At 49.3% G+C, this 70,942-nt stretch overlaps 3 protein-coding genes, 2 long non-coding RNA genes and 1 other non-coding gene across 8 annotated transcripts; 2 read left to right on the forward strand and 4 right to left on the reverse strand.

Moving 5' to 3' along the window:
• Positions 1–1,875: 1,875 nt before the first annotated feature.
• Positions 1,876–6,460, reverse strand: LOC114790757 (calmodulin-alpha-like). Of its 3 annotated transcripts, XM_028981094.1 has the most exons (6): positions 6,343–6,460; positions 4,407–4,437; positions 4,056–4,199; positions 2,708–2,814; positions 2,308–2,476; positions 2,201–2,259 (listed from the first exon to the last, which is right to left on the reverse strand). In XM_028981094.1, the coding sequence occupies exons 1-6, from the start codon at positions 6,343–6,345 to the stop codon at positions 2,216–2,218; spliced, it is 498 nt and encodes a 165-aa protein (XP_028836927.1). In that variant the 5' UTR covers positions 6,346–6,460; the 3' UTR covers positions 2,201–2,215. The 3 variants fall into 3 exon arrangements, with proteins under 3 accessions (XP_028836920.1, XP_028836912.1, XP_028836927.1); XM_028981087.1 differs by lacking the exons at positions 2,201–2,259; positions 6,343–6,460 and adding an exon at positions 1,876–2,106 and having other exon boundaries at positions 2,341–2,476; positions 4,407–6,272; XM_028981079.1 differs by lacking the exon at positions 6,343–6,460 and having other exon boundaries at positions 2,121–2,259; positions 4,407–6,292.
• Positions 6,461–7,896: 1,436 nt separating this feature from the next.
• On the forward strand, positions 7,897–16,104 carry nrde2 (NRDE-2, necessary for RNA interference, domain containing). Its single transcript, XM_028981053.1, is given in 15 exon segments — positions 7,897–8,006; positions 9,599–9,686; positions 9,767–9,965; positions 10,042–10,182; positions 10,498–10,975; positions 11,255–11,663; positions 12,069–12,202; positions 12,711–12,834; positions 13,031–13,203; positions 13,396–13,785; positions 14,488–15,183; positions 15,185–15,348; positions 15,414–15,552; positions 15,628–15,699; positions 15,815–16,104. Coding segments are annotated over 14 exon segments (3,315 nt in total). The 5' UTR covers positions 7,897–8,006; positions 9,599–9,616; the 3' UTR covers positions 15,941–16,104.
• A 255-nt stretch (positions 16,105–16,359) lies between these two features.
• LOC114790751 (26S proteasome regulatory subunit 4-like) lies at positions 16,360–20,862 on the reverse strand. The gene is made up of 11 exons (XM_028981065.1): positions 20,804–20,862; positions 20,633–20,686; positions 20,463–20,559; positions 19,541–19,665; positions 19,275–19,460; positions 19,037–19,165; positions 18,814–18,910; positions 18,528–18,717; positions 16,932–17,083; positions 16,708–16,862; positions 16,360–16,588 (listed from the first exon to the last, which is right to left on the reverse strand). Exons 1-11 carry the CDS (start codon positions 20,804–20,806, stop codon positions 16,454–16,456), a joined length of 1,323 nt encoding a protein of 440 aa, XP_028836898.1. The 5' UTR covers positions 20,807–20,862; the 3' UTR covers positions 16,360–16,453.
• A 16,664-nt stretch (positions 20,863–37,526) lies between these two features.
• Positions 37,527–38,506, forward strand: LOC114797923 (uncharacterized). Its single transcript, XR_003751017.1, has 3 exons — positions 37,527–37,536; positions 37,888–37,968; positions 38,448–38,506. It is a non-coding gene; the product is annotated as an uncharacterized LOC114797923 (long non-coding RNA).
• Positions 38,507–42,889: 4,383 nt separating this feature from the next.
• Positions 42,890–42,962, reverse strand: trnar-ucg (transfer RNA arginine (anticodon UCG)). The gene has a single exon. It is a non-coding gene; the product is annotated as a tRNA-Arg (tRNA).
• A 4,945-nt stretch (positions 42,963–47,907) lies between these two features.
• LOC114792864 (uncharacterized) lies at positions 47,908–49,156 on the reverse strand. Its single transcript, XR_003750165.1, has 3 exons — positions 49,074–49,156; positions 48,224–48,289; positions 47,908–47,992 (listed from the first exon to the last, which is right to left on the reverse strand). It is a non-coding gene; the product is annotated as an uncharacterized LOC114792864 (long non-coding RNA).
• Between the last annotated feature and the right edge of the window lie 21,786 nt (positions 49,157–70,942).

Below are 70,942 nucleotides of genomic sequence, written 5' to 3' on the forward strand. Positions count from 1 at the left end.
TGTTCCAGAATGCAAAATGTGTTCTTCACCCCTCATCGAATCAGGTCAGTGTAGAACATGAATCTGATTGGTTAGGGGCTGTGTGTAGAGACAACATTCATTCAACTTTTCAAAGATGGTCGCAGACAAGAAGGCGTTGGCTGGAAGTCCACCCCGCCTTCAGACGATGTGGCGCAGAGAAATCCCTCACCGATCACCAGTGACCATGCCGGAGAAGATCACTTGTCAGGAACCATTTCACCTCTGTCACATGATGTCAGACAGGACATGGTGGCATTTGATTCAGATGGACATAAATGTTATCAGGGGCAGTGGTGGCCTAGCGGTTATGGAAGCGGCCCCGTAATCAGAAGGTTGCCGGTTCGAATCCCGATCCGCCAAAGGTGCCACTGAGGTGCCACTGAGCAAAGCACCGTCCCCACACACTGCTCCCCGGGCGCCTGTCATGGTGCCCACTGCTCACTCAGGGTGATGGGTTAAATGCAGAGGACAAATTTCACTGTGTGCACCGTGTGCTGTGCATCACATGTGACAATCACTTCACTTTACTTTAAAAAATCAAGAACATGGAACTGTGTGGTGAACAGTACCAGTAATGCACTGAGACACACCATCACACTGAGCATGGTGCTGAACCTCAGCGGCATCAGATCCAGAGCCGTGAAGGAACATCAAGATGAAACTGGAACCCTGGATCTGGATCCTGAAGCTCCGTTTAGCCCAGCAGGACACTAATCTGGTGGGTCCAATGGATCTCCTGCACTCTGGAGCGTATGAGTGTGTGTTGGGTTATTGAGTTCAGTCTTCTCCTCACTTTTCCTCACACTAACACGCACCCCCACACAGCCCCACCCTCTGAGCACGAGCCGAATGTCAGAACCCGAGACGGACCCAGAGAAGTGCTGACACCGGCAGTCACGCCGTCTGGTCACGGTGAACCTGTGACCCGAGAACCTGAGAAGACAGGAGACTCCCACGGCCATCTTCCTCGTTGCAGGCTCGCTCTCGGTTGCCTTGGCAACCTCTTAACCTCCAACGAGAAGAAGACGATACGCACGAACGCGTGCACAGATCATCACGGTCGGATCGACTCTCCACAAAGAGACACAGGGGACGCCGACTGAAGTTCATGGTCTTTTATTGGAAAAAAAAAAAAAAAAAAAAAAGACAATCATGAACAACCTGGAATGGATGTAAACCAATCAAAAGACAAAGAAGTTGAGGAGAAAAAAAAAACAAGCGCAGAGGCCGTAAAAACCACGACACGCTCATGATCAGGAGGCGTCAAACGTAGGAAATAAAACATGTTCGTGGCACAACCCCCCCCCGCCCAAATTAACACGAGGGCGGAGGAGTCGGCCCCGCCCGACACAAACCGATACACATGAAGAACAAAACTCCAAACATCTCCTTACATGCCAAACATAGTTTAAAATGTCTATTTATAGATTTTATTTTTTTTTTTGCTTTTTGTTAAATGCTCCATTTTCTTAAAAATATCTCTGTATTTTTTATTCTTTAGATTTTTAAGTTATATAACCAAACCGCAGGTCCCATTCACAGAGTCCCCGCCCCCCAGCCCCTCCCATCACTCACGGCCACACAGTCCCCGCCCCCAAGGCCCCGCCTCCCTCCCCAGTCCACCGGTCGGACTACAGCTCCTGTCTCAAGCTGCATGCACAAAGAACAGAAAAAGAAGAGAGCAGAAGAAAGCGCGGAGTCGGGCGTCGGCCAGCCCGGGCCGATGGAACCAGGAAGCAGCCGGCCGGGCGCTGCGGTGCAGCGGCTGCTGCGGTGCGGCGGCTGCAGCTCGGAGGTTGGAATACGGGTTGGCTGTTAATTCGGTAAACAGGACCACTAACCAGTACATGCATCTTTTGTTGCCTTTTTTTTTTTTGTCTTTTAAAGTTCTGTATTTGGACGTTTTTATTTTTAAACATTCAGTTATGTTTTCTATACAGAAACAATATGAATAATGAACATTTTTGCAAGAGGTAAGTAAAACATTTGACTGATTTTTTTTTTTTTGTCTTTTCTTTTTTGTCTTCTTACGAAGCTGGGAGAGGACAGGAGGGACTCACTTCGCCGTCATCATTTGTACAAATTCTGGGAAGAGAACAAACAGTCAAAATCACATCACGACGATTCGGAGGTTCTTATCACTGCGACAGGGAAAAAGGGAGCGTGGCCACGCCTACAACAAGAGCTCCGCCTCTCACCAGGGAACCCAATCACAGTTGGGCGCTGGAGGACCGAAATGTTGCTTTTCTACGTGCAGCAGGTTACTGGAACCAAACACGGGCCAATCGGCAGCGCTGAACCACAAGGGCGGAGCCTCACCTTCGTAATTGACCTGCCCGTCGCCGTCAATGTCTGCTTCTCTGATCATCTCGTCCACTTCCTCGTCTGTCAGCTTCTCTCCGAGGTTCGTCATGACGTGACGCAGCTCCGCCGCGCTGATGTAGCCGTTCCCGTCCTGGTGGCCGGAGAACATTATTACACCAGGGCCTGTTCCTTCCTCACTGACCGCTAAACCATCAGCCCAGAAGAAGATGGAAATGTTCTGGCTCGGCTTACAATGCGGCCCAGCTCTTGTTCCAGGATTAATGTCTATTAAGAACCTGAATTTCCTTGGAAAGACCACACCCATTCCAGCAGGATTCCCACACACGGATCTCCTCAGAAATGGGGGAAATGCAGCACACACCTTATCAAACACTCTGAAGGCCTCGCGGATCTCCTCCTCGCTGTCAGTGTCCTTCATTTTCCGAGCCATCATGGTGAGGAACTCCGGGAAGTCAATCGTTCCGTTACCTACAGAGACAAAAAGGAGGCAGAGACCTTAACCGCCAACCCTGCACCGAAGCAAAAAAAAAAAAAAAAAAAAAAAAAAGCCTCTCGGGGAGATCCGGGAAGTTCTCCGGATTTTTTTAAAAGGTCCCCTATTATACATTATATACATTTATATCGGTCCCCTAATTCTGTGCAGAATTCCAGCAACTTTGATCCAGCCCCACAATGAGGTTTCCCAGGACTCGCCGGTTTCGGTGTCTGTGGCTTTAAATGCTAATGAGGAGGAGAGAGGCGGGACGAGGAGGAGAGCAGCCAATAGGAGTTGAGCTGGCGTTCTCACAATAGGGGACCTAAAAAAAAAAACTGTCACATGAGCCAACAAGGCTCTAAACCTGACCTAACGTTTAAACCTGAGAAACGTTTAAAACGCTCCAGAATCTACTGACGAATTTCCTGAATGCTTGGAGGTGGCTGGAGAGGTTCTGGTGCAGGTCTCACATGGAGAACCAGCTTTAGCCGGTGGGACGGAGGCTGTGGAAGTCGGCGTTGGTCACACGCCTCAGATCTTGCACATTGTTGTTGACGTTGTTGTGTTTTCCTACATCGTACTTGAGAGACACCGTCTACCGGAATCCAATTCCTTGTATGTTCCTTGCACTTACTAGGCCAATAAATACGATTCTGATTCTGATCTAGGCCAACACACTGAATTAGCATCATCCAGACAAAGCTAGGCTAATGTTGGCCATCTTGAGCCAGACGAGGGGATCTAGCGAGGAACCGCGGATACGAATACAGAGCTGAGGCAACATGGAACCTACCGGAAACATGTAATGCCTGATGTGACTGGCTGTGTGTGTGTGTGTGTATGTTCTCCGGAGGCTGTGTAGGGCCAGCTGTTCTCCTGTGTGGATCCAGCCTGTGTGTGTGTGTGTGTGTGGACGTACATTATGGGTCCTTCACATCTTCAATAGCTGCTCTCCTTTGTCATCGGAGAGCGTGTGTGTTTATTTTTGTCTTCATATTCCATTTCTATTCATACATGAACACACACACACAGCTGTAACCTCAGGCTATGGAGGTGTGTGTGTGTGTGTGTTACTGGCCGCTGGTCAGGTCTGTAGATGCACCAACACACAGGTTGGAAAGTGGATTACGTAACGGGGTCATTACTACCTGGTGTTACTCAACCAGCTTTACTCCAGACTGACTCAAATAGAACCGCCACACACACACACACACACAAACACACACACACTCACCGTCTGCATCCACCTCGTTGATCATGTCCTGCAGCTCCGCCTCGGTGGGGTTCTGGCCCAGGGACCTCATCACCGTGCCCAGCTCCTTGGTGGTGATGGTGCCGTCACCGTCCTTGTCGAACAAGGAGAAGGCCTCCTTAAACTCTGCAGAAGACACGGTCCACTTTTACCTACACGTACCATCAAGACGAAATGTGTCCTCGAGGTTTATTACATTAGTAGGACCGACTGATCGCGTCTGGAGGTTTTTGGAGGCCACGTGGCCCCCAGAAACCCCGCAGATTCTAACACGCACATCTCACCATACGCAGACGTTCAAACAGAACAGAAACAGGAGGACTGGAGACGTACCGGCGATCTGCTCCTCGGTCAGCTGGTCAGCCTGGAGAGGAGGAAAACAGATCATCATCATCATCATCATCATCATGCAGAGGACAGAAAAGCAGGAGCAGCCAGTGGGACATTTAAACGGTCGCCCGGTCATCAGGACCTGAAAATCGTCCAGCTGAATGTCGGTCAGGTCGGCCACCAGTCTCTTCGCTTTGGGCTCATTGTCCATCCTCCTGGACTCTGGAGCAGCCTTCTTGGGTTTGGGGGCTGATGTTACGGCCACTCCGCCTGGACCCCCGGCGCCTTTAGGGCCACATTTTGGGACAAGGGCGTCCATGGCAGTGCGGACCATGACCAGTCCTTCGGCCAGGCACTCTGCTCGTTTGGCGTTCTGTGTTCCCTGACGCCGCACCTCGCTGAGCTCCGTCCGGTTGGCCTGCAGCGAGTTCTTCACGTCCTGGACCTCCTTGACCAGGTTGTCCATGCGGGTGTTGGACGAGTCCACCAGCATTTGCAAGAAGGACTTGTAGTTGCGCTCCTGCAGCTCGATCAGCTCCTTGTAGAAGAACTGCTGCTGGTCCAGCAGCTCGTACACCATGGACAGGGTGACCAGGGAGTCCTCGTCCGCCGGGTACACCGCCATTTTCTTGGGCAACATCTTCCTCATCTTCTCGTCGGTCTCGTTTGGCGGCGGCTTCGTCCTCTGCACCTGGCAGCCGTGAGTGTGAAGCGGTTTTCGGTTCGGTGAGAGGACACCGCCGACCTCGGCGCAGGTTTGGACGGGTGTCCTGACCCCCCGCCGGGTCCTATTGGGTGTCGTTCCGACTGCGGGGGGGCGGAGAACGCGAGATTCTTTGTCCCCTCTGATGCATCGCCACAATCCGGCCTGTCACCGGCTCTGCTCCGGTTACCGCCACCGAGGCCGATGGTTTCCGTGATTCACGTTGGGCGCCGCTTAGGATTTGACACCTGTCCCCACCTGAAGACTGACACCCCAAGTGCATTATTGGACATGGCACTGATTAGGGATCAGAGGAGAGGCAGGACGCCTGTCTGTCACCCATCTCCCCCACCAAGGACCTGGTGGTGGCACCTGGTGACCCCCCACCCTCCATCTGTCTCGCCGTCCCTCAGGAACGTCCCTCATTGTGTACATGATGCGCCACCAGTATTGGGACTCGGAATCGTCCGGAATCTGGCCTGGACGCTCGAGCTCTTACTCCCGGCGGGGGTTGCCATAGCGCCGCCACAGACACCCCGGTGCAGGGGACGGGCATGACGACTGCGCCGCCGCATGCGCCCCTCCCCCGCCGAGCTCCGGTTTCCAGGCCACTCCCCCCCCGGGGGTTGAAGGTGTGGAGGCGAGGAGCAGCGAAGCACCGGCCCGGGCCCGGCGGGACCCCGGGCAGGACCGTCCCGGTCGGGGACGTGGAGAGACGAGGAGTCACGTGACGTGCCAGGAGGACGGGTTCCGACCTAGAACACAAGCTCCATCCCTGCAGGCCCGTTTCACACCCAGCCAGCAGGGAAATACGTGACGTCCCCGTCCGTCCGTCCTCAATGGCTGCATTCATGTCATGAATATGTGGCTTTGTGGTCGATCCACATGGACAAGGAGGCCATTAATCCCTACACGCCCCCAGAATGTGGACAATTCAATCCTCGGCCCCGTCCGCGGTGTGTGTGCATGGGGGCCATTACAAGATGGGACATTACTTAATGAAGCCGCGGCAGGCCCGGAAACGGCACCCACTGGGAGACAGCCTCTCCCACCCACTGTTGCATAAGTAGGGGAGCGTCCGTGGGACATGCAATATTCCCGAAGCAGGCGGCGGTGCACGTCCGCTGACATGGAGCACACGCAGACGCTGCTGCTGCTGCAGAGCAACGCGACCCGAAATGCCGCGATATTAAAACATGGCAGCCCGCCGGGAGAAAAGAGAGCGTAAATACGTACCATTCCTGCGTTCTCTGCGTTCTCGCTACTCTACCGGGAACCCTGCGACCGCTGCGCTCCTCTCACCGTGCGGCTGTGGGCGTGTTCCGGCGCGGAGCCCGGCCTATATGAGGTCGCGTATCCCTCCGCCGCGCACACTTCCGCGTGTCCGAGCCGCAGAGCGGCGGCAGGCCACGCCCACAGTGACCCGGTGGACGGCGACATAGTTTAACGAACGCTGATTAGCGATGGAGGGTGAAAAGTGGATTTCACTTCAAATCGATTTCATGAAATGTCTCAGGAAACTGCGGTCCCCAGCAGCAGGACATGCATATTACATTTATGTTTATGCCATTTATCAGACGCCCAGAGCGCCTTGCAATCAGCGGTGACAGGCACAGTCCCCCTGGAGACGCTCCGGGTTAAGTCGGGGTTAATTCTACATGACAGAACGCAAAAGTTTACTTCAGGGCTTACAATGTCAGGCTGGGTGGCCACAGGAGTAATTTGAGTGAATTACGTTTGTTCTGTTTGTCAGAGAGCGACAACGTCCCGAACTTCCACGGCGCACTACTTTATACTCAAGCGCTCGGCCGTCGGCGCGGAAGGATACGTTCGGTCGGCAGGCCCGCGGTCTCTGTTGACGCCGGAGCGCTGCGGCCCCGCTTGAGAGACGGAACGCGATTGGTCGGATCGGACCTGCAACAGCGTCTTCCTTCTAAGGCCGCCGCTGATTGGTTACGTTAGATCTGCAATGCGTCAAGCAATGGCGGGCGGTTCGGCCGAAAGTTTCGGCGTCGTCGAGTCAGCGTCCCGCAGCGGCGGCTCTTTTCTCGCCTTAACTGGGCCGCTTGCTGCCGCTTTTGCGCCGATTAAATGCCGTTCTCTTCTTATATCGCCACGGAGCGGTTTAATGCGCTCTGTTCTTATTTACGGGTGTGGAGAAAAGCGATTGGCCGCTGGAAACGAACACGGAACTGTTTACAGGAGGATTTAAAATGGCAGGGGGGAAATAATTTACTCCTAAATAAAAGTGTTATATTCATGACATAATAACAACACAAAACAAAACAATAGTAATAAACAGCACCACATTTTGTTGCATACCATCATAAAAGAGGAATAAAAACCTGGGGACTGGTTCACTTTTATTCTCCTTTCATTATAATTAGAAAATTTATATTTTACATACAGTTCAAGTATTTGTATAGTTGTAGTAAAAATGGGAAATTATATTCGATCAGATAAATGATTTTGAAATGTCACCACGAATGCAAACTTTCCTGAAGTTTCCGTATCTGTCATTAATGTATTGTGAATTAATCTGATGCAATATCTAATAATCTGTTTTGCATTAGACATGAGGCAAAATATTCCAAATGAATTACTAAAAAGTACAGATTTTCAGTAATGATATTTTGACTTTTTGAGGTGCTTAATTCCAGTCCAGATACATCAAAGCCGAGCCACTACACAATTCTGTAGAATTACTTATGAAAATAAAATAATTACCCGCATGAAAAGTAAGATTAAAGAGTAGTTCTAACGGAGCGCTGCGCGTCTGCTGTGACGTCACGCGTGACGCAAAATCCCCGCGACTCCGTTCTGTCGGAAGAGCAACATGTCCGCTTTATTTCCAGCGTTTCAGGGATTATCCGGCAAGAAAGAAGAGGCTTCGGAGAGAGGTGATGTGTTTAAACGGCACAAACCGCGACGGGCCGGCGATATTGGCAGGAAGGGGCGCCAGTGGACTCGGGAGTTTGGTTGCACGGGTTTTGTTCCGGAAGATGTAGCTACGTACGGACGGAAGAAATAATTCGGCCCTGTATAAATCACCCGACGTAATGCGTGTGGCTTTCAGATGCGTCGTTTTATATCCACCGAGGCCACGCTGCTATCCGACGGCAGTCCTGAGGTGTCTTTCCCAGAGACACCGGTGTCTCCCAGTGGGTCGAACCCAATACAGTAGGGACGTGGGCCGGCGGGTATATCACGGTACGTCGTGATGCTGTACATATTGCGGCATGTAATGTAAACGCCGAGCTGAAACATGTTTTGTGATTTTACTCTGAAACCAGGCAGCAATTTAAATCTGTGCCCTGCTGTACAGCGCCACCTACAGGAGTGGAGGTTGTGGCCGCACGCCGATTCGTCGCTGCTGACTGCGTTTATCAGACGCCCTTATCCAGAGCGACTTACAATCAGTATTACAGGGACAGTCTCCCTGGAGCAATTTAGGGTTAAGTGTCTTGCTCAGGGACACAATGGTAGTAAGTGGGATTCGAACCCGGGTCTTCTGGTTCATAGGCGAGTGTGTTACCCACTAGGCTACTACCACCCTGAAAGTGAAGGGATTGTCATTGTGAAACACTGCACCCGGTGACACAACGAAATGTGTCCTCTGCTTTTAACCATCACCCTTGGTGAGCATTGGGCAGCCATGACAGGCGCCCACAGGATCGGAAGTCGAACCGGCAACCTTCTTATTACTAAGCCACCACTGCCCCAGTTTGTATACAGAAAAGTCGATGTCCCTGTATCGATACAAAAATATGGCTATATAGATTGCTATATCGACACCCCTACAATCCAGAATAAATCGGAATCTGTTGTTGTGATACACAGCAGCACAGCACACGGTGACACAACGAAATATGTCCTCTGCTTTTAACCATCACCCTTGGTGAGCAGTGGGCAGCCATGACACCTGGGGAGCAGCGTGTGGGGAAGGTGCCTTGGCGGTTCAGGGATTCGAACCGGCAACCTTCTGATTAAGTCCACTTCCTTACCCGCACTGCCCCATACCATGTCTCCAGTTAATTTATATGTAATTATGAATAAGAGAGTAGTGACAGTCAGTCAGATTTATAATGGCACATAGATAATCCCAGTCTGAGATTAGATTTAATCTTGATATTAAGAAAATACTACTTATGTTACTTTATAAATATTACTTTTCCTAGAATGCTGTAATCCTCTTTTTGAAAGTAAATAAGTATAAAGTGCATGTATAGATTTTGGGCCCCGCCCACCGTAAGTACAGGGTGCTTCTCGTCCCTGTGGTCGGTTGTAGGGGCATGTGGAGGAACGTGGTGATGATGCAGAAGACCCCAATTCAACCCCCACTTCCTTCCATCGTGTCCCCGAGCAAGACACTTCGCCCAGAGTGTCTCCTGGGGGACTGTCCCTGTCACTACTGATGATAAGGGCGTCTGATAAATGGTGAACGTGCTGGATTACGATTGGCTGATTCCTCTTCCTCCTCCTCCCCCTGCAGACCTGCAGTGGCTGAGCAATGAGAGTTTCCGCTCGGACGACGCGTACGCACTGCACCAGCACGCTGCGGACCGAGCCCACCAGCCCGGGTGGGTGTTAACCGCACCGACTCCACCCGTCACTGGGGATCATGGGAGAATACGAATGTGTGACAATTGATTCTCCGCAGAGTTTGCCGAGCGGAAAGCGATGCTGAAGGGGAGGAGGAGGAGGAGGGGGAGGATGGGGAAACGTAGGAAAAGGAAGAAGGAAAAGAAGAAGCACAAGAAGCACAAGAAGAGGAGCAGCGAGCGCTACGACAGCGACGACTCCGCCTCCAAAATCATTTTCCCCAGTGACCTCCTGAAACAGGCCGAGGTCGCGCAGAGGTGAGGAACACACACGATAATCCGACACGAAAAGAGATTTTTTACATTTTAATAACTGTCTGTGTCTGGCCTGCAGGCTGGACCCCCCGGTGCCTGGGGGCAAATTCGTTTGGCTGGACGAGTTCCAGTCCACCACCGAACCCCCGTTCTGTGTGTACAGGAAAGCCGACGCCGCCAACTGGCAGTACAAGTCCCTCTACAGGGGGGACATCGCAAGGTGACCCCGTCCCGCCCTGCAGAAACTCTTATAAATCGATATCTCACTGAGTGTAGACTGTAGTCAGTAAACATGCACACAGTGGACACTGGCTGTGCGATGTGGCACATTTATCACCATACATTCTGACACGCAGGTAACACACTGGCCTATGAACCAGAAGACCCAGGTTCAAACCCCACTTACTACCATCGTGTCCCTGAGCAGGACACTTAACCCTGAGTGTGTCCAGGGGGGGACTGTCCCTGTAACTACTGATTGTAAGTCGCTCTGGATAAGGGCGTCTGGTAAATGCTGTAAATGTTGACATTTCAGGTACAGGAGGAAGGGGGCTTCATGTCTGGGTCTGGACCCCCGGAAGCAGGCGGTCAGCTGGTCTGAAGGTGGTCCGGGACGGAAGCGCTCTGACCGGAAATCGGATCGTTATTATTCCACCGCGGTTCAGCAGCTCCTTCGTTCAGACGGCCATCCCGCTCTGCCCGCCCCGCCCGACCAGCGGGGCGGAGACTCTACTGGCAGCCTCGCCCTCTTCATCCCCGTGCCAGCCTGCCTCGAGGAATCTCAGTGCAGTGCTAAACCGGCGACCTCGGAGGTCAACCCGCTGGGTGTGTACGACCCGGGCACCGCGCTCTGGCTGGAGGGCAAAGGTCAGCCGCCCTCGAAGACTGAAGGCGAACCACGGGAGGTGGACGCTGTGGCGGCGAGGCTGAAGGCCCGGGTGGAGGAGTTCAACAGGAAGCTGAGGGAGGAGCCTACAGACATACACTCCTGGATGGAGTTCATCCGCTTCCAGGTTTTCTTTTTAATTGACTTTCCAAATTTAAAATAGTTAAAATGTAGTTCTTAAGTTCTGTTATTTTACATTTAGGTTTGCACATAAATACGATATTATAAATATCATGTAAAAAATGACGTTTCAGATACATGCACTTAAGTGTTTATGTATAAAGCTCCATGTCTACATGAAGAATGAGCTCTCTGCTGCCCCTTCAGGCCTCAGCAGGGATCCCCCTTGTTCGCTGCGCCCCACATTCGTATTTGTCTGCCTGTGACCACTCTCTCCCTGCTGCAGGACGAGATGGTGGCGGGTGCGATGGGCATGGCCGTGCAGGACGACGGCGGGGTGGGGCCCAAGCGGGTGTCGGCCCGGGCGGTGCTGGAGCGGAAGCTGGCGGTGGTGGAGCGCGCGGTGGACAGCAACCCCGGCAGCGTGGAGCTGAAGTTGGAGCGCCTGCGCCTCTGCCGGGAACTGTGGGAACCGGCCGCCCTGCTGAAGGAGTGGAAGAAGCTGGTCTTCCTGCACCCCAACAGTGCCGCCCTGTGGAGGAGCTACCTGCTGTTCGCCCAGAGCCACTTCAGCACCTTCTCCGTGTCAAAGGTCAACAGCGTGTACGGGAAGTGCCTGAGTACGCTTGCTTCCTGCCTGGACGGTACCATGGTGTCACATCCACCGCTGCCCAACACAGAGGAGGACATGCTGGGTAAACAGTGTGTGTATGTTTGAATCAGACGCCCCCTGCTGTCCAGCAGGAGGAGTGCAGTGACGGGATGTTAAACTGTATTTGTACATTTACGGCATTTACCAGACGCCCTTATCCAGAGCGACTTACAGTCAGTAGTTACAGGGACAGTCCCCCCCCTGGAGACACTCAGGGTTAAGTGTCCTGCTCAGGGACACGATGGTAGTAAGTGGGGTTTGAACCCGGGTCTTCTGGTTAATAGGCGAATGTGTTACTAGGCTGCTACCACCCGTATTTCTGAAATGAAGCGTCCGCTGCTGCTTTGGGCTTTTTTCTGCTGACTGACAGAAGAAAGGGTTCAGGATGTGTGTGGAACCTGTAAATGGGTGTCGCTGACTGAAGCTCCTCCTCCTCGCCGTCTTGCAGACATCTTCCTGCAGCAGTGCCACTTCCTGCGGCAGGCCGGACACTCTGAGAAAGCGCTGAGTCTCTTCCAGGGCCTGCTGGACTTCACCTTCTACAAGCCGGACAGCGTGAAGGAGCTTCCCACCAGACAGCAGGTGACGCGCACACACACACACACACACACACTCATGACATTCTGTCGTCTTAACACATTCAAAACAATCAAATAAATAAGAACCATGAGAGAGTGTATGACGGGTCAATAACGGTGTTCTGGTCTTCAGATTGACCCCTTGTGACCCCTGAGTGGTGCAGTAAGAGTAAATGTGATTGGCGGCTTCTTTCTCATCACAGCCAGACGGGCTCCAAACACTGCGGTATACGGCGTTGCGTTCAGAAGTGCTGACTGGATTCCATTACGCTCCATTAAACCGCTGCGCCGCCTTTTAGCTGATGCTGCACCCCCACCCCCCCATGCCCGGCCTCTTTTTAATGCCAGGATTAGCCCCTCCCACCGGGGCCAGGAGGCCGGATTTAATTTAATCATTTAGCAGAAACGGGAAAAATGGGTCTGATCAGCGTTTCCACCCTATCACTCAACGTTATGTAGAGTTCAGTAGAGTGTGTGTGTGTGTGTGTGTGTGTGTGTGTGTGTGTATACAGGTGGAGTTTTTCGAGACGTTCTGGGACAGTGGGGAGCCACGGGTCGGGGAGAAGGGGGCGCGGGGGTGGAAGGCCTGGATGCTGCAGCAGGAGAGGGGGGGCTGGGTGGTGCCCAGTGAGCCGGGTATGGCATCATCATCATAATCATCATCATTAGAGAAAAACTGTTATCATGTATACCGCGTGACTTTTTGATTAATAGATCAGTAAATTACACACAATTAATTACATTGTTGGTTGTTTAAAAATATATAAATGGTAATAAAACAGTTTTTGAAGGATACTTTGTTCTGTAACACTGGCCTGGAATTTTCCCACAGATGAGGAAGAGGAGGATGAAGATGAGGGGTCAGAGGTGAAGAATAAGGCATGGCCCAAGTGGAAGGTCTGGTTGGACGTTGAGACAACGCGTGAGTTCAATCACTGGTTACCATGGAGACCAGACAAATCAAAAGGCCAGTCAGAGGAAGACTGTGAAGATCCAGACCGTCAGGTAATAACTCACACACACACACCTACACTCACACACACACACCTTGTCACTTCACTTTTAAACCTGGCCTAGCGGATAATGAAGCGGCCCCGTAATCAGAAGGTTGCCGGTTCGAATCCCAAACTGCCAAGGGACACAGAGGTGGCACCTTGATGGTACTTTTCACTTGATGGTACTTCTCTGGGTCCCCAGGTACTCTTTGATGAAATCGGACCCTCAATGATCCGTGTTCAGAGGTCGGACCTCCAGCTCCGGCTGATCTGCAGCTTCCTGCAGTTCCTGGGTTTTCCAGCTCCTCCTCCTGCCTCAGGCCACACCCTCAGTAGCCTTCTCCTGGATGACCTCAGCATTGTGCAGCAGGGTCACGACCCCAATTGGCCTCTGACCTCTTGCCACCTGACACCGTCTGGGGTCAGCCCCCTTGGTCACATGATTGTCCTGGGGGGATCACAGAAGCAGGCGGGGCTTTGTAAGGCAGGGGAGGAGTTTGTCCAAAATACTTTGGCTCAACTCCTCCCACTCTTGCCGGTAGAGGACCGGAGCACCGTAAGTCTGTGCTGGCTGCGCTACGAGAAGCTCAAGGTGGGTTCCTCTCACATACTCTCATACACGTGGTAGAAATCAAAATAATAACTTCGGAATTTCTGAAAATCGAGTTATTCTAAGACAGGAATTACAACAGGGTGGTAGTAGCCTAGTGGGAAACACACTCGCCTATGAACCAGAAGACCCGGGTTCGAATCCCACTTACTACCATTGTGTCCCTGAGCAAGACACTTAACCCTAAGTTGCTCCAGGGAGACTGTCCCTGTAACTACTGATTGTAAGTCGCTCTGGATAAGGGCGTCTGATAAATGCTGTAAATGTAAACAGCACCCTGATTCTGGTCTGTGGATATTCATTTCACTAGAAAAGCTGTGGGAAGATAGAGGCTCATATTTTACACTTGAGATATGGGGGCGTGTTTTCCCAGCTCCATATAAGATGAAGCACATTCACCACTGCACCCACCAGAACGCTGGAATTAAATCGCCTGATAATCTGCGTGTTGGTAGTGGGAGTGGCCATGTTCACTTGGAATTAAAATGCTGATAACATGCATGTTGGTACTGGGCGTGGTCACGTCTGTTACACGAGAGAATAAAGAACAGAGAAAAATGGAGGAGATGGACGCTGCGCTACACCTGGGCATGACCCATATTGATAGGAGTGAGGTTAAGTCCTCCAGAATGAGAGCTGTCAATCATGCCTACAGGTCCCGCCCCTTTTGTGTCTGTGTGACAGGTCCTGCGCTGCGTGCGGGGCTTCGGTAAGAAGCGTTTGCGTTCTCAGGGGAAGCGCAGTAAACGTCTCGCCAAGCGTCTGCTGAAGGAGGCGGAGAATCGCGGCCGCCTGGACCTGTGGCAGGAATACGCCCACCTGGAGTGGCTGCTGGGAAATCTGGAAGAGGCTCGCAAGGTGTTTGACACCGCCCTGGCCCTGGGCGTGTCCAGAGGCCCTCGTGACCCTGCCCTCTGCCACCTCTGCCTGCTCTACGCCCAATTGGAGGTGGAGGAGTTGTGGCGAGTGGGCGGAGCTGTGGGTCCGGACTCCTCCCCTGCCATAAACATTTTGAGTAAATTAGCGGAGGGGGCCACCTGTCACCAGGTGTCCCCTGTCACTCTTCTGAAGGCAAGGAAGTCGTATGAACAGGCGCTGGAGGCCTCGTTGGCCCGAGCGGAGGAGGGGCGGGGAAAGAGCGTAGCCGCGCTGGCCGGCTGCTTCGCCCTGTTCCAGTACCTGACGGTGGGCGTGGACGCTGCGGACGCCGTGTACGACCGAGCCGCACGGGGGCTGGAGGAGCAGCGGAGTTCCGCCGCAGAGTTCCTGTCCGTCCAGCAGGCGGCGCTGCTACGCCACCACACCGCCTCCGCGGTGCTGCCGCTGTCCCGCCTCAGAGGGACGCTCACCTCCGCCCTCGCCCGCTTCCCCTCTAGCGCCCCCCCTGTGGCAGCTCTACCTCCAGACGGAGACGCGGTTCCACAGCGCCGGGCGGGCGCGCCGCTTCTTCCACGCCCTCATGAAGGAGGGGCGGAGCCTCGTGCCCCGCCTGTTCGCGGTCAGAGCCGAAGAGGGCAGGAAGGAGCTGCTGGACTCGGCCCTGAGGTAAACCGACCTGGCACGCCGGGAGTGGCCGGCTGGGGTCCTGATGTCATTTCCTTCCCCTCCAGGTCGAGTCGCCGCGACGTCCTCCCGACGCTGCCGGAGAGCGGCCTGAGTAACCGCATCTGCTCGCTGTACGAGGCCGCCGCGGCCACGGAGCTCGGCTCCCGCTGCCCGCTACTCTGGAGGATGTACATGAAGTTCCTGGTAAGTTCCTGGTGAGCTGCTAACGTTTAACAACCCAGACAGGCCAGAGCCCAGCGTCATGTGACCTTTTTCCAGGTGTCGGACGGGAAGGTGGAGACGGCCAGAGCCATTTTCTACCGAGCGCTGCAGAACGTCCCCTGGGTGAAGGTGAGCTGAAGGGAGATGATCAGTCAGAGGATCGTCCTGGTGACCACGGGCTTGGCCGTCTCTCTCTCTCTCTGTGTGTGTGTGTGTGTGTGTGTGTGTGTGTGTGTGTGTGTAGGGTCTGTATATGGACGCGGTGCTGCTCTTCCCGGAGCGGGTGGAGGAGTTTTTGGACCTGATGACCGAGAAGGAGGTCCGTCTCCGAGCTCCCATGGAGGAGGTGGAGATCTTGCTGGAGGACTGATGGTGACATCCCTCACTGTCCCCTGGAGAAGAGGAAGCTGTGTGTTCACCACCATGCACCAGCAGATGCATAAAAAGAACAGATCATGTCACTTATGCAAATTCATTGAATATTTTAGTTATTGTATAGTGTAATTTTTCCTATAAATAAATATTTTGTCCTTATTTGACTGGCATTTAAATATTTTTCTGTAATGACTGCACCTCGGCGCATTGCCCTGCCCACAGGTGACCTTTAACCCCACCTCTCGCGAGGGGGTGGAGCCTGTCCACTTTTTTCCCCGCCCAACGTTGATAAGAGTGGTTTAGACCTCTGGCCTGTAAGGCTCGATTTTCACATCGTCACGTTCCGGCATGAAAACCCAGCCATGTTTTCGGTTCCTTCTCTCTCCCGTTTCATAAACTCGAGACATCAATCCATAACTCATACAGACACAGATTTTTAATCAATATTTTCACAAACGATTATTATTTCTACGCTGACGTGCTGGACGTTCCTCCTGATCGGCGCCGACTACAGGTACAGCCCCTCTGGTGTTCCCTCCTGTTTCTTGTACAGGACGTTCTCCTTTGACTTCTTAAAGTCCTCGTTGGTCACCTTCATCCTCCTCTCCCTCAGCGCCATGAGACCTGCTTCGGTACAGATGGCCTGAAACACAGGAGCAGAAACGTTCTCATCTTTCTGAAGGTCGCACCATGGCGGTTCTCCAGGTAGAAAGTGTGAGCGATGAGGACTAGAAGAGGAACGCCAGTGGTGAAGGTGTCTACCTTTATATCAGCGCCCGACAGGTCGTCCTTGGCCAGGATCAGGTCGTCCAGGATCACATCTTCAGCAACAGTCATGCGGCTGGTGTGGATCTGGAAAATCCTGCGTTTGGTCTTCTCGTCTGGGAGCGGAAACTCGATCTTGCGGTCGATCCGGCCTTCAGAAAAGAGGCAGTTAGAGATGATCAGGTGACTGACTGGAGGAGACCTCTACACCGAAAAGACACCTGGTCGAATGAGGGCGGGGTCCAGCGTCTCGATCCTGTTGGTGGCCATGATGACCTTGACGTCGCCTCTGGAGTCAAATCCGTCCAGCTGGTTGAGCAGCTCCAGCATGGTCCTCTGGATCTCCCGCTCGCCCCCGGAGTTCGAGTCGTACCTGCAGAGGAACGGACGATCGCGTCAGGCCACGCCTGCGGCTGACCAGCATGCCATCATGTGGACGGGTCATGGGTCATTTCTGGAGATCTCCAGCGTTCATCGGTGGAGTTTGGGATATTTGGTTCTCGGGTGGAATGTATGGGGGAAAAAAAAGCCACTGAAGTTTAAAAAAAAAAGAAAAAAAAAAAAAAGAAGTGATTGTCACATGTAATGCACAGCAGCACAGCACACGGTGCACACAGTGAAAATTGTCCTCTGCATTTAACCATCACCCTGAGTGAGCAGTGGGCAGCCATGACAGGTGCCCGGGGAGCAGTGTGTGGGGACGGTGCTTTACTCAGTGGCACCTCAGTGGATCGGGATTCGAACCGGCAACCTTCTGTTTACGGGGCCGCTTCCTTAACCGCTAGGCCACCACTGCCCCAATAATATTACATCATAAAAATTGTAATTTACTATTTACTGGAAAAAAATTATTCACGTGCCAACGGCGTGGAATTATTGTCTACTGAGGCATGGCGGTCCAGAGTTACCAGGTCTGGAGCGTTGGAGATACCCCGGAGCAGAACTCCATCAGATGGAGCGTTGACGTCCATGAAGGATAAATGATGTTATTCAGGTGGTGTAGGGCGGCTCTGCGTTGACCAGACACGCCCCGCCATGGCGAGGCATGGCCGTCACCTCCGCTCATCGTGGCCCGATGCTAATTCTCCATGGCGGTGTGGTCAGGTCCCATGGCGCTCACGCTTCCGTACTCGGTTGTCCGATGTGACGCGTGGGTGCCGCTCGCCTCCCTCAAACGTGTCTGGACGTGGCGGCCAAAGGACGTCCACTTCTACGCCTTCCTGTGACTCGGCTCAGTGGTCAAGTCAGTCTGACAGAACTTCCTTCTTGAAGCCTCGCGATGTCAAGATGTCAACTGCATACTATACTACATATATCCGCAAACAGAAATGTAGGAATTCTGGCTGAACCAGGAATTTTTGGCCAATTCATGAATCAAACACCTGTTTTGCCGTTCAGTTCCTTGTTGGAGAGCAAGTTTACATTTGTGGTCCATATTAGTTAGTTCATCTAAATCTTCTCTAAAGAGGAAGGTCTTGAGCTGCCGTGTGAAGGTGCTCAGTGACTGAGCTGGAAGTTCATTCCACCACCGAGGGGCCAAGACGGAGAAGAGTCTAGATGAGGGTCTTCCTTTTACCTTCAGAGATGGAGGGACCAGGCGAGCAGTACTGGAGGCTCGGAGTATACGAGGTGCAGTGCGAGGTGTAATAAGGGCTGTGAGGTAGGATGGTGCTACTCCATGGTTGCCTTCGTAATTTTGGAAATTTGGACGTGCGTTTATGGACGGTCGCGGCACATTCTCGGTCGATCCCAAAATTTAACCCAGAAGCTGAATATCCCAAACATTTGGTGAGTAGGATGAATGATTAACCTCTGACCTCTTTGTACCGATGGCGTCGATCTCGTCGATAAACACGATGGACGGGGCGTGTTCCTCAGCCACTCGGAAGAGTTCTCGCACCAGCTTAGGGCCGTCGCCCAGGTACTTCTGGATGAGCTCAGAGCCGACGACGCGCAGGAACGTCGCCGACGTCTGATTGGCCACCGCCTTCGCCAACAGCGTCTTACCTACAGCGGCGGGAGACGAATTAAATCTCGCGCCGCCTCCCATGCATCATGATGACGGGAACCAGGAGACGGAACTGGCTAACTAACTCCTCTCACCAGTTCCTGGGGGGCCGTACAGGATCACGCCTTTGGGGGGTTTGATGCCCATCTCCTCATAGTACTCGGGGTGCGTGAGGGGCAGCTCCACCGACTCCTGAAACGAACGCAGGGCGGGACAATGTCACGTTTCGTTATTATAGCAGAAGTGCAAGTATGGAAAAGCGGATGCGGTGAAAGCTGAATCCAGCGACCATTTCAGCTGGGAAGTGACCACGCCCACCTTAATCTCCTGGATCTGATTATCCAGCCCGCCGATATCAGCATACGTCTCCTGTGGAGCTTTCTCCACCTTCATTACGGTAACCAGCGGGTCTGTGTCGTCCATCAGGACCCCGATGACAGCATGCACCTGCTCACACACACAAGTACAGAACCAATCAGCAACCGACCCCTGACGCTGGAGAAGATTCGGCTGTGGACGGGACAGCGGTGGCCTAGCGGGTAAGGAAGGTTCTCACCTTGTGGTTCAGAAGCACAGAGCAGCCCGGCTCCAGCAGGTCTTTGTCCACAAAGGACAGGATGCTGACGTAGTGCTCCGAGCCCACCGACGTAGAGACGATGGCGTGGTTGTCATCGATGATCTCCTCCAGGGTGCCCACTGACATAGGCGTACCTCTCAGGTCATCGACCTTTGACCTTTCTTCCTGCAGGGAGATGATTTCAATCATTGCAGACCAGTGAAGAAGAACAGCGTAAAGTGGCCATTACGGGTTCAGGCCCCAACCTCCTGTTTCTCCTCCAGAGGCTTCATCTGCTCCTGGTTCCTGATGAACTCCTCCTCCATCAGCAGGTAGTCTTTAATGCGCTCCTGCTTCAGCAGCTTCAGACGACACTGTGTGTGTGGGGTCACTGAGGCAGAGACAGGAAGACAGAGACCTTCACCAGCACCACATATTCAACATTTAAAGGTCCCCTGCTTTTATGTGGGTCTTGTTGGTCCCCTAATTCTGTATCTGAAGTCTCTTGGTGCAGAATTACAGCCACTTTGACCCAGTCCCACAGTGTCTGTAGATTTATATGCTAATGAGGAGGAGAGCGGCCAATAGACGTTAAAATTACGTCATCAACACAATCCACCAACCACAATGTTTGGTACAGACAGGAAGTCGTGTCAGCATTTTTCCACAACAAATAAAATGAACCCGCCGGTTCTTCAGAGTCTCGCGTGACGGAACTAAAAATACATTTGTGCTCATTTTTACATCCAAACAACTGCAACGCTTCACACGTCATAACGGGACAAATTCCAGACCAGACTGTCTGAGCTGCGGCTCTCTGAACGGTGAAGCAGAACGACCAAAACACTCTTTACACCGACCGCCATTTCTAGCCACTGCAGGACTATAGACCGTCTGGGGGACTCGTATTAATGTTCAATCATCTCACAAAGTCACATTTTTTATGTCAGGGGACCTTTAAAACAACCTCACTTCAACCAGAGAACCAATCCAATATAGGGTGGTAGTAGCCTAGTGGGTAACCAGAAGAGCCAGGTTCAAATCCCACTTACTACCATCGTGTCCCTGAGCAGGACACTTAACCCGGAGTTGCTCCAGGGGGACACTGTCCCTGTAACTACTGACTCTGGATAAGGGCGTCTGATAAAAGCTGTGAAAAATCCAGCATGTCACCAAAGATCTCCGCACCCAGAGGCAGCTTGCTGGCAGCATCTGGACCTTTCGTCTTCTTCTTTCTCTTCCCGACCCGGGTGGGAATCGGCGGCTCGTACTTCTTCTTCTTGTCCTGGGTGAAGAGGGGGGGACATGTTTTCCAGAATTCACCATGCGCCACAGCTCACGACGAGATGGAAACTCACTTTGTCATCCTTCTTCCCACCGCCGGGTCCGTGTCCGCCGCTCTGGTTCTGACCCTGCAAAGAACGGACCCGTTTCAGGCTTTTAATCTTCACTCAACATGCTGCATAAAACCAACCTGAACGAAGCGCTTTAGACAAAACGACAAAAACCAAATCTGCTGCCTCACTCACCATCGTCGCTTGTTTTTTCTGACGCGTCGCCCAAAATCTGCGTCACTTTAACACGTGACCCGTCACAGTCCGCGCCCCTTGCGGCCGGACGCGGTTACTGCAGGCTTCCCCGTTAATTACGCTGAAATCAAATTATCTTCATTAGTGATTTAAATCATTAGAAGATGCGGGCATTAGATGCAGCCCATTATCAAATTATTTTATATAAAATTAAATTATGTATTATTCTGTGTCTGGAACATATAAAGCACAGCAAACACCGGAAAGATCAATCTGGTGCTGCTGGACGCCCCTTGCGGCCGGACGCGGTTACTGCAGGCTTCCCCGTTAATTACACTGAATTCAAATTAAAGTGAAGTGATTGTCACATGTGATACACAGCAGCACAGCACACGATGCTCACTGTGAAATTTGTCCTCTGCATTTAACCCATCACCCTGAGTGAGCAGTGGGCAGCCATGACAGGCGCCCGGGGAGCAGTGTGTGGGGACGGTGCTTTGCTCAGTGGCACCTCAGTGGCACCTTGGCGGATCGGGAATCGAACCTGCAACCTTCTGATTGCGGCCAGACGCGGTTACTGCAGGCTTCCCCTTAATTACACTGAATTCAAATTGTCTTCATTAATGATTTAAATCATTAAAGCACAGCAAACACCAGAAAGATAGTTTTTTTTCAGAATATTCAGAATTTGAAGCACCTCGGTGATTTAATTCTCGTCACATCGCTTCAAAGGCTGTGTTTGTTCAAACGGCTCTCCATTCGCCTGTGGCTTTTGAAAAGATTTTTGTAGCCCTTCATTCCGATTTTAATCAGGTGTGTCCAGCATTCCCTCTTTATGAAATATGAATGTGACAAATTCATTTTTGTGTTCTCTGCAGTGTAGGACTAATAAAAATATCTCTGTAACCTTTGCAGGAGCACTTCATTTCACCCTCCAAGAGCAGCTCCAACTCTTTTGTACGGGGGGCATTAGCATTCGCTCATTACGAGGCTCTGGCAGCAGCGGTGGCGCGTTCACATTTATCTTTTCAAACATAAAAAGGTAATAACGGCGCCTGGCACGGGGAATACACCTCCGACTGATGGAATATGGAAATGGGCCGTGTTTGTGCACATTGGCACGTGAATCCTCGGCCCGTTCGTCTGCAGGCCGCGATTCATCAGCCTGCGGTGTCTGAACTCTTGTAAATGGAGTTGTTTCACTCGGGCGGCCCTGTTGTAAGTCTTTAAATGTGATTAATAACCGTACATTAGTGCAAATAAATGATGGCAATAAAGAAGGGGGCTTTGCACCTCACCTGCAAGCTCTGCAGCCTGCACATCTGACACCGCTTCCGCACCAGCATCTTTCCGGTAGAAACGGCGACTTCTGGGGCTGCGGTTCGAATCCCGAGCCGCCGAGGTGCCACTGAGCAAAGCACTGCTCCCCAAGCGCCTGTCATGGTGCCCACTGCTCACTCAGGGTGATGGGTTAAATACAGAGGACACGTGTCACGTGTGTGCTGTGCTGCAGTGTATCACAATGACAATCACGTCACTTTCATGTGAAGTGCATTTATGTCGTTTGTGTAGAAGTAGGACAGTAGGACAATGAAAGACAGCAGCAGTTGCAGTGCTGAATGAAGGAGCTGTTGTGTCGTGAAGCTCATTCCTCCATCTGGGATCTCCTTGTATGTTGGGTCCACAGGTGAAGGCCACTCTGTTGGTGAGCAACTACAGCATTTACCAGACGCCCTTATACAGGGGGACTTACAACCAGTAGTTACAGGGACAGTGTCCCCCTGGAGACACTCAGGGTTAAGTGTCTTGCTCAGGGACACGATGGTAGTAAGTGGGGTTTGAACCTGGGTCTTCTGGTTCATAGGCGAGTGTGTTACCTGCTAGGCTACTACCACCCTAGGCTTTAACCTACTAAATCCAGCTCTAGAAATGGAAGAAAATACATTTCTGAGTTCTTTTGGGTTAAGAACTCTTTTTCTAGAACATTATCCAGAGAGTGAGAGAGTGAAGCTGCACGGCTGACCACAGTGTTCCTGCAGGAAGGCGCTTCTCTATGGAACATCACGGCTGAAAACCTTCAGCTCCGCACACCGTCAGTCACACACTGCTACACAATTACCTTGTCACCTGTCCCAGGGGACACCCGAGCACGCAGAACGTGCTTCATCAGGGTGTCGGTGCCCGAGGAGAACTTACATAAAGGACACCACACACACACACACACGCAGACACCACCAGCTCAGTTGTGGCTGTGAAGCTGGAGCTTTTTTAACAACAGAACCCGTCATGGACTGTGAGGTTCCGCTGAGCTTCTTTACTGAGAACCGCAGCCCCGTGGCGCCAGGAGGACACCAGGAGGACGCCCGAGGCGTCGGAAGAGGTGAGAAGTTCCCACGTGTTCCAGCTGCTCTGCTGGTTCTGCCTCCAGCAGGTGGAGGTGTGTGACCACTGCAGGCTCGGCCTGAAGGTTTCTGGACCACTTCTCTCACGTTCTCACGTTCCCATAGACCTGCAGGACTGGACCAAGTGGTCAGTGTTTATTCCATCAGCGGGCAGATAAAGGCACAGCTGACAACGTGTGATCTACAGCGCAATTAAATCCTGCATTCACCCTCCATTTATCCCCGTCTTTTACGAACGTTCTCCCCATCATCTCCCTCCTGCCTCCCTGGCTGCAGGTGACATGTTACTGCAGCAGAAGCTCCACGCTGAAGAAGGTCAAGAGCTGCCCCTCCTCTGTGAACCCGCAGAACCAGAAACCTCTGTTCTGCTGATGCAGGAGCCCCAAGTCGGAACTTGAGAGCACGGAGCAGAGCTTCTGGAGATCTGGTTATTTCTACAGAAGATGTACTGGACACCAAACTCCTGCCGCGTGCTATGTTGGCGATGTTCACCCACGATGCACCTAAGGCCGTTGATGGAGTTCTGACACCGTCAGACCGAGAACGCCACGCTGTGAAGGACGGGGAAGCAGCCCCCCCAGCAGCTGAAAGATGAAAGAGGTGTTTAGTGAAACACACAGCACGAAACCCCAGAGGAGGATCCGAATTTGATGAATTTTTTCTCCACCGTTTGCTACAGAAAGCTGCATGTCAGGCTGCGTGTTTACCACTGTGGGCTTTATGATCTCCGCACGTCAACATGAAATATTGAGATCCCCCATCTTCCCCTGGGTCCCCGCTGCTTCCTGCCGCTGTGAAGCTTGTGTTGCTGCTCGCCGCCGCGCTCCTTCTCTGCTGTTCGCGGACAGGAAGTAAAGTTTCCCGGTCGGGGTCACGGGCCTCCGGGGCAGCGAGAAGTGACCGCTCCCCGAGCGTCCGGCTGTGAGGTGAGATGCATGAACCCGATGTCCTCTCTATCTTCACCGTCCGCCACGATGTGACTCCATTACGTGACCCTGTCAGGCGGGGTAATTACGCAGGGCGCCGCGTGCCGCCCAGGCCCCAGCTCCTCCATTAAGAAGCCATTACAGCGAGTGCGGTGACATACAGCCCACTATTAAAAAAGATTGCAGCGACCCACACGCTGGAGGAGGAGCGTCCTTCACTTTTCACTTCATGCAATTACTGCTGGTCCCTCTGCAGCGCCGGCTACGGCGGGGACATTCCCTACGTGTTACTGTGTCAAGTACACAAGTTTACTCCATCTCAGCACCATGCAGCTGATGAAACATCACCGCCGACCACCTGAAAACAAGACATGGATGAACTAATATTAATAATGTACCAATAAAACAACATTTAAACAACATCCAGCGACATATTTAAACCAGACAGGATAAAACCATGAGTTAAACCAGGCGAGATGAACCAGAGAGTTAAACCAGGCGAGATGAACCAGAGAGTTAAACCAGGCGAGATGACCCAGAGAGTTAAACCAGGCGAGATGAACCAGAGAGTTAAACCAGGCGAGATGAACCAGAGAGTTAAACCAGGCGAGATGACCCAGAGAGTTAAACCAGGCAAGATGACCCAGAACGTTAAACCAGGCGAGATGAACCAGAGAGTTAAACCAGGTGGGATGAAGCAGAGAGTTAAACCAGGCGAGATGAACCAGAGAGTTAAACCAGGCGAGATGAACCAGAGTGTTAAACCAGGCGAGATGAACCAGAGAGTTAAACCAGGCGAGATGACCCAGAGAGTTAAACCAGGCGAGATGAACCAGAGAGTTAAACCAGGCGAGATGAACCAGAGTGTTAAACCAGGCGAGATGACCCAGAACGTTAAACCAGGCGAGATGAACCAGAGAGTTTAACCAGGCAGGATGAACCAGAGCGTTAAACCAGGCGGGATGAACCAGAGAGTTAAACCAGGCGAGATGACCCAGAACGTTAAACCAGGCGAGATGACCCAGAACGTTAAACCAGGCGGGATGAACCAGAGAGTTAAACCAGGCGAGATGAACCAGAGTGTTAAACCAGGCGAGATGAACCAGAGAGTTAAACCAGGCGAGATGAACCAGAACGTTAAACCAGGCGAGATGAACCAGAGCGTTAAACCAGGCGAGATGAACCAGAGAGTTAAACCAGGCGAGATGAACCAGAACGTTAAACCAGGCGAGATGAACCAGAGCGTTAAACCAGGCGAGATGAACCAGAGAGTTAAACCAGGCGAGTTGAACCAGAGAGTTAAACCAGGCGAGATGACCCAGAACGTTAAACCAGGCGAGATGAACCAGAGAGTTTAACCAGGCGAGATGAACCAGAGTGTTAAACCAGGCGGGATGAACCAGAGAGTTAAACTAGACGAGATGAACCAGAGTTAAACCAGGTGAGATGAACCAGAGAGTTAAACTAGACGAGATGAACCAGAGTTAAACCAGGTGAGATGAACCAGAGAGTTAAACTAGACGAGATGAACCAGAGTTAAACCAGGTGAGATGAACCAGAGAGTTAAACTAGACGAGATGAACCAGAGTTAAACCAGGTGGGATGAACCAGAGAGTTAAACTAGACGAGATGAACCAGAGTTAAACCAGGCGGGATGAACCAGAGTGTTAAACCAGGTGAGATGAACCAGAGAGTTAAACCAGGTGGGATGAACCAGAGAGTTAAACTAGACGAGATGAACCAGAGTTAAACCAGGTGAGATGAACCAGAGAGTTAAACCAGGCAGGATGAACCAGAGAGTTAAACCAGGCGAGATGAACCAGAGTGTTAAACCAGGCGAGATGACCCAGAACGTTAAACCAGGCGAGATGAACCAGAGAGTTTAACCAGGCAGGATGAACCAGAGCGTTAAACCAGGCGGGATGACCCAGAGAGTTAAACCAGGCGAGATGAACCAGAGAGTTAAACCAGGCGAGATGAACCAGAGTGTTAAACCAGGCGAGATGACCCAGAACGTTAAACCAGGCGAGATGAACCAGAGAGTTTAACCAGGCAGGATGAACCAGAGCGTTAAACCAGGCGGGATGAACCAGAGAGTTAAACCAGGCGAGATGACCCAGAACGTTAAACCAGGCGAGATGAACCAGAGTGTTAAACCAGGTGAGATGAACCAGAGAGTTAAACTAGACGAGATGAACCAGAGTTAAACCAGGTGAGATGAACCAGAGAGTTAAACTAGACGAGATGAACCAGAGTTAAACCAGGTGAGATGAACCAGAGAGTTAAACTAGACGAGATGAACCAGAGTTAAACCAGGTGGGATGAACCAGAGAGTTAAACTAGACGAGATGAACCAGAGTTAAACCAGGCGGGATGAACCAGAGTGTTAAACCAGGTGAGATGAACCAGAGAGTTAAACCAGGTGGGATGAACCAGAGAGTTAAACTAGACGAGATGAACCAGAGTTAAACCAGGTGAGATGAACCAGAGAGTTAAACTAGACGAGATGAACCAGAGTTAAACCAGGTGGGATGAACCAGAGAGTTAAACTAGACGAGATGAACCAGAGTTAAACCAGGTGAGATGAACCAGAGAGTTAAACTAGACGAGATGAACCAGAGTTAAACCAGGTGGGATGAACCAGAGAGTTAAACTAGACGAGATGAACCAGAGTTAAACCAGGCGGGATGAACCAGAGTGTTAAACCAGGTGAGATGAACCAGAGTGTTAAACCAGGTGGGATGAACCAGAGAGTTAAACCAGGTGGGATGAACCAGAGAGTTAAACTAGACGAGATGAACCAGATTTAAACCAGGCGGGATGAACCAGAGAGTTAAACCAGGTGGGATGAACCAGAGAGTTAAACTAGACGAGATGAACCAGAGTTAAACCAGGCGGGATGAACCAGAGAGTTTAACCACCATTGTGGGTAGCATTAGAAGCTGTTGTCCATCATGTGTGTTGGTCATTGGTGGTCAATTTCTGAACCATTCCTAAATCACAACCTAAAAAAAAAATTCCTAATCCTCTTCTGATTATGTACGCACACAAAACACTTAAAGACAAGTGGTGGACAGCTGAAGTCATTTTTCGTGGCTTCGTGGGGACACCGTGTGACGCTGGGAAAGGGGGGCGTCGCCGCTTCAGGACGATCATTTACTCCTGGTTCTGTATTCATCACTGACAGTGCAGAGATCATTTGAGTTTCCTGTGGAACACGTCTTCTTTCATCTTCATTAAAGGAGCAGAAAGGGTAAAGAGGACACTGACAAACACCCGTAATGAAAAAGCTGCTGATGCTGGTAAACCTGCTACAATTAAAAGCCTCATCTGCTGCTGAAATGTCAATCCAATTCTTTCCTCAAGGTTGTCCTGTCCTGTCCCTGCCCAGCTGCTCCACCAGATCATCATCATCATAATCATCATATTTTGATTATAATTGATTCCAACTGCAGAGCCACCAGTCCACAAAAGCTGAGTGGGCTTGGACCTGGATGGTCTTTGGATGGGAGATCTTCATGGTAAGCCTGGTTGCTGCAGGACATGGTGGATCATAGCTGATCAAAGCTGCACATCAATGAAGTTGAGGAAGTTCAGTCTGACCATAAGGCATTCTCTTCACCCACAATGTTTATAGGCTTAGTCACAGGCCCACTAATCCCAGACACCATGTCCTTTTCTTCTTCCCATGATTCCTGCTGCACCTCCAGGCAGAAAATGTTCAGAGAGCAAACACATTAACTTCCAGCATGCAGCAGGAACAGAAAAACACACACTTCGGTGGGGCCGAGAGGAAAATGTCCATCAGTGGCGCTGGGATGGGGGTTTTTCATGGTCGCTGCCTCACAAATGACAGCAGGCATCAGAAAGAAGATTTACAGCACTTACTCCACCCAGCAGAGGGCAGAACTCCGGAAAAGCCGGCAGAGCGTGTAAACTCCAGCAGAAAATGCATGGCAACGCGTCTTTATAATATTTAATAAACCTCACGTCTCAGTCGTGAAGTGTCGTATGAGAAAGCAGCACTAGGTGGCGCTGTCCGGTGTGAGGTTATCGGCGTAGCGTGTCCACAGGTTGACATTCACGGTTTTATTTATGAAATTTGGCGCCGTTATGATGCACGACGCCTTTACTGAACTGAATCCTTTACTGAACTGGGACTGTCACACCGCTGCCTATAGACGGGGGGGGGGACATTATAACGGAACATCATGAACAGTAAAGAGGAAACGAGGTTTCTCGGGAGCCGCAACACAAGTGCCAACAGGAAAAAAGAGCAACAATACAACCCGTGTCCCTGAGCAAGACACTTAACCCTGAGTGTGTCCAGGGGGGGACTGTCCCTATAACTACTGATTGTATGTCGCTCTGGATAAGGGCGTCTGGGGCAGTGGTGGCCTAGCGGTTAATAAGAAGGTTCGAATCCCGATCCGCCAAGGTGCCACTGAGGTGCCACTGAGCAAAGCACCGTCCCCACACACTGCTCCCCGGGCGCCTGTCATGGCTGCCCACTGCTCACTCAGGGTGATGGGTTAAATGCGGAGGACAAATTTCACTGTGTGCACCATGTGCTGTGCTACTGTGTCTCACAAGTGACAATCACTTCACTTTAAATGCTGTAAAAACATTGATAGATTGATATTTTATGGACACTTTTTATTTTTAAATGCTGTTGGGTCGTTATATGTTTTTAGTCAATGTGACCAGAGTTTAAAATGTCATTTTGTCCTGGACGCTGACACGATCGGCCTCACACAGTCCCAACCGAACTGTATTCTCTGCGGGACACTTGATGGACATCGGTCACTTGATGCTGCTTTAAGTTATTGTGCAGAACAAAGGAGAATGTCAACCGACCTGGGCCAAGATAAGAGAGAAAAAGGAGGAGGAGGAGGAGGAGGAAGATCCCCATCATTCAGCTGGCCTGCCAATAGAGCAGCACAAACACGGTCGAGTCAAGGCGACCGCCGAACGGCATTCATCTCTTCCACAAAGGACACCCATCCCACCGCCATGTCACCTTCACAGATCTGCTGAGTTCCGTCCCACGTCCCCAGCAGCTTACACACAGGCCGAGTGACAGTGTGTGTCTGTGTGCGCTCGGCGTCTTTAATAAAGTGGCCGGCGTGTTTGTGGCTGTCGGCCCTCGTAATTGCCTGCCACCACGTCTTCTCTGGTGGGGCCGTGGTGGCCTAGCAGTTAAGGAAGCGTAATCAGAAGGTTGCTGGTTCGAATCCCGATCCGCCACTGAGGTGCCACTGAGCAAAGCACCGTCCCCACACACTGCTCCCCGGGCGCCTGTCATGGCTGCCAACTGCTCACTCAGGGTGATGGGTTAAATACAGAGGACAAATTTCACTCTGTGCTCCGTGTGCTGTGCTGCTGTGTATCACAAGTGACAATCACTTCACTTTTTTGTTGTCCTTTACTGAGCGCGGCGCCTTGTTGCCAGGTTGGACTGAATGGTGCCATGTTGACTGCACATGACAGCTGCCTGGTCACACGTTTCACTGTGGAGGAGGATTTATAATATATCAATATGAGAATTGAATTAGTCGTCAGAGTGGTGCCACCGAGGTCCCCACGCGCCGCTCCCAGGCACCTTTCTTGGCTGCCCACTGCTCACTAAGGTGATGGGATAAATGCAGAGGAGACATGTCACCGTGTCACAGTGACAAATTCACAATCCGTTTTTATCACTGTTCGCCACACAGAAATTCCTCCTCGGTCTCGGCTCGTCTCTTTACTCTGCGCCGTCACTTCTGCTGTTTTCTCTCTTGAAGGCCATTACGAGTGTGAGTGTGTGTTCTGTGATTCCCGTATTTCACATGAAACACCGGGCAGCAGCTGAGACATTTTATCTGGCAGAATCCACACCTTGGCCTGTACGGGGCGGCGAGTGTCAAGTGCATCTTCCTGTGCCACAAAATGACATTTTTGTCAATTAGACGATTATGGCGGGCGCTGATGTCATTTTGTGCAAATGCAGCGCCTGCAACCTCTGTGGAGCCTGTTCAGGTGCATCGGGACGTTCTCATAATGTTCCTCAGAGTGAGGAACTCGGCTGTTGGTGGGACCGCTCCGTTTTGCTGCCCCGTTGCACCACGGACGCTCGTGTAGGATATGGGAGGAGCCTCTGCCCGCCTTGGGGGGTCAGATGATGAGCGGGTGGCTGCAGGGGGCGGAGTCTGGGGGATTCTCTGACACGCGGCTGATTGAGGGTATGGGCTGGGTGGGTAATGAGGTTAAACGAGCCGTTTAGCGGCTAATTGAGATGTTCACGCGACCAGATAAATGACTGGGGCTTATGGGACTCCAGTCTCAGATGAGGAACAGGTGAAGAACGTGTTCCAACTGCACTGGTGGAGGGCCGGTTTATTCCTTTTATATAATGTGCGTGTGTGTGTGTGTGAGAGAGAGAGAGAAAACCACCCTGGAGCCTTCATATTAGGATTCACTCCATCTTCTCCTCCCAAGGGACAACCCTCTGGCACCGAGAAAGAAAGAGAGAACACACACACACACACACACGCGCAACACAAACAGTCACAGAAACACACAGATAGTCTCTCCACAACCCCACATTCTGCTCTCACACTCCTATTCATCTTCCTCCAAAAGCATAAATCACACACACACGCGTACGCACACACACACACACACACACACACACACACACACACACTTCTGCCCCCTCTCGCTGCCTCTGCAGGCTGTGAATAGAAATGAGTTGACTCATTCTGACTCATTTCTGCTTTAGTACCAAGTTCTTAAACTCATCTGAAGAACCGATCTGGAACGTAGCACCTGACGGATGGGGTGGGGGGGCGTGGCCCTGAACGGGTGTGGTAGTAGCCTAGTGGGTTACACATTTACATTTACATTTACATTTACTGCATTTGGCAGACGCCCTTATACAGAGCGACTTACAACGTGCTTAAGTTACCATGGATGAAGTGGTCAGTTCTGGTTCACTAGGACCCTCAACTATGAATACAATCTTTTTATTCACTCTGTTCTAGTTTCTATGCAGACGTCAGACAAGAAGAAAATTACAATTTAATCTAAATATTCTTTAAAGAGGAAGGTCTTGAGCTGCAGTGTGAAGGTGCTCAGTGGCTGAGCTGTTCTGACCTCGAGGGGAAGTTCATTGCACCACCGAGGGGCCAAGACGGAGAAGAGTCTAGATGAGAGTCTAGATGAGCAGGACACTTAACCCTGACTGTCCCTGTAACTACTGACTGTAAGTTGCTCTGGATAAGAGCGTAAATGCTGTAAATGAAAATGTAATGTGTCCAATGAAAGTTAAAGTCAAGTGAACGTCATTGTGATACACAGCAGCACAGCACACGGTGACACGGTGAAACGCGTCCTCTGTATTTAACCGTCACCCTTCCTGAGCAGTGGGCACCATGACAGGCGCCCGGGGAGCAGTGTGTGGGGACGGGACCTTCGTCAAGGGGACCTAATGGCAAAGGGGACCTTGGCGGGTCGGGATTCGAACTGGCAACCTTCTGATTACGGGGCCACTTCCTTAACCGCTAGGACACCGCTGCCCCTGTGCTGGAAGTGGGAAAGTACATACAGCACATGATCCTGTAATGCTCCATATGAGTTTTCTAGGGAGGTCTTCCTTGTGTCCCTCATATTTGTGTGAGAGACGTGTCCTCTGTAGTGGCTGGAATGCCCATTGAGACATACAAACATAAACCGTTGTTGTTGGTGTTGGTTCCACCGCGGAAAAGAGTCCAGATGCATATTTCACCGTTTGCTGTCACCCCTGTGGTTCGGTTCTCGCCCCTGCTGTAGGTGCTGACCCACCCTGTCACCCTCCTGTCTCCAGTCACACCTCCCACCTGTCTCCTCCCCCACCTCCACTGGCCCTGGGGCTTCTCCACACACACACACACACACACCAGACTACCATACTGCTGCACACACACATGTATCAGCACTCTCACTGCGGTGTGTGTTTTTCTCTCCGTTCTTCTCTTCCCTCCGCGTTTCACTCCAGTCTGCATCTTCTCAGCGTCTCTCTGCTCAGAGACGGAGATCAGAAGCTCCGCCGTGTCTCCCGGGAGGCCGAGAGTCGGAGGGAGTCGGAACTCAACAGAACCGACATTATCAAGCAGCGGCGGTGGCTTATACAGCGGATACAAACATAACAGAGAGTTCAGATCACACACACACACACACACACACACACGTGCACCGTTCACACTCGCCGCTCCTCTTGCTGCAACATTTCTACCTGTATTGGATTATTGGTATTTTATATATATATATATGCATATCTGCACATGCTGAATACAGTTTCCCGGGTTTTTGTCTGTGTACTTTCTACGCCAAAAAAAACAGGAAAGCGGGAGGGAAACGCTACAAATGTTTTTAATGAAACAACTACTACATTTATTTCTTATTTAGCCCAAAATCACGTACGGCACGTCTCAATGGGCTTTGACAGGCCCAACAGTCGACACCCAACACACTTGAGCCTTCTGCACACAGGGAAAAACTCCATTAAAATTCCCGCTCTGACCTAAATATGAATCGGCGTCCGGTGTGGGAGGAGTTAAGCAAAGACAGGCTCCTCCTACACGACCACGGGACGTAACAAACACATTTATATCACCAAAGTGGAAAAAAGGTCAAACAAATAAAATGTAATTAATTTACACAATAAATGAACAATATTCGTATTCAGGAAGAAATGCCTGTGACTGTGATCTGCTGCAGGAACAACCCTGACCTCTGACCCCTGCTCTTGTCGGGTTGATGTTGCTTTATGACCCGGGGAGGCGGGAATGGCCGTCTCCGTACACACACAGACAGAAAGACTGGGTGTGACGGGACGCTTGTCTGTGAGTGCGTGCGGGGAGGAAAGCGGAGGAGGGTGGAGGACACAATAGGAGCCCGGATGCTTTCATCCCTTCGTTTGCTTTTATTTTTCTGCCACCGTGCAGGGTAATTGAAGCAGACACTTTAAAACACATCTGATCTAATCCGGCTCTGGCCCCTGGCACTTGCGCGTGTTCTCCGCTCCTCTGCAACGTTCTTCTTTTCCTTTAAATACCCGGCTTTGTATAATTCATCCCCATCAGAGTGCAGGAGTGGAAAATGAATTTAATTGCTGCCGACCGCATGATCTCTGCCACTCGCTGGGAAAATGGAGCTGGGTGTTGGAGCGGCTCTCGCTCCGTTTGTCTTGGTGGGAGAACATCGGCCGACGTGACCAGTGGCACCACCTCCATCAGCCCGAAGAAGAGCTGCGCCAGTCTGATTAAGGACACACTTGGTGGGAGTCTAACTAGCGGAATAATAACCGGTATAAGAAGCCAATGTCGGAGCAGAATTACATTCCCTCCATCGATTTGCGGTTTAAAATGAAACGAGAATCCAGGCGTCTCCGCCCCCTCCATTACTGATACTCCACATGAACAGACTGAATACACGTCCTGTTCATCACCGCTTCTTGGAAAGAAAAGGAACGTTTCCAGGTCTGTCCAGTCAAATTCTGCACAATTCATGCTAATATCATTTCATATTCTCCCTGCAAATTGCCCGTTGAAATGAAATTGATTTCTGAAAGCTAGAAACTGAATGGCTTTCGCAAGTTAACTGGGGTCAAGTTACGGTTTTCAAAGTGTCACGCCTGACACCGTCCCATTTATCATTTCACATTACATTTAATAAGCATATTCAATAAAACAGACCAATTAACAACATCAAACATGTCCAACTATCCAAATAATGTCCATACATTTTTATTCGGGGGCTTATAAAATATCACGTTATTGTTTCAGTGCATTTCTGATGAAACACAAGGGGGCGGTACATACACTCACCTGACAAACTCGTTTACCTATTTAAAATCCACTGAAACGATATGAGACTGAATACAGATAAGATTTCCAAATTAATTTGACACTAGGTGTTTCAATATGGTTAAATTATTCATTACGATCTGCTTATTTTTGCAAGTGGCGGCCTGGCGGTTAAGGAAGCGGCCCCGTAATTGGAAGGTTGCCGGTTCGAAGAACAAGCCGCCAAGGTGCCACTGAGGTCCCCTTGATGAAGGTCCCGTCCCCACACACTGCTCCCCGGGCGCCTGTCATGGCCGCCCACTGCTCACCGAGGGTGATGGTTAAATGCAGAGGACACGTTTCACCGTGTTACTGTGTGCTGTGCTGCTGTGTATCACAATGACAATCACTTCACTTTCAAAGATTAGTAGAGGGGATTTAAAACATCTGATCTGTTTTAATTATTGCAGAAGTGCACATTCAAAATGAAATATGCAATTCACTTGATTTATACTTAACTAAGTATTGACTAATTATCAATAAGTGATCGGTTGATCTTGTCCTCCTTGAGTAACGCCTGTGTCGCTTTAATGGCCCTATTTTCAACCCGACGCTAAGCTTGTTTTTATTGACGTTGTAACTTCATTAACATGTTGCCAGTTTCAGCTTTAATAAACACAACATCCAACCAGAAAATTGATCTGGTTTCATATCTTTAGTGACATAAAGTGTCCGTTTCGGAGGGGAAACAGGTCAAAGTTCAGCGGAGGTTGTCGGAAACGCCGAACGGCTTCTTCAGAACGGAACATGAAAATCTTATGAGCTTCGGTGTACCACGATACTAGTGATTGGTCAGGATCTTCCTGAGCGGCTTATATCTTCCTCTGTGTTTTTAAATATGAAAGACTTTAGCCTGAATTATGAATCATTCCGAACCTGTGGCTCATATACAGATATTCACCAGCGTGAATCTCCCAGCGTTCTAAAGACACGCCTCCTGAATGGTGTTTTTACTCTTAGAACCATGGGAGGTGATGGATGGTCGGAGCTGTCACATGACATGACATTGTCTGGCCGTGGCACCGTACTTCATCATGTCAGAGGTCACAGGTCAGATGACCCAGCCCATCCAGTTGGGAGGGTAAAAGTCATCCGTGAATCTCTTCATATTTCACGTGGGCCGTGATCCTTTCTTGGAAACCGTATTTGTTCTCCGTATTCTAATGAATCGCTGGAATCCGGTGTTGTGAGGACGTTTTTAAATGCGTTTATCTGGCCGTATTAAACCTCTTTAAAATGAAGCGCAGATTGTGAGCTGCCTTTGAGCTGGTGGTATCAGGACGAATTACAGTGGGCTTCAAATTCCCTCTCCTTTCATGTTCACACAGACAGAACACGCTCTGTTCTCCGATAACGGAACCCCGCAGGTGCTGGCGCTGGATTTAGCCAGCAGGCTGTGAAATGGGAGCTACGTTCTGCAGGATATATGGTTCTCGCCGCTTCTCTTTGATCCATTGTGCGTTATCTGCAGAGAGGCGGTCGTATGTCCCCGTCCCTGCGAGGAGCTTCTTAACCCGGACCTGGGCGAGACACCCGGTCTCCGTGACATCGCAGGGAACTCCGGCAGAGACATCATTTCTCACTCGGAACCGGAGAACTGTGGCCACACAAAAGGAGAAAATGAGGTGGAGATGAAGGAGAAGAAATAAAGGGAGGGGGGTGTAGTACGAAAAATGAGCTGATGCACATGGGACATCAGGACAATTACCCATCATGCCGTTCTCTCTGTCAGTCTGTAGCTGACTGAATGTCCTGTGATGGGGCTTGTAACAGTCAGTCATAAATGAAGTGAAGTGCATGAGCCACTGCCGCCGGGTCAGAGGTGAACATGAGTGTGAAGTTGGGCGATCGGAAGGTGACCTGCAACTGGATCTTGGACTTCCTGACTGAGAGACCTCAGCATCTCCGGCACCACCACACTGAGCTCTGGAGCTCCTCAGGGCTGTGTGCTCAGTCCAATGCTGCTCACCCTGCTGGCCCACGACTGTGCAGCGATGCACAGCTCCAACCACATCATCAAGTTTGCAGAAGACACGACCGTGGTGGGTCTCATCAGCAAGGACGATGAGTCAGAAAACAGAGAGGAGGTTCAACGACTGATGGACTGGTGTAAGGTCAGATGAGAATGGACAGAGTGCTCTCCACTGATCATCAACGGATCTTGTCCTGGAATCTGAACACCAGCTCAACAGCCAAGAAAGCCCAGCAGCGTCTCTACTTCCTGTGGAGGCAGAGGAAAGCCCATCTCCCACCACCCATCCTCACCACATTCTGTAGAGGGACCATTGAGAGCATCCTGACCATCTGCATCACTGTCTGGTTTGGGAACTGCACTCCACACACCCCTCACACGCACTCTTCACCCTCCTACCACCCGGAAAAAGGTACCGAAGCATCCGGGCCCTCACTGCCAGACTCTGCAACAGCTTCATCCAACCTGAACATCTCTCGCACGAGGTCACTTTATATCAGTATGTAACGTTGTTTAAACGTTACATGTCTTTTTGGTCAACAGGATGTTCTCCTTTCCTGTGAGGCATCGAGACGCCGCCCGAGTCCTCCACGTAGAATAAACACTCCTCCAGAGGTCAGCGCACCAGCCATTGATCTGCCACGGAGGCGGGTGGAGGACGTTGGCACCGCCCCCCCATCCATCTCACTTCGGGCCGCGGTCCCACTTCATTACCAGCGCCGGACCTCCCCAACTCCCCAGACGGGCCTCCGGACCACCGTCCTCCGAGACACGGGGCGGAGACAAGGTCGGCCGGGGCGACCAGAGCAGCCACGTTCCCACGGCGACGGCCTCGGCTGAATTTATTCAGGCTGTCGCTCATGTCAAGGTGCTCTTCAGCTAATTAGTGACCAGAAGTCTGGCAGAGGACGGAAGAGGAGGAGCTTTCATTACTGACCGATCTCATAGTTCCATATTAAAACGCTTCCTGATCACATTTGCCGTTTTAATTGTGCTAATTTTATGCAGATGTCTGGAAAAACATAATTTCTGAGGAATGAAAAAAACACTAAAAGAGTTATGATGATGAAGAGAAGGTGTGGAAATGTGGTTCAGGATGCAGTGCCGTGGGATCCGGTGATATTTTATCCTCTGATCGGTTCTGCATGAAATGGTGTGTGGAAGAACAGGAGATGAGAAAGGATGGCTGTAACGTTCGGGTCAGAATGATCTAAATAAGAAAAAGTTGTTACCAGTTGCACAGCGGTGGTGTCACGGTGAAACGTGTCCTCTGTATTTAGCCGTCCCCCTTGGTGAGCAGTGGGCAGCCATGATAGGCGCCCGTGTAGCAGCGTGTGGGGACGGGTCCGCTTCCTCACCCGCTAGGACCCCACTGCACCACCAACTGGGTTGGGGATGGTGTTGGATGTTGTCATCACAGGTGGAGATGAAGCTGGCGATTTCAGGATTTCTGACTGGTTTTCCAGTCTAGTGTTCGTATAAAACGTTCTCCGTTGTTGTCCCTGGCTGGTGGAACAACCTGCCCTCCTCCACACGACTAGCCGAGACTATCACCACTTTTAAGAAGCAGGTGAAAACCCTCTTATTCAAAAAATATTACAGACAAATCTAACACTTACACATACACATGCGTACACATTGCACAAACAATACAAAAAATGTATAAATACATTATAATTTTTCTTCGTCTAGCACCTAACAATCTCTGAGCATGCTCCTCGCTGACAAGTTCGGCCTTATCAGGGCTCTTAGTTTGTAAACTCAATATTCTATAGAAATCGAACGAGAATTGCTGGTGTCTTCCTCTTGTAAGTCGCTTTGGATAAAAGCGTCTGCTAAATAAAGTAAAGTAAAGTAAAATGATGATAATTGTGTATTACTCTTCATTTACTAGGATTTACATGATGTTCTTGACCTTCAGATAGGGCCAGTTCCCTGCATCTCGCCTGAGTTCCCTGTGGTCCCCATTCTACTGGACTCCATCAAGCAGGAACATCTCAAGGTACGTCTCAGAAGCTTCTCCTCACCCCAGAGGCTGATCTGCTTTTGTCTCAGGTTTATCCTGGCAGGGTCCTTTGAACTGCAATGTCATACGGGATTACATTTACATTTACAGCATTTATCAGACGCCCTTATCCAGAGCGACTTACAATCAGTAGTTACAGAGACAGTCCCCCCCTGGAGCAACTTAAGGTTAAGTGTCTTGCTCAGGGACACAATGGTAGTAAGTGGGATTTGAACCCGGGTCTTCTGGTTCATAGGCGAGTGTTTTACCCACTAGGCTACTACCACCTTAATTAATTTTCAGACGCCTCCATAATCAGTCCACTTTTTTAAACGATACCTTCTGTTTTTTCTCAAAGCAGGTGAAGTAACTAGAACATTTCACACAAACTGTGCTAACAAATCTACTCCACTTCAAAATATGAATGCGTCCTCCAGTCACAAAATTACACCACGATAATTGTTCTGATTTTTCAGCAGAGGACATGAAGGACTGAGAAGGATCCAGAACCTGGTCCCAGTCTGCAGCTCCAACAGGAGACCACGTTTAAAAAAAAAAAGGAGATACGTGCAATGTGACCGCTGCTCTTCAGGTTGCCTAGCGATGTTCCACAAAGAACCAGAACCTAGAACAACAGACGCATTCTATTAAATTTGAAAGGTAATTAATGGTAATTAATGTTGACCTCTGTGTGTAATTGTTGAGTTCAGAAATGTCAAGTTATTGACCCTAATTAGCAGGTAGAATCAGTGCTTGTGTGACACAGCGGTGGTTCCGTGATGCAGCCGCTGCCGAAGGAACAGAGAGAACGTCTGAAACCGAAGGAGGTTCCCCGTTCTAATGAGTTCTGGATGGCGGAACCCTCGTGAAAACCTTTGTGTCCAGATGCTCTGAGCTCCGAACCAGTAATTACCAGAGACTCCAAATTCATTAGTAACGCTCCCGCAGAACCGAACACCGACGCCGTGCTCCAGTGAGATCCGCCGTGAGATGATTAATTTGCGTTTCACGATGCGCAGATTTACATAAATAGAAATATAATCACGTTTGGAGTGAAGACTGACAGGTTCACGTTCCTCCAAAGTGACTTACTTTAAAAAATAAAAGTTTGATATCAGAGTGTAAATGTTCCAAGCAGATTCCATACATCAGAGCAGACAGAACCGTTAACCCGGCAGATGCTCTTTTTTATTAAAGACGATGTGTGTGTGTGTGTGTGTGACTGTGATGGTGACATGATGACGTGTTTTTGTGACACTGTCCCTCGACGTGAGACCAGTCATCAGTAATCACGTCAGAGACAAAAACTCCTCTGATTGGATCTGCGGTCTGATTATTACTGAGACGAGCGATTTGAAGTGATTTGGGTGAAAAAGATCTCATTTCTCACCAGACAAATATTTTGTTAGTTTGTTACCACGGCGAATCACAAAGGTCACCATGACAACGGTGAGACTCTTTCTCAGGTATGTTCTTCAATTGTAGACGTGCTCCCAGAAGCCGACCTAAGTGTACGTTACTACCATGTGGCGCTGGAGCAGAAATGAGTCGGGTGGAACGGCGTCCATACTGGCCGCGCCCAGCTGTGACGAATGTCACAGAATTTCTCTGAAATGTTTTATTTCTATATAACTGGACTATTGTATCTCTCTCCTGACTGGAGCCTCTGCAGTCACCATAAAACCCCTCCAGATGGTCCAAAATGTGGCAGCCTCCTCATCTTCAACCAGCCGAAACACACCCACGTCCCGCCTCTTCTCACCTCTCTCCACCGGCTCCCGGTAGCTGCTCACATCGAGTTTAAATCCTTGATGTTGCCTACAGGGCTGTAAATGGAAGTTCTCCCTCTTACACCAACAGATACACTCCTGCACGCCCTCTCACATCTACACACGAAACCAGACTAAAAATTACCTCTTCACGGGGTCTCCGATCCCAATCGACTCTGTCCTCCTTCGTTGTCCCTGGCTGGTGGAACAACGAGTTTGGTTTAAAAGATGGACCGGTCTGGTAGAAGGTGGACCAGTCTGGTAGAGCTGTAATCTGGCCTCTTTAAAAGCGCAGCTTTCTGTGCGCCCTATGAGCGCTAGACTAAGAGGGAAAGGCAATGTTTGGGGAAATGAGCCATAGTCTGGCCTCCGTTTCACCTCCTCAGCATCCATTTTCAATCTTTCCCACGATGATTAAAATGCATCACCTGATGACGGTGGCCATATCAATGGATCATTTACCACGTGACCCAAGCCAACTAAAATGATAGAAATTGATTTACGAGATTTACAATGTGGATGCTGTGCTATTCGAGGGGGTCTGGCACCACAGGCCCGACTGAGCCAATCACCAGACCCCATGTGATTCCAGGCAACTCCTACCAGGCAAATGTCCTACTCGGCAACAAAACCTTCTGAGATGGATATTTTGTGGAGATTCGAGTCTTCTCCTGATTACACGGCAGCCGCTTGGCACTGAGGCTCCACCAGATGCCATGAAGTTGTTTTTCGTGAAGCTGTTTTGCGCCCTGCTGTCTGTGTTGATGAGACTGTCTGCGTAAGTGAAGTCATCTTCGCACGTTCAAATGTTCCACCATGTCTGGGGGATGGAATCGGCTGTAAATGGAAAAGAAACACTCAGCAGCGGCGGCATTATCTGAGATGAGACAGGCGGTGAACGCGGGTATGATATTCTTATCAGCGTAATGACCGTGGATGGGCTTCTAGATGGGATTGTCATGGTGCTGTATGCGCTGATGATGCTCCTCAGGCGGTTACGTCCCACCGCGCCAGCATCTTCTCCCTTCCTCCAAACGCCTGGAGGGCTTCCAGCAAGGTGTCAGCTGGAAGAGTGATGATGGGGCAATGTGCGTCTCCTTCTGTTACCTGAGCAACACACCGTCCAGCCATCATTTGTCACATGATGATAAGAGTCCATCTGCTCTCACAGAGACCCTGGAGGTTTTAAAGTTATATTGTTCTGCATTCTTCTGGGGTGTGCTGAGGGAACTGGAGCTTCGCCCTCCCCCATATCTAAATAATAATAATAATAATTATAATTTCTGACTCAATTATTATTGGCGAGATTGGGTGGTGCGCGACGTTCTGGGAGCGGGGTTGGTGGTATGATGCTAACGGTGGGAAAACTGATGAAGGAAGCAGGTATCAGCTCCTGATCAGAATGCAACTTCCCAGGAGCTTCTGCCCACTAGCAGGATGTCTGGGTGACGCTGTGCTGAAGTTGGTCGAAAGTCTCAGGAGTTGCTGGTTGATACAAGATTTCTGCAGTTTCTGGTTGGGCTCCGTTGTTCTGGAAGAACACCTCTACTGTCTGTCTTTTTGGTCTCTGTGGGTGGTGGATGTTCCCCGTCCCACCCAGCCAGATTGAGAAGTGTGACGCAGCGCAGCACCCAGTGCTCACGGTAAAATGTGTCCTCTGTATTTAACCATCACCCTTGGTGAGCAGCGGGGAGCCGTGACAGGCGCCCGGGGAGCAGTGTGTGGGGACGGTACCTTCATCAAGGGGACCTCAGTGGCACCCACAACCTTCTGATTACGGGGCCGCTTCCTGATGAAGGGCGGCTTCCCATGTTGTTGCGTGTTTCCTCCGGGTTCTCCGGTTTCCTTCCACGGTGGGTTGGCGAGGTGTGAGTGGGGATGGAAAGTGAGAGAGCAAGTGTTTATACGTGATACCGCGTAAACGTGTAACGGATGGATGTTGCGAGGACGGTAGCAGCCAAGTGGTTAACACCCCCAGATTCCAACCCACCTTACTGGCACTTACTGTCCCTGAGCAAGACACTTAACCCTGAGTGTCTCCAGGGGGGGACTGTCCCTGTCACTACAGATCGTATGGCGCTCTGGATAAGGGCGCCTGGTAAACATATGTAATATATGTAAATTCCGGTGGCAGGTGAGTCTCGCTGTCTAATATTCGCGTTCAGGCACATCCACCCACTGGCAGATGAGACGTTAGAGAACGGGAGGCTTATCTTACTTGGCTGAGCTGGATTTCGTGACTTCATGACTTCAGCCAAGCCAGGAACAACCAACTGCCGCATTCCTGTGTCACCTGATCCAAAACCATGACAACACCGCGGTAATGTTGACGAGGTGTGGGAGGGAAAGAGTGGCACATGAGAAGTTGAAGAGGTGAAGAGGAGCGTCGGGTATTCATGAGGGGCTGAGGGGAAGATTTTGGACGGAAGTGGGAGACACAGCAATTCAAGTTCAAGTTCAAGTTCAAGTAAACTTTATTGTCATCTCTTCTATATATTGAGCAGATATACAGAGAGACGAGAAGACGTGGCTCCAGTTTACACAGGGCAACATAAAAGTAGACAACAAAAAACAGATGCGGCACATGAAATACAATATATAAATAAATAAGATACAAAATATACATTTTTGCTAAAAATGAAGTGTTAAAAAGTGACCAGTGATATATATACATGTTTAGACTGTGCAAATAAACAACAGTAGTGATAGTACAGTTATTGGTTTCAGTGCAACATGAAGAGGTAGTCCGTATTGCAGCGTGTGCTTAATTGCAGCAATGAGGTATAAAGTGCAGAGGTGCAACAGAGTTAGTCCACAGTGCACAGAGTGTGTGTGGGGGGAAGTATGAGTGCAATTGGCAGGCATCTTGCCGGACAACGTCCATGTCCAGCCGGAATGACCGTGAAGTGAAGTGATTGTCACATGTGATACACAGCAGCACAAATTTGTCCTCGGCATTTAACCCATCACCCTGAGTGAGCAGTGGGCACCATGACAGGCGCCCGGGGAGCAGTGTGTGGGGATGGTGCTTTGCTCAGTGGCACCTCAGTGGCACCTTGGCGGATCGGGAATCGAACCAGCAACCTTCTGATTACGGGGCCGCTTCCTTAACCGCTAGGCCACCACTGCCCCAAATTTTTTGAGGACACCAACCATGAAGGGACTCGAACCCTGAATCTTCTGATCCGAAGTCAGACGCCTTATCCATTAGGCCACATGGTCTTTTGTACAATGTACAATGAGGACAATATTCTGGATGAAGCCGAGGAGAAAAGGACCTGGTTCTGTAGGGTGTGGTAAACGACACAGAACCAGCAGATTTTGTCCTACGTCCCCATCACCATGCTTGTGCAGGACAATTTTGGGCTGAACGTACAGTGGGAACGAGTCCCTCGGTGAGGCGAGACACAATAGCTTGCAGGATGAAATAAAATAGATTATTTCAACTTCACACGTGCTCCTTACAGACGGTGGACATAAAAAAGAAGAGAAATAATAAACGACTATCACTCTCTCCAGCGCCTGCCTGGAATAAGAAAGCAGCAGCAGCGGCAGCAGCGGCAGCGTTCTCAGCGCGGGACGTCGGCGAGGCGCAGACGCCAGGAGAGCAGCGTGTAATCTGCATGAAGCGCTTCAGATTATGTTAGAAATAGGCCACTGCCTGCAGGATGCGGCATGAATACCGCCGTACATTCATCACATTCCACTCCAGCACCTCCGGGCCGGTTCCGCCGCATCCGGCCCGTCGCCACCATCTGTCGCGGGGTGCGAATTTTAATTACAGAACTTGATTCAGAGACAGTAAAAAACTGAATACACAGCTACTGTATGAGCGCAACTGTTCCGCACTCCTGCTAGCCGGGAAGAGACCTGAAAAGGTCCAATGTTTCAAAAATCTCCATTTTTGGTAGTAGCCTAGCCAGAAGACCCAGGTTCAAATCCCACTTACTGGCAAGACACTTAACCCTGAGTGTCTCCAGGGGGGGACTGTCCCTGTGAATACTGGTTGTAAGTCACTCTGGATAAGGGCGTCTGGTAAATGCTGTAAATTTCTGTCGCTTTAGTGTAGTCGGGTTGGGCTCGGGTCGAGTCGATGGTAAACAATGGTATCCTTTCCGTTTGATTGGCTGATTATAAATTGCTTTCAGTCAAAATGGCAAAAATGTTGCAAATTAGTTTTATTAAATGTGAATTTTTTGCGATCCTCGTCCGCCGTCGTCTGGCGATGCGTTTTAATATTCGTCCATCACATTTTAAACCTGCACATTTCCTTTCCCTCCTAGTCGAGCGCTCGTAGCGCACGCATTACGCTTTAAACGTGCGTTTTTTACGCTTGGAAACCACAGGGAGAAGCTACATAATCAACAGACCTGGGACCTGTGACGCTTTGTCATCTGATGTAACGGGCTTCATCTTACAGATACAAGCAGAGAATATGTGTTCAGTTCACACAATTACTCCAGAATACAGGAGCTGTTACGCAGGTTCTGAGGTCAAATAATCATTCAGATGTGGATGGCCGAGATAATTAATATTAATATTAACATTAAGAATTAAACTGTCTACCGACCAAATATAAGATGACAACGGCCATTTCTCCAAAGCTATTATACCGTATTAAAAAATATTCGATTTGGCTTTATTGCCGTTTTCGACCAGGAGTGTGAAACAGCACCATCAGGGGAGCGATGCAGTGTTCGGGGTACATGGATCATGACCAGTGTTTGCAGACACTTCGTCAGAAATAATTCATTATTCACATTGCTTACAGCCCATATTGATGTAACTATAACATATGGTTCCACCCTGTGATGAAGCAACATCACGCAGCATGCGCTGCCAGGTGGCTGATATTTTGTCAGATCGCGTTAGCATATTTTATACCGCCGATAAACAAGTTCAAACATGATGTTTGAGGGCACAAAGATGTCGAAAGTCTCGGCAACAGGATTTGGGGAAAGGTGCAGAAACCTTCCCGGCATCCTGACCTTCATCAGGAAGCCGCCCCGTAATCAGAAGCTTGCTGGTTCAAACCCCGACCCGCCAAGGTGCCACTGAGGTCCCCTTGATGAAGGTACCGTCCCCACACGCTGCTCCCCGGGCGCCTGTCATCGCTGCCAACTGCTCACCGAGAGTGATGGTTAAATACAGAGGACACGTTTCACCGTGAGCACTGGGTGCTGCGCTGCGTCACACTTTTCAATCTGGCTGGCTGGGACGGGGAACATCCTCCACCCACAGAGACCAAAGACAGACATGTTCTTCCAGAACAACGGTGTTGTTTCAACCAGCAACTCCTGAGACTTTCGACCAAGTGAAGTGATTGTCACATGTGATACACAGCAGCACAGCACACGGTGCACACAGTGAAATTTGTCCTCTGCATTTAACCCATCACCCTGAGTGAGCAGTGGGCAGCCATGACCGGCGCCCGGGGAGCAGTGTGTGGGGACGGTGCTTTGCTCAGTGGCACCTCAGTGGTACCTTGGCGGATCGGGATTCGAACCGGCAACCTTCTGATTACGGGGCCGCTTCCTTAACCGCTAGGCCACCACTGCCCCACTGATCTGATCAGGGAGAAGATCTGATCTGATACCTGCTTCCATCATCAGTTTTCCCACCGTTAGCATCATACCACCAACCCCGCTCCCAGAACGTCGCGCACCACCCAACCTCGCCAGGAAACCATCCGCCTGAAAAGTTCCTTCCAAGTAGTTAAAATGTCAGGTCTACTTTCAACCAATCACTTCCTGCCTGCTGGAAACACACACACACACACACACACACACACACACACACACACACACACACACACACACAACTGACCTCTTTAAGATTGAGCGAATTTTAAAGTTTTCCTAGTGGAAGAGTTTAAAGGTTCAACATAAGCAGGCAGTAAAATGACTTCAGTAGCATTGTAATGAGCCCCCATCACACACACACACACACACACACACACACATACACTGACACTGTGCAGTGGAGGAGTCTACTGACATTGAGAATAATGGCAAAATAAAAAGGCTGTGATAAAGGTAATTTAACATAGCTGAGTCTCTCCCTCCCTCTCTCTCTCTCACACACACACACTGTCTAGTAAATGATTTCGGGCCCTCTTGCTGCCCTTTAGTCGGGGCGATGAAGGCGCCTTTTTCTCCTCGGTGTTTAGCTGCGTGAGGGCCCTGCCGTGGCCTTTCCTGCCCTCGCTTCACCCGGCCACGCGATGACGAATGGCCTGCCTACGCCCCGCAATCTCAGAAACGCCAGGCGGAACGCGGCACAAGTGGAGGGCAGGAGCACGAGAACCCGGCTCCTGTTTACCAAGACCAACAACAAAGGGCAGATAACTCTGTTCTCACTCAGAACCCGTAAAACTGCCGCCTTCCACCCGAACCGGAGCCTCGTCAGCAGGAAACAGAAATATTCCTGATAAAATGAAATATGAAGAGACATTTTAGTCTAGTTTTTATTTTGTAAACCATGTTTACATTTACAGCATTTACCAGACGCACTTATCCAGAGCGACTTACAATCAGTAGTTACAGGGACAGTCCCCCCCTGGAGACACTCAGGGACACGATGGTAGTAAGTGGGATTTGAACCTGGGTCTTCTGGTCCGCTAGGTTACTACCACCATGTACCACCCAGGATGTTTAGTCTTGTTTTTCAATATTACATGATATATTTTGTTATAGTTATCGTCACATGACCAGCGTTTACTTCTCATCTCGTTTTCATGAAGGTTTGTTGACGAAGATATTTGGTCAAAAATTTGGTTGACAAGAACAACACCAGCTGGACCTGATGCCGAAATCATCAAGAAGCAACAGCGGACCTCCTGACATTCCATTCCATTCACAGCAGCACGCGTTAAAAATGGATTTAATAGAACAAACACAGACAAGATGGCGGCTTATTATCGTTCCAGAATGCAGTCGTATATACTCAAAAAGAGCGTTATTCTGGATTTCTTTCCCCCGCTGGAGCCTGGACCTGCGTGGCATCAATTTGTTACCATGGGAACGTACTCTGCTGATTTGCATAAGAAAAAGAAAATTAATAGTTAAATGATCAAATGATGGCAATTTTGGACAATGCTGTCTATTAATTCATGTATTTAGGTCAGAGGGTTCTGGACAATGTCACAGCACAAAGGGATGAAATGATGAAAAATCATCATCATCATCATCATCTTCATCAGTGTTGCGATGGTGTGGAAGAGAATGAAGATCAACTTTCAGCTCCTCACTCACGTTCAGCACACAGAGGAATTCCAGCTCCTGCTGGCAATTTATTCTTCCCTCCTTCCGCATCCTCCGCCGTTCCATCCGGAGGTTTACCGGGAGAAATGTGATGTGCAGAGGCGGGGCTGGAGGCTCCACCCTCACATGGCGGTGGGAGTAAAATGGACCAGAGAGGAGCATACACACACACACGACTGATTAATAAAGCGTGTGTGTGTGTGTGTGTGTGTTTCCAGCCATTTAGCCCCTCGCCTGCCGTTAACGTCAGCAGCCATTCATCTCAGCAGGCTCTGAAAGGCTGCAGCCATGTTTCATCCCGCGCCGCGCCGTGCCGCGCCCTCCTCGCTCTAAAAGATGGCCTCCTGTCAGCAGACATGCCTCCCCGATGTGTGTGTGTGTGTGTGTGTGTGTGTCGGAGCAAGGATGGCGATTTGTTTATCTGCCAGCAGGTTAAAAAAGAAACAGAAACTTTTTCAAAGGTCCGCGGTGAGCGTTATGAGCTGGAACTTTCTTCAGAATTCACCATAACTCATCAGGAACGTCCTCCAACACCCTCCTATGCTGGTCCTAACATGGAAATCAGATGATGAGAGGAGTTCTTCTCACATTGGAGCCTTCTTCCCTGCTCTTCCTGCTCTGGGTGTGGAACTTTAATCCTCTGAAAGCCTGTTCATCATAATCTGCGTTAAAGAGCCGACTTTTCACATCACGTCTCTTCGGGAATCGTTTATGTCTCAGATTGGATCCATTCAAAGACTCCGGGCAGGGAGGACCGGGCTGGAGGTGGACATTCATATCAGACGACAGGCAGCAGGCGTGTGAGGGCTCCAGTACAGTAGCTCCTCGCGGCCGGTGCGGATTGACATTCCGGTGAAACGCCGGCAGTTGCTTTAATCAGCTTTAATCCCGACGCGTGCGGCTGTGGAGGGAACCGTTGCGGGTGATGGGGGCAGCAGACCAGGCGAGGCGCTCGGGGGGCGCGTTTTCATTTGCATACTCATCTTCAACCTTTATGAAAGATAGAAAAGGAGGAAAAAAATCAATTTGAATCCCCATTTGCCTTGGCCTACCCCATAAATCCATAAACGTGTTCATAATGCTACAAGTTTTTAATGCTGGACAGATCTGCCCCTGCAGAGTTGACTGGTCTTATCAGTTGGACCAGAGTTCTGACTGCTGACAGCCGGGGTTGAAGGTCAAACATAGGTGCATTGCCACACGGGCTCTCCTCCTTCTTACCAAGAACGTGGTGAACGTGCAGCATGGCCCCACTGAGCTCTTTGCAACGAGGGGTTTACACCCAGCCTGAGAATAGAAGAGATCGATCTCATTATGAAATTTTCAGTTCTGACTGCAAAATTGTATTCAAAACTGGCAATGGTGGACACCCCAGCCTGAAGGACCTCAGGCGATATTGCCATGGCATTGTGGTCATCAAAGTTATTCCTGATTATTTTAACCTATGGAGCAACATCTTGTGAAAAGTTCATTTATTTCTAATGAAACTAAGGCCCCGTCCAGATGAAAATGCTTTTCTCCAAAACGTGTTTCTAAGGAGCGTTATCTGTTATGGGGCAGTGGTGGCCTAGCGGTTAAGGATGCGGCCCCGTAATCAGAAGGTTGCGGGTTCGAATCCCGATCCGCCAAGGTGCCACTGAGGTGCCACTGAGCAAAGCACCTGTCATGGCTGCCCACTGCTCACTCAGGGTGATGGTCAAATACAGAGGACAAATTTCACTGTGTGCACCATGTACTGTGCTGCTGTGTATCACATGTGACAATCACTTCACTTTACTTTTACTTTAGGTTGGAGGTTGGGTCCCCTGATGAGTTATGTGACATTAACACATCAGCGTTTCACACAAAAAAGCAGCTTTGCCGTCCACCCATGTGGACACAAGGCCGGATTGAATAGAAATGTTACCGTTTTGGAGAAAAACGTTCTTGTGTGGACGGGCCCAGAATCACTGCAACCCCATTACTGAACACAGGTACTGAAATAATGATTAACTCCACAAAACCCAGCCGTCTTAAACTTATTTCTAAATCTCCTTTTCTCCAAACCCTTATTGTGCACACATCTACACACCTCATAACCACAGGCTTGTTGGATCCCAGGTGGAAATGTGGTTGTGCTGCCAGGACATTGTGACGGGGTCAGGCTGGCTGTCTCTGTCCTCCTGGAAGATCAGAAAGGCCGTCCATATCACTCACAGCCATTAGGAATTTGAAGCTGCAGAGGAGTGATATGTGCCTCAAACCCCTTATCCTCTCAACACACTCCAACACTCATTTATTCATCTGAGATGACACACATTTTCATTATATATATATATATATGTGTGTGTGTGTGTGTGTGTGTTTGCTTGCCCCTGGCAGCGTCTGAACACTTTCTGTTAGGATTTTTAGCACCACGATCCCGTCCAGATATCATATTTTGCACATTTATTCTGTCTTTTCTGCTCCTGCCTGGTCTCCAGCTCTCCCTCTCACGGTGTCACAGCTGAACGTCTTCAGTCCCTGTCTGGTCACATGATATCGCCCGAGGAATAAAACAGGGACATTTCAAATATTAATGAAGCTCTGCATCGTGCTGCCGGACTTCCTGGCTCCTCTGTTCCGATAATCCTGAATCATCTGACCCCATCCTCTCAACAGCAGAGAGAGTTTAGCAAATACAGCAATTATTCTAATACACTTTAATTGAAATGATCTAGTAGCAGCAGCAGCGTTACTGGGGTGTAAACTGCAATATACTACAGACCATCTTCTTCAATACATCATTACGAATTCTTCTCTAGCTGGATATTAAATGAAGAAGAGACTTTTCTGCTTGCTTCTTATTCCAGCACCACCACAGACGTCCAGGGCAGTGGTGGCCTAGCGGTTAAGGAAGCGGCCCCGTAATCAGAAGGTTGCAGGTTCGAATCCCGATCCGCCAAGGTACCACTGAGGTGCCACTGAGCAAAGCACCATCCCCACACACTGCTCCCCGGGCGCCGGTCAAGGCTGCCCACTGCTCACTCAGGGTGATGGGTTAAATGCAGAGGACAAATTTCACTGTGTGCACCATGTGCTGTGCTGCTGTGTATCACATGTGACAATCACTTCACTTTCACATTTACAAACCCTGTGTTCATAGAACAATTATTATTTACTTTCATTCACGTGCAGAAGAATAACTGGGGAAGCAACGATGGGTGTAAAAAAAACAGACGTCAAAGTTCAACCTGGCCTGTGTGCAGATTAGCCTCCATCTGGTCTGGTGTGGTCTATCATCCTGAACCATGAGCTTCAGCCACGTGGTGCTTATTCTTCACACCAAATGTCATTTTAAATATATGCCAGACGAAGCCACATGAACCTTCCTTTGATCCCAACAATATTTGGTCTTATAAATTAACATTGTCAAAAAATTCAATTTTCAGATACTGGTCAATACTAAAAATAGTGGTTGGCTGCATGATCAGAGCAGACGTTCAAAGGAGAAGCCCGGCGTACCAGCCCTTTATGTCAGTATGGAACTCTGGCTACTCGTTCAAATGTTCCATGTAGCACCAGGTTCCGGGGAAACGTCGTTTCGCTCCACTTAGTACCGTCTAAAATGCATGTGGCTGAAAATACAATAAAGCTCAACTTCAGCTTCAGTAGCACAACTTGGTGAATTAATCCTCCTGGAGGAATTTAAGAATTCGGTTCCTGGAGTTCTTTGCACTTAAGTAAATGATGAAAAAGTTTCTACTTGGCTGCTGTGTGAGCGGATGAGTTCGCGTGTTCTTATTTCACCTCCCCTGCGCGATGTTGACCCCAAACAGGATCTGGAGGAGTACAAGACCAAGCCGCCAAAACGGTGGTCACCTGAAGGTGCTGGGTTCTGCAGGACCCAGCTCGTAACGAGGTTCAATCATTATACGAACCAGACCAACAGGAAGAAAGCGTTCCCGTGACAATTTTACGGGATACTAGCGCATGTCCGTCCTTCCTTTCAGATTCAATCCCACTTACTACCATCGTGTCCCTGAGCAAGACACTTAACCCTGAGTGTCTCCAGGGGGGGACTGTCCCTGTAACTACTGACTGTAAGTTGCTCTGGTAAATGCTGTAAATGAAAATGTGATGCAGATGTGTTGGTTACAGGCATTGTTAAAGCGCCGCTGCATTATACTACAGGTTAAATTAAGTTGCAGTTTGTCCTCAACTACCAGTAAAGGGGCTTCATTTAGGGAATGATTTGTCTCTTCCTGAAGTGATCAGCCCCCCTTTAGAGGACACGTTGCACACGTCCTCTCAGTTTCCTTCTGTTAAAGACTCGAGCTCTGACCTGGCTGATTTGTCTGACTCGTTCCTAAATTCCCATAATTCGCTAGCAGGCCCCTGTCCTTGGTGCTGAACTGGATGCTCAATTTCCTCCAAACAAAGACTGGATCCGTCTTTGGAGAAATGCCGTTGGTTGTTGTGGATAAAGGTGACATGTCCGGCGAACAACCCCGTTCTGCGTTACTTCTTTCGGCCCGCGGCTGAAATCCGATGTGGTGCGATACTGCCGCTCCGTTCACCAGCGTCAGATTGCTGGAAAGCCAAATCAAGCCATTCCCGCGGCACCACTACTTCCAGTTGCAGTTATGGATGAACATGTCTGTGAAGGTTCTCAGTCATCCAGGTGAACTCGTCTGAAAGTTGAGTCGTGGCAACTGGACTTTCTGTAATGTGGAGTCGTTTCATTCTGCATCCACAGAACTTAGTCGATCTGACAGTTATGGGTGAACCGTTTGAAAAGCTCATTTTGGACTGCGGCTTTTATTTGCTGTGCGCGAAACACTGTGCGCCACTGAGCAAAGCCCCGTCCCCACACACTGCTCCCCGGGCGCCTGTCATGGTGCCCACTGCTCACTCAGGGTGATGGTTAAATACAGAGGACACGTTTCACTGTGTGCACCGTGTGCTGTGCTGCTGTGTATCACATGTGACAATCACTTCACTTCATTTTTTATTTTATTTTTTTTAAATGTAGTGAGACTGTATATGTGATGAACACGTCACATTAACATGCTGAAACCGGACGCTGCTCGCGAGAATGCTGGGACGGTGAAGGGGGTTCTGTTTCGGGGGATTTGACCCCCTGTTGTCTGGAGGAGAACGAACTCAGTCTGTGTGGCGTGCTAATTTGGTTTGCCCCAGTCTCTGTTTTCACGATGTCCTGTGTCACGATACCGAGGTTGAAAATATTCCTCCAATTCAGCAGCACTCGTGTCGTTTAAATGCCCTTTACTGTGAAGCGATGCACTCCGAGGTTCAGCGTTTGACTGAAAATGGGTTTGCGGTGCCCAGTTTGAGTGCACGGGGTTCCCCATGAATTTTAGATTATGGGAAGGTGAACGCGATCGCTAAGCCTGATTCCTGTCCACTACCTCGAATGGAAGATTGTGTGGATGAGGTTGGCTTGGCTGGTTTGAATTGCTTAAAGTCACACCCGACGATTTTATGCAGTATGCGGCGATGGCTTTTGCACATTTTCTGGGGTTCCTCGCTGTGAGGTTTATCTGGATGACGCTGTGGTTCATTCGTCCACGTGGGCTGAGCGTCGCATGATTTCCAGTGACCATTTAAGATGGAGGCGGATGCCCATTTCCTCACCCACTGGCCCAAAACACCTCTTGTGTCTCAGAAGAAACTCACCGTCCCCACAGCCTTGCAACAGGAGTGGACAGACTACTGAGGGACGAGATGGTATGAAAATGAACACAGGTCCGGTTCTCTAGGTTAACCCCAGTCGACCGCTCTAACAATCTGTGCAGTGGGTCTATTAAAATGATTCAGTAATGTCTCTTTTGAAGCCTGTAAATGGTAGAGGAGTGCTGCTGCCACGAAATAAACGCCCACTTTTTCAGAAATCTGCCACAGGCCCATTACCACTGACAGGGGACGTGGTCCAGCCCCCATCAGAACTTCACAACAAACACAAAACACCAGAAAGTAAAGACCTTGCGACTCACGCTGACCTTCTTATCCGGTTTCTAACATCTTTCATCATTAGATCTCAATCACACGTATGTACGTGCAGTACATAAGAGAAACTGTAGCCCCACCCCCACATGCACACTCACACACACACACACGAAACCAACTCTTTAACCAATAAGAAGAACCTTGCGTTGCACACAGCAGAAATGATTGTGTAATTGGATCCATCTGGATCAATTTACAGTCTAATGGTCTGAGACCTGATAAAAACAGGAGGTGCAGACATGATGTCTCCACAATGATGTGTTCCCTTGGCAACACTCAAAAATGACTTGCATTGGTGGAGATGTGTGCTGTTCTTCACTCCTCTGACTGATGCAGAAGTGAGGATGAGGATTACTGGAGGAAGGACAATTTCATTTCTTCGTTGTGAAGGAGTGAGTCCTCTACAGTAGATCGGCCACATGTTCATGTCCTGTTCTGAGGAACGCTTTTTGACCAGGGTGGAGCAGGGCAAGGACATTGTAAATGGGGCCAGACCCGTCAGAAGAGTCCTGCTGCATCAGGACAACAGCAGATCAGAAAGATGGCGAGGAGGAGCTCAACATGTGGAGAGTAGGCGGTAGAACATTAGAAAGTTATGAAATGTGGGTTAAATCCAGGTCACATGTCTGGCCCTGTCCCAGTGCAGGTTCTTGAGAAGAAGGATGATAATACATAATATGTATCGATTTTTCCATCATAGATCATTCCAGTAAATCCTGACATGGGTCAGATGGGCCGTACAGCACATTGTATGCATTTAGAGTAGAGAGAAGGTTTCTTTCGGGGTTCTGAGCCCCTCAAAAGGCTCCGCAGGGATGCAGCGCCATTTAGCTGAGCAGGTAGAACATCTGTTTCCTGCTGCAGATTTCCTGCCTGTGGGTTGAATATTAATGATATGAAGCACGTCATGACTCCATCTCTGAAACAGGAGCATGGTCCCACCACAACGTCGAGGAGCAGAACTCGTCAGAACACAGGAGAACTCGCGATGGGAACATGGAGACCTCGGTTCTACTGCCGGCGCGGGTGCTTTGCCACGTGTGGCTACTTCTCCAACTCTACAACCGTAATGACTTTATATCATATCCAACCCTGCACGGACACCATTTGCAGGCTCACACTACCCTGGAAGGGGGTCCCTCTCTGTATCACTCCTTCCCAACGTTTCTTCCTTTCTTTTTTCTTCTCTCTCCTAGAGTTTTTTTGTGTGGAGTTTTTCCTTGTGTGCAGAAGGGTCAAGTGTGGGGGGTGTCAACTGTAGGGCCTGTCAAAGCCCATTGAGACATACTGTATGTGATTTTGGGCTATATAAGAAATAAATGTTGTTGTTGTTGTTGCACATTTCACAACCTTCATTGGTGCTGCAGCAGCGAGATGATTACGTTACTGCTCACCGGTTCTCCAACGGAACACTGCAGTGCCTGTTTGGAGGTCAGCTGAAAGAACGCACTTTTTGAGGTTAAATCAGGGTCGCCTCTGCTCTGAAACACCGAAATGTCTTTGAAATGTAGATGAGGCTGGAGCCCGTGAGGCTCCGCCGCTTAGTGTGGCTTATAGCCCCGTTCTCCTTCATCTGGCACCACGATTGTGTGATTCGGCCCTTAAAGAGGGCAGAGACGCAGATCTTTTTATACCTGCATCAGCACCGTCCCACATTTCATACTGGAAGCGTTTAGAGCAGAAGCAGAAGCAGATCTACTTTGCACTCATCACTTTCTGTAACAACGTGAAGAACTCGGTATCTAAAGATGTGAAAGCAGACGATAATGGCATCACAACATGTTTTTCCTCTTGGCTCGGGGGCATTGAGGGGGTGAGATCCACTCTGGTTATTGGACTTTATGAAGATGGCAACACCAGGAGGACATCATGATCCTGCCATTCTGAATACCGTCTGAATCGATATGAACTGCACCCCGTTTATCCGTTTATCCGTATGAATCATGCCGGTGCAGACGGAGCGGTTGAACTCTACACGAATTCCGAAAGGTAGAAGGTGAAGAATCGGTGGTCCTTTGCTGGTTGATGGACAAAGGCTGCTGATCCCTCAAGAAATAAGACTACAAAACTACAAGAAAAAAAAAAAATATTGCTTTAATTAATGTCATGATCCGGTCCGGAAGGGGTTGCTCCGGTCCAGGATCCAGACCGGAGTTTCACATTAGTCCTGTGTAATGTTTCCTAAACGTGTTCACCTGTGTCTTATTATATAAAGCTGCCCTGTTCGTGTCTGCTCACGGTCGGGTCTTTGTTATGTTACATGTTCACTAGTCCCCGGATGTCTTCCCTGTCCCGTTCTTCACCCATTAAACCCCGGTTTCGTGACGTTGCGCGAATACGTCCTTCTTCCTTCTTCCTCGTCATCTCATCTTGTCATCATCTCCGTTCACCTGCCTCGCCATGTCAGATGGTTGTGACAATTAATAATAATTTGATTTGTGTTTGGGACTTTATGTGATAATAATCAGATCTGGTTTTTTTTTTTTTTTGTCCCTTGTCCTCAATCATGCTGCTTTGTATCCTGTGTGCAGCGGAGATGAAACTGGAACTTATGAAAACGTGTAGATTTTAAAACCACATGAAAAGGATAAAGTTTGGTTCATTATTAAAATCCCTAAAGAATGAAACATGAATCCTTTAGACATGCTTTCTCTGTGTCTTCTTAATAATGGGTGTAACATTTTTTTCATCTGCTGCAACAATTCTGTAATTCTGTATTGAACTGTTTGGTTTTTTCACCATTAGTACGTTTTATGCTGACAGTAAAGAAGGTTATTTGAACTGCTTTATATCACTGTTTAGACAGAAGGGGAGACGTTCCGCCGTTCACAGTAGAAAATGCAGAGATGCGAAAAAATCCTGCAGACATGTCAGCGTGCTCCAGCCGGTTCTGTCTTATTTACTGTCTCAGGCGAGCGGTTCAAGGGCGCGTCAGCGAGCGACAATGCATCGTCCCTCAGGGACTCGTCTCAGAGCTTTTGCCTTCCCCAAAAAAAACTGCAGAACAGGTGAGTGCAGATGGGTGAAAGTCGGACCAGATTGGTCATAAGGGTCGGTCCGGCTGCGGGGTGATGTGGTGTGGCACCACTGTTTCCTCTCTCGCTCCCAAAAGAGTCTAGAACAAAGGACGAAAAGAAGAGACGACAGTCCATTTCATGCTCTGCCTGTCTGTTGAAAAGATGGTGCCACAACAGCGCAGAAACGCCGCACTCTTGCATTGGATAAATTAAACTCTCGTTGCCAATTACTGTGTCTAATTCTCCAGCCGGGCCAGACCGTGTTCTGGCATTCAGGATCATACTGCGCACAGCAGTCCCTCCACCAAACAAAGGGGATCAGTTACGGATGAGCAGAACAATAGAAATGTGCAAGAAGCTGCTTACGTCCTGAAATGCGAAAGAAAGGATGATGAAAAACTGGCAATGGTGCATTTCAGTCCAACCAGAGCAGAACTCTGTTTCAACCAATCACAGAGACCCCAAAAACCTGCACCCAGAGAGCACCAATAATCCCAGAGACCCCCAAACCCTGCAACCAGAGACCACCAATAATCCCCGAGACCCCAAAAGCCTGCAACCAGAGACCACCAATAATCCCAGAGACCCCCAAACCCTGCAACCAGAGACCACCAATAATCCCGGAGACCCCCAAACCCTGCAACCAGAGACCCCCAAACCCTGCAACCAGAGACCACCAATAATCCCGGAGACCCCCAAACCCTGCACCCAGATAGCACCAATTATCCCGGATACCCCCAAAACCTGCACCCAGAGATCACCAATAATCCCCGAGACCCCCAAACCCTGCAACCAGAGACCACCAATAATCCCGGAGACCCCCAAACCCTGCACCCAGATAGCACCAATTATCCCAGATACCCCCAAACCCTGCAGCCAGAGAGCACCAATAATCCCGGAGACCCCCAAACCCTGCAACCAGAGACCACCAATAATCCCGGAGACCCCCAAACCCTGCAACCAGAGACCACCAATAATCCCGGAGACCCCCAAACCCTGCAACCAGAGACCACCAATAATCCCGGAGACCCCCAAACCCTTGCAAACAGAGACCATCAATAATCCCGGAGACCCCCAAACCCTGCAACCAGACACCATCAATAAAAGAGATCATTTATATTTACGGCATTTACCAAACGCCCTTATCCAGAGCCCCTAACAGTCAGTAGTTACAGGAACAGTCCCCCTTGGGACACTCAGGGTTAAGATCTCATTGTGATCCACAGCAAGCACAGCACATGGTGACACAACCAAATGTGTCCTCTGCATTTAACCGTCACCCTTAGTGAGCAGTGGGAAGCTCACTTGGTGGCCTAGGAGACCTAGGATGGGTAGTGGTGGCCTAGTAGAGAAGGAAGTGGACCCTTAATCAAGTCCCAAACCACAAAGGGCCATTGAGGTCCTCTAGATGAATGTACCATCCCCACACACTGCTCCCCAGGGCACCTATCATGGCTGCCCACTGCTCTCTAAGGGTGATGGTTAAATACAGAGGACACATTTCAGTGTTGTTTCACTTTCACTTTCAATCCAAGAGACCACCAAGCACAGAAATCATTTTTTTCGTCATCAGGAGCAGATCCATTGAATGCACTGAACAAATTACGTCCACAAACACACAGATTCACAGTCAACTCAGCATGTGGTAGAGAAGCACCATGCTCACTGTTTCATCACCAGCAGCCAAACCTCATTTCAGTTGAGGGCTTTTTGTTTTTGAGATGTGTCTGGATAATAGAATGACGGGAAAGGCCACACCCCCCCACCGTGCTGGTCCAGTCTGCTGATTTAAAGACCCCGCAACTCCCCCTCCCACCATCTCTTATTATAACAGGCAACTGCTTGCATGGACCTTGGCAGCACAATCAGGCGGCGGAAGCGGAGAGTCGTTTGGCGATTACCGGAACGTGAGGCGATGCAAAGCGCCTCCGTCAGGGCTAATGTGTGAAACTGAGTGGTCGTGGGCGTCTATTTACCCAGAGGTGTGGAGGACCTGGAAACGCAGATGAGTCTCACACACCATCACGGTTTCAGGTTGCAGACCACAGAAGACAAAATCCAATATTTATATTTCAACCACTGGCTGATGAGTTATTTTAATATATTTCGGACATTTCTATTATACTGTTCATTCAGCTGCCCTTCTATTTAAAATGAGATCATTCATTTGGAAGATTAATCTTCTGTTCACTTGTTTGCGGGCCTTCACAGTCGATGTATATACACATCAGTAATAATCATGGTCATTAATAACATTCCTGTAAAATAATTAAACATGAACTCGGATGAGACTTGTGGGTTGCCAGATGTAGAGCTGCAGAATGAGAAAAACATACAAAGCTCTGCTGGGGTGTCTGATTGTTGTGTTGGGGTCTTTGTCAGGTTGGAGCCCTTCCTTAAGAGAGGACAAAGCCGGCGGGACAAACTGGAGCGGAGTCTGGCGCCCAGTAGGTTCGGATGAGATGAAGTTTGCAGGACCTTGTGCACAAGATGCACAAACTGGCAGGAGGAATAATCTGACTCCTGGAGCAGAGGGTGTGGTGCTGGTGGAGAAGCGAAGAGGCCGAATAAAGTAGTCAGAGTAGCAACACACAAACACACACACACAGAGGGGATGGGAGTGTTTGTGAAGGATTTCTTGCGTTAATGGGAAGTGGTGTGTGTTTTAAAACAGTCATTTAGTTGTGCAGGCGGAGTCCATGTAGCAGCTCCACTTCATCTGCAGGCTAAATGGAGTATGAAGTTGGAACGTTGTTGGAGGCTGGCTGGCCATATGAGGAGTTGGACTGGAAAAGACCTTTTTAACTCGTGAACGGGTGGCGCAGTAATAACTGCAGTCAAAAAAAGACCATAAAAACCAAATATAACGACGGCATTGCATCACAGCAGCTATTAATAAGCAGTTCATAATCAGCTCTGCAGACTGAGAGTGAGGTGAGTCATGAAATTACACTCATAATTACATTTATGACAGGGCATTAATAACGGAGGATCTGGGCCCTGCTCAGAGTGGAAGACGATCTGTCTGAAATACTTTTGATCAGTTGAATCAAATTAATCACCATAAATAGAAAGGAGAAAAAAACACTCTTCATGCCGGGCTGCGATACGGGGCTGTATTTAAACAGAATAAAAAAGGCAAATGCCACACTTCTGCCAGGCTTTGTACTCATGACCTCTGCCCCTCTGAAGTTTCCCACCTGAGTTTATCAGAATGTTGGGATTTCACATCGTGATGCAGCTTCACACACGGGAACCTTCTAAATGTGACACTATATCACGTTTAATTTAATTTAATTTAATTGAAATAGCTATCTAGCTTTACTGACATGCATTGAGCAGCACCAAGTCAGCAGGAAGTTATTTGACATTTAGAACTCTACGTTGCCAGATTGTCGGTTCCGACTCGATATTGCTGCGGTTCGGGGAGGAGTGGTTTCCTGAGGACGGGGCGAACGTCTTTATCGCGGCGAGCCAGCAGGCTGTAGGCCACCAGACCAAGCTACTGCTGTGTTAGAATCAGACTGATGCAGGGGAAGTCGGGTGAAGGTAGATAAGCGTTTCTTCTGAATTTTCTTCAGCTGCAGGTTCCCGCGAAGTTCCTGAATGCAGAGAAGATGCCACCATCAGCAGAGGCCAGAACTAGTAACAACGTCATCGTGACGTTACGATGTTACGAATGAACACATGAAAGTGGACAGAACCAGGGCCGTGGTATAGGCAACATAGTCAAACACTAACGCCGCCATAAATCCAGGGTGCGCCACAAACATTCTTAAAACTAGCTGGTATTAATGTATTTTATTATTTTAATATGAAAAGATGAAGCCCACATGAATTTACCATGTTAAGTATTATTATTATTATTAGTATTATTAATAGTTATTATTAATTATTGTGGGTGGTAGTAGCCTAGTGGGTAACACACTCGCCTATGAACCAGAAGACCCAGGTTCGAATCCCACTTACTACCATCGTGTCCCTGAGCAAGACACTTAACCCTGAGTGTCTCCAGAGGGGGACTGTCCCTGTAACTACTGATTAAAGTCACTCTGGATAAGGGTGTCTGATAAATGCTGTAAATGTAAATTATTAACCTTCTTATGCAGCCACCGCGTCCTCCCGCCTTCCTACACTCGTATTCGTGTTAGTAATAAAATGCCGTTTAAAAAAGCTGAAATGAAATGTGGAATATGGATTACAATCACCATGGACAATAGTGTAGGGATGCGCTTTTTTTTACTTTACTATAATCTACTGACAGCAGGTTTGTTTGGTGTGTGTGTGTGTGTGTGTGTGTGTGTGTGTGTGTGTGTGTGTGAGAAGATGCAGGTGAATCAGGCTGTACTGTACAGGTGTCCTGATAGTATGATAACAATTAATAACGATTTATCCTGAATCAACCACTGGTCCACTGACCTCCATTCTCCTTCTGCCAGCTGGCATACAGCCACACACACACACACACACACACACACACAGTCGGCTTTACCCATTTCACTGTTTGACCACATACTGCTGATGTCACGAATACTGCTCCTCTCGTCTGTCCACCCTCCTGACACCTGCAGTCATGTGTCACCTGAGAGTGAAGAACGGAGAACCGTATTACTGTTGGTATCAGGAACCTCCTTCATAAATAACACACACACTAACACACACACACACACACACACACATCTCTGAATGTTAGCTCAGGTAATATGGCTCTGTGTTGATAAGGCCATCCTGCTGGGAGCAGTTGCCATCACACACACACACACACACACACACACACACAGACACACACACACAGGGCTGGGATGTAAATGAGTGTGTCCCCCTGCGGTGGCCTGCATGTATTTTTAATATCGGTGTGTGTATATAAACACGTAAAGTGTTCATAACTCGGATCTCAGCGGATGGTCCCGCTAAAGCAAACAAATACGAGCCGCAGCCAGCAATCTGTCCCCAAGACGAAGGAGCAGCAGAAGCTTTTACTTTCCCCCCCAAGACAAACGACGTGAAAAATCATCGCTTCCCGTCGTGCTCCGTTCAGCAACAGAAGAGAAATAGCAGCAATTACAGCAACTCGGCTTCCTTTTGCCAGAAGTAAACGGCTGGCGCTTAATTAACCTTAATTAACCCCGATAACAGCAGACACGGAGCAAGTTGCACTCTGCATGGCGCGCACTACTGTCATTAACCAGAGATCCCTCAGTAAACATCAACTACCGTCATCGTCGTCATTAACATTTTCATTCGGCCCATCGCATATGCACCAGTTCCAGTTCAGGTTCTAGACTTTTATTGTCATTTCAGCTACATGGAGCTACATGTAACGTTTAAACAACGTTACATACTGACATGAAGTGACAAACCGAGATACATAAAGTACAAAACAGGGAACAACAGGAGAACAAAAAAAAACAGTGGTACAGACAGCGCTAAACTAGTGAAACGAATAATACATGTAAAAACGGTAAAAATATTGGGATGAAGATGTTGCAGAGTCTGGCAGTGAGGGCCCGGATGCTTCGGTACCTTTTTCCGGATGGTAGGAGGGTGAAGGGTGCGTGTGAGGGGTGTGTGGAGTCCTTCACAACGCTGGTGGTTTCCTGGTGCAGCGTGGGTGGTAAATGTCCGTTATGTCCTCACTATCCGCTGTAGGGTCTTGCGGTCAAATGTGGTGCAGTTCCCAAACCAGACAGTGGTGCAGCTGGTCAGAATGCTCTCATTAGTCCATCCATCTATTGTTTTTATTAATGTGTCTTAATATGAAAACAACAAACCAACATGATTTTACCTGCTTAGCAAAGCCTATTAAGTATCAGAAATAATAATATTAATGATACGTAACTTTCCTATGCAGTCCCCCTTCACCTGCTATTTGGGGGGCAGGGTCAACAAGCTCAACATGTAAAAACATCCTAAATGATCTGTTGTCCAGTGGTGGAAAAATGAAATGAAGGAAAAACGATAAATGAGGGGAAATAACGTCTCGTCTCCAGCGGCCTGTAGTAAATATCGTTCCTCTGTTCTTCTGAACTCTGCCGTCGGTCACCTGGCCTCACGATTCCATCGATTCTGCAATTTCCTCAGGTGGCCACATTTATTAAATATTTTTCAAATAACAATTTCCCGTGAAGAGGACACATTGTTCATTTTTGAAGCAAAGTTTTCGCTACTGTCGTCCGGCGTGATGCAGGTTGGTGGGCGTTGGGGTCAGAATGCGCCCTAAACCTCTTCTTCTGTCAGAGCGAGGAGGACCTGCCTGGTTCACGGGCGCTCCAGCAGAAACCATAGCTCTGTCCATTCAGCCAGGAGTAATGAACATTTTTCCGTGATTTTTCCGTTCTTTATTCGTCTCTGTTAAACATCTTGAACGCCATGGCTGACCTTCAAACTGCAACCGTAATACCAGAGTAAAGCAGTAATAATCAAAGAAATTTTAGATGCTAATCTCAGGTCCTACGACAAGAGTTTTTATCACGTCCTGGCTGACTGTTCCAGGCTTCAACTACGTAGAAAAATTGCTCATTTTCTGCTAATTTCTTCTATTTTCTGCTGTGAACCTCCTCCGTTTCCAACAAACTGGAAAACTGGAAATTGTCAAGAGACTCAAGACGAGATGTGAGGAAAGGCTGGCACCTCGGAGGAGTCTGGCTGCAGCAGCTTCGCTCAGATCGGCCTGTTTGTGCTGTCAGGACACAGATTTCCTCTCTCATCAGCACGTCACGCTCCATGTGTCTCCTAATGGACTTCAGACATGACAGTGTGACACAGTCAGCCCGACGTTACAGATGTGAAGTCTTATTTAGGCCTGTCGTACCTTTGGCAGAGCTCTTCTGGGGAAATTAATGCCATGCTTCCCGTCATCGGTAAAATGGAGAGGAGCTACTAGACAACACCGCTGTTCAAGACGGAGATCCAGAAACTACGTCATCATCATACATCAGCTTCTTCTTGTCTTGCAGGTTCATGTCCAGGGTGTCACAAATAGTTACACACCAACTAAAAAATTCCTCCTCCACAACATACAGATAACCAGCAAATAGCCGCCATTTCCGGTTTCTATCTGGAAATGTTACGTATGGAAATGACTGAAATGTTACATTATGAATCTACTAGAAGACGACTGAGATGAACAGATCCGGAATGGAGATTTCTGTAGTCTGAGCGGCCAGAAATAAAACTCCCAAAGCGCACTTGACTTTGGTGGGACTGGGAAGCTCGGCAGATGACAGCAGGGACGAGAAGAACGGATCGTTTATCCCCACCGTCAGAGGAACGTGGGTGACGGGCAGCGCCCACGCCGGTTCTGTACCGGAGATCCCTGTCACGTTTCATTCTGGCATCTGATTGAATTACTGTCACGACGAGCTGAGACAGATTCATTCAGTCGTTATGACGTTCTGAAAATTGCTTAATTACGCCGAGTTCCCCGGTGCCAGCCTGTCTGTAATGGGCTGAACGAGGACGACTGGTCTCTACCTGAGACACGAGACATGGAAATGTAAAAACAGGAAAGCACCGGTCTTCCTGCCGGTACCCGGCGCCTCCACCGGGGCGTTGTGGATAATTGGAACGTTATCGCTGATCCACATTCATTAGAAAGATCGGCCGGCGCTCCTGACCCGGTGGTCGGGCTCATTATGCCGCTGCTCGGCGCCCAGCCGACCCCGTGACCCCGCCAGGTCCCCTGTCGCAGCTAATCACGCCGCCAGGATCCGCTCTGTCTTCCGTTTTTTCCCACTTTCCTCTCTCCAGCCTCGTCTCGGCTTCGAGAGTTGAACTCGAACGAAATTCGTTTGATGCTGGAGCGTCATCAGCGCCGCGTCCCCCCGCGCTTTTCATTACGCCTGCAATTACAAATGTCCCCAAGAAATAAACACAAATCCACCATTTTAAAGGCCCAGGACATGGTGGCGAGGCGCAGGACAGCGGACAGCAGCTCCATCTCAACCTTCACACACATATTACGTTTCACACAGAAATACGTCACCAACGCCCTCAGGTGGAATACTGTGTGTGTGATGTGCATGTGATGTGTGTCATGGCACTGCTCACATGGCATGGAAAAAGGACGCAATGTGTCTGCATGTGTGTGATGTGTGTGTACGTGATTTACACGTACGTGGGACGTGTATGCAGAGGTGGAAAAATGTAATTAAGAAAAGTATCTTTACTTTGCTTAAATTCTATTAAGTAAATTCTACTAAAAGTAAGAGTACCGATCAAAAATTCTACTTGAGTAAAAAATTACTTAATTTAAAATTTACTTTGAGTAAAAGTTAGTTTAAATTTCTTGACATTAAATTCATTAATTCAATACAGCACTGGTTGCTTTTATTCAACTTTTAGGCGGTATAATGTACAGTACAGGCCAAAAGTGGGGCCACACCTTCTCATTCAACGTGTTTTAATGACCATTTACGTTGGTAGATTCTCACTGAAGGCATCAAAACTATGAATGAACACATGTGGAGTTATGTACTTAACAAAAAGTGGAGACCTGACCTCCACAGTCACCGGACCTGAACCCAGTCCAGATGGTTTGGGGTGAGTTGGACCAACAAGTGCTAAACACCTCTGGGAACTCCTTCAAGACTGTTGGAGAAGCATTTCAGGTGACGACCTCTTGAAGCTCATCGAGAGAATGCCAAGAGTGTGTAAAGCAGTAATCAGAGCAAAGAAACTAGAATATAAAACATGTTTTCACTTATTTCACCTTTTTTTGTTAAGTACAGAACTCCACATGTGTTCATTCATAGTTTTGATGCCTTCAGTGAGAATCTACCAACGTAAATGGTCATGAAGATAAAGGAAACACGTTGGATGAGAAGGTGGTAGTAGCCTAGTGGGTAACACACTCGCATGTGAACCAGAAGACTCAGGTTCAAACCCCACTTACTACCATTGTGTCCCTGAGCAAGACACTTAACCCTAAGTTGCTCCAGGGGGGGACTGTCCCTGTAACTACTGATTGTAAGTCTGATAAAGTGCCATAAATGTAAATGTACTGTAATGTGCATGATGTACGTTTGTGATGTGCAACATGTGTGTGTAATGTAAGTGTGTGTGTATGTATGCGTGTCTGTCACGTCACTAAGTCTAGGGGTCTCAGAAACGCAACAAGGGTGTGGAGAGGAGGAGGTCCACTGTTACACACTCACCAGCAAACAATGTGTACTAACAGTGCTTTTATTCACAGTGAGCTAACAGGTACAACAAACAACAAACTCAGGACAGCTAATAAACCTCAAAATAGCCTAAAGGAAGGGATGAAATAACAGCAGGGATCTCAAAACGCGCACAAGTTAACAAAAAGGGCACATAACAGGCTAACAGGCTAACACAGACAAACAACAAAGGGTCTATCACACAAAGCAACAAGACACACAAATGAGATCCCCAACGGAGCTCCATGCAGATCTCCGTGGACCCTGGGGACCTCCCGAAAGCGTAAGGGCCTAGCAGACCCTGGGGACCTCCCGAACACAATCCGAAGTCTCTTTAAATAGGTGGAGGTGACCAATGGCAGATGGAGCTGGTAGGCCTCAACTCCTCCCACGAAGTCAACCTAAAAGGGACAGGACGCAAAAAACACAGCCAGACACACAGAACACGTGGGAGCGTACGTCCAGGGACGTAACAGTGTCCATGATTGTTATGTCCTTTGGGACGTAGAGTGGTCGGGGGGGTGCTCTGGGTTTGGTGTGTGTTTCCCTTTTAGGCTGTTTGCTGGGTGGAGGTTGGGAATGATGGCTCCGCCTACCTATTCCCTCATCATCTGTCAGCCAATCAACTCATCAGACAGGAGCATTTAAGGACGACTCCACCAGACGCGGAGGACTGTTGTGGGTAGAGAGGACAGAGAGGACAGTTTCGGGGTGTTGGAGACACTTTCAAGTTAGCGAAACGCCTTTGTTGCGTGTTAGAGTGGTCAGTGTTGTTTTTGTTGTGTAACCTGTACAGTCTCTCCTGTTACGGTGTGTTGTCCCTCCTGTTGCTTGTTGGTATGTACAGCACTCTTGGTTTTGGCTGTTCACTCCTCACTGTAAATGAGAGCACAATATTTCACTTCGGCCTGGTACGTGTGTATTCCCACCGTTTCCCAACCCCCAGACGAGGACGTGACAATGATGTATGTATGTGTGATGTATGTGTGTTTGTGTATATGATGTGTGTGTTATGTGCGTGGTGTGTAATGTAAGTGTGTGTGTGTGTGTGTGTCATCCCCTCCCCCTGTTATCTCTCTGCTTGTGTTGTGGTGCTGTGAGACGCCACTTCTGTTTTAATAATAAAAGCTATAAAGATTAACAGCAAGTGCATAATAAAATTACTAAAATCCTGAGCCAATCCACAGTGATCCTCGTTACGCAAAATTGTGTAAAGACATGGGAATTCTGGGTAATTATACAAATGTGATGAAGATTAATTCCCATGCCTACCTCTGCAGGCCGCTGAGTGGGTGGGGCTCTATTCTCTAAATGAATTTGCAGTGGTGTGTGTGTGTGTGTGTGTGTGGACGAGATGATGATGTGCAACTCTACAGGGGGTGAGATGGACCCAAAAAAAAAAAAGAAAATCCACGTCCGTACATTTCCTGTGTCACCGGACCGTCACGCGGCAAAACTCTTAACTAAACTCTGAACTAACCCGGTTCACTCTGTATTCTACATTCATTGCTCATGTAATAATCCTCATACCACCGGGTTTCTTATAAACCTACCCATAATGCACCACAGGTGGGATTTGTAATACATGATGAAGACAGTAAGTCCTGATCGGAGGTCGCGAGGTCGGTCACACTCGTCACCAACTAAATTTGAAGAAAAGTGAACGTCCCAGGAGCCGCATTGTAAAGAGACGTCCAGAATTACCCTGCTGTGCGTACGGGGTTTAATAAACGACATGAAAGTGTGATTCCGCCGAGCGAGAGTTCTTATACTGTCGTAATGAAGCGCCATCAATCCTTCGCCCGACGTTCTCTGCGCCGCCTTTAAATTAAACTTAATTGCCATAAATGTCAGAACAACAAGACGCTCCACTTCATCGTACAGGCCAGACCTGGACCGCGGCGCGGGAATACAAATCACGAATCACCGCTCCTCCACTGGCTGCGGCGCGCCATTTAACAGGAAGTGCAGCATCAGCAGCTCCGCACACACACACACACACACACACACACACACCTCAATCAGGCCGACAGGAGATCCTTTTACGTCCCAGAGTTCACTCTGAGTGACAGGAACATGCCGGCATTTTTATTTACATCCCCATCCTCCTCCAGCTCTCAGGGACCTTCTCACTTTCAATCTTCTCCCCTGTCCTTCACAGCCGGGGACACAACGTGTGAAGCTGAGAAATGACATTATGTTGTTTCTGTGGCAAGAGACGTGATCCGCGTTCGGGGCGGAACCAGGCCTTTCAGGATCAGGCTGCACAGCGGGTTGGGGACTTCAGGTATACACCCGCAACAAATGTGGAACCCTAGGCAAGATTTTAGGGTGTGTGGAGACTAGGAAGGGGGAAAAATGGGTGGGGTGGTAGTAGCCTAGTGGATAACACACTCGCCTATGAACCTGAAGACCCAGGTTCAAATCCCGCTTACTACCATTGTGTCCCTGAGCAAGACACTTAACCCTAAGTTGCTCCAGGGGGGACTGTCCCTGTAACTACTGATTGTAAGTCGCTCTGGATAAGGGCGTCTGAGAAATGCCGTAAATGTAAATGTAAAAATGATGTATTATTATTATTATTATTATTATTATTATTGCTACTACTATTAATTGGTCTGCTAGGAAATCATGAACTAACAAAAGTTCCCCTTTGCTTGGAATTGCATGGAATTTTTCCTTTTATAATTAATTAAGCGCAATTAATGCGTTAAATTCCCCCTGATTAAGTCAAATTAATACCAACCAGGTTTAAGAAGAGTGGGCTGTAACATGTTGTTTCTTCCTCTGTCTGTTGCGACCTGGATGGATGCCGCCCTGTGTGTGTCTGTGTGTGTTTTTCTGGGTGTGTGTGTGTGAGTGTGAGTGTGTAAGTGCTGGTGATGATATCGCTGTTCTGGGATCAGTGTGTGAAGGGTTGTGTTTGATTTGTGACGCCTCGCTGCAGCTCTATTATGTGTTAGACATCTGCAGCACACACACACACACACACACACAGGTGACCCCAACACCCAGCATTACGCTGGACATGTGGGGCAAATTGCACCTGGTTTTATCCGAATCCATGCGCCGGAATCCATGCGGCACAAATGGAATAATTCATTTAAATGATCCATGAACAGGAGATGTCCTACCACAGATCACTGGCTTCTGTTCCTGCTCTCGTTCATGTTAGAGAACATCAAGAAGAGCCAGTACCGGCTTTACACCAGCGAGAAAACCAGAAAACCTCCCAACTCAGGAGAACCTGGAGGGCCCGCCCCAACAGATCGAGGGGAGGAGCATGAAATGGAGATTCGCCGCGACAGATGCTGGTATTAATTGTACTTCACCGCTTGCGTTTCCCCGCATATCTGAGCAGGACTGTAATTCGCCTCCGTTGACGAAGACGAGCGGCACGCGATCACTCGCACGCTTCGCTCCTCCACGCCGGAGTCCCGCGATCTACAGTTCACCACCTCCGGCAGGTGATGCGGCAAAGTTACCATAGCAACCGCAAAACAGACATGCTGGATATGTGGAGATGCTACAGGAGAATGTGGTGGTTGTAGAAGATTGACGTTGTTCTCCATGACGGAACTCAGTTCTGTTCATTTCTTCTCAGCAGCACAACAAACCCCGAAGTGTCGAACCCGTGGAACCGCCCGGAACCCCAGGCTAATTGGGCTCTTAACCAGCAAGCAGAGTCCCGCCGTCCCCCATTTAAAGCGTAGAGGACGTGCCGCATAATGTGGGCATTCAGAACGGCGCCAGTCGCGGTGCCGAAGAGCTGCTAGATGAGAATCAGCTGCTGCATGGGGCTTCAGGGGGTCTTCAACTGCTCGACAGGGTGGTGAGAGGATCTGTTGACAGGTGGTGCCGCGCTCCACCACCCTGCCGCCGAGTGTGAAGTGGTGATTGGCTCCCGGGGAGCTGAGCAGCAGGAGGTGAACACAAGTCATTTATCAGCCAATCAGGGAACCTGATTCTGAAGTGTCGCTAGGGCCTGGGACGCCCTCTTCTGCACGTGACTCCGCCTCCACATTTACATTTACAGTATTTACCAGACCCCCTTATCCAGAGCAAATTACAATCAGCAGTGACAGGGACAGTCCCCCTGGAGACACTCAGGGTTCAGTGTCTTGCTCAGCGACACGATAGTTAGTGGGGTTTGAACCTGAGACTTTGTGGTCTTGTGGCTGATAGGAGACTGCCCAGTATCATGCAGGGACCCCAGCAGCAGGACATGTAGGGACCCCAGTGGCAGGACATGCAGGGAACCCCAGCTGTACAACATGCAGGGACTCCATCAACAGGATATGCAGGGACCCCAGCAGCAGGACATGTAGGGAACACTAGCTGTACGATATGCAGGGACTCCATCAACAGGACATGCAGGGACCCCAGCTGCAAGACATGCAGGGACACCATCAACAGGACATGCAGGGACCCCAGCAGCAGGACATGTAGGGAACACACCTTGCAGGGACACGAGCTGCACGATATGTAGGGACACCAGACCAGGCACAGAAGCTCATGGAAATACTGAACCATGTGTGTGTGTGTGTGTGTGTGTGTGTGTATTCACCTGGTGAATGGAGTTGCTGTGGCTGCACATCTGAGGCATAATAACCGTGAGAGAGAGAGGACATGAGACGAGATCCTGGCATTATGAAGTGTGTGTGTGAGTTAGTCGCGCTGTTCCGAATGAACGTCAAGTAAGAATGGCTGATGCGTATGGTTGTGCAAGAAATACAACAAAACGGTTTCTTCTCAATTATTTCTTGTTTCTGTGTGAAATAAGATACCAATAAACCACTGATCACAAAATTCAAAATATAGATAAATATGTATAATGGTGTAGAAACACTGTACATTTTATATCGTCCCATGTGGTCTCCAAAACAAACAACTCTACAATTATGAATTAGAATATTATATATATATATAATATATATATATATATAGACACACACACACACACACACACACATGATCTATCTTAGGTCATGTGACCTGTCTGACTGCAGTGTGACTTCATCACACCTCGCCATCTCCTGCACTCGCCCTATGTTCTGAAGGTTGGTTTGAGCCAGATTTTAATAAATGATTTATGGCTGTTCCATTTGGATGTGAAGATGGAGGATGTACTCCCTCTGTTTTACAGATTGTGTTTATTTCACACACCCAGACACACACACGGCTCACACAGAGAAGTAAAGACTTTAATTAGTGTGGGGCGATGAGGAGGGACTCCATCTTCGCTCTTTCACCCACGCCACCCTCCATCTCTCCATTCTCGCTGCTCCCAGGAGCAGCTGCCTGATCACAGGGCCCAGACCCGACCAATCAAACCTCATTATTCTCCCAGGCCTCTCGCACACACTCCTCATGCCACCCTGCTAACACACTCATGAATACTTGGGCGGCGGCCAGTGAGAAAATTCCAGAAACATCTGTCTGGTGCTGCTAGGTTATTGATTGTTGTTCTGCTGCTGTCCACCATTGTGCTCATTTTTGTTCCTCGTGGTGAGGAGCTGGTTGAGGGTGAACATGGGGATGTTGTGAATGTAAATTTGTGTTTATTGCCGCATGAAGTGCTTATGAGCCTCTGGGGACATTCAATCATTTCATTCAAAGTAGATTTCGATAAAACACACACACGCATACAGGGAGCCAGAAATAAATACAGAGTGGAACATCAGGCAGGAGATGGAATTCCATCAGAACTCATCAATTGGGAGTTGGGAAGTTTGAATGTTCTGGTTTTAGTTTTCCTCCATAATTCATCAGCG

The sequence above is a fragment of the Denticeps clupeoides genome, chromosome 1 (genome assembly GCF_900700375.1).
Source record: "Denticeps clupeoides chromosome 1, fDenClu1.1, whole genome shotgun sequence".
In the NCBI taxonomy this organism is placed as follows: Eukaryota; Metazoa; Chordata; class Actinopteri; order Clupeiformes; family Denticipitidae; genus Denticeps; species Denticeps clupeoides.

Bases quoted from the DNA above. Each gene is read 5' to 3' on its own strand.
- LOC114790757 (XM_028981079.1), bottom strand. From the start codon at position 5,052: ATGAGGAAGATGTTGCCCAAGAAAATGGCGGTGTACCCGGCGGACGAG. The intron at 2,815-4,055 runs GTGAGTGTGTGT...TTGTCTCTGTAG, and splicing joins CAACGAGGTGGATGCAGACG to GTAACGGAACGATTGACTTC. The intron at 2,477-2,707 runs GTGTGTGCTGCA...TCCGGCCACCAG, and splicing joins CCTTCAGAGTGTTTGATAAG to GACGGGAACGGCTACATCAG.
- LOC114790751 (XM_028981065.1), bottom strand. The intron at 20,560-20,632 runs GTGAGTTTCCAT...CTCTTCACCCAG, and splicing joins GTGGGAAGAAGGATGACAAA to GACAAGAAGAAGAAGTACGA. The intron at 18,911-19,036 runs GTGGGCGTGGTC...CGTTCGTTTCAG, and splicing joins ATCAGATCCAGGAGATTAAG to GAGTCGGTGGAGCTGCCCCT.